We start from the raw sequence: 72,089 nt of genomic DNA, 5'->3' as shown, positions 1-72,089 counted from the left end.
TATTGGCATGAAATACAATTCAACTCACTTTGCTCAAATAAATATAATTTAATGAAGGTACTACATAGAGAGGTGGGACTCAGACTAAGGGAAGTTACAATAAATATTTAGGCCTCTAGAGACAAGGCCTATATTAGTTCATTTGTGCTGCTATAACAAAATACCACAGACTGGGTAATTTCTAAACACTAAAAATTTAGTTCTTGTGGTTACAGAGGCTGGGAAGTCTAAGATCAAGGTGCTTGTAGGATTGGTGTCTGGTGGGGGCTGCTTTTTGATTTTAAATTGACACCTTGTTGCTGTGTCCTTTGTAAAGGAGGAACACTCTGTCCTCACATGGCAAATGGGACAGAAGCCAAGAGGCTGCTCCTTAGCTCCCTTCAACCTAGAACTCTTTTATAAAGGTGCTAATTTTATTCATGAGGGGAGAGCCCTCATGACTTAATTACCTCCTAAAGGCCATACCTCTTAATATTGTTGCATTGGAGATTAAGTTTCAGCATTAATTTTGGAGGGAGCACCATTATTAAAACTGTAGCAAGTGCTGAGTAGATAAAAGAAGGAAATAGCATGATAGTAGCTCAGTTGTTGCTAAAATTATGGAAAAGGATCCATTCAGCCTAGGTCTGGGGGACATAGCCACTGGCAGAGACAAGACACCAAAGCTGGAAAGATGTTTTGAGAAAATGTCTAAGACTCCTTCATCCCACAATCTGTTCTCCTTTATATGCTTTCTATTTTCTACATCCAACCAGAAGCCATCCAGCAAGGAATCTCAGGAGATACTTTTTTTAGTTTTGAGTTTCCTGAAGCATTAAGCCTTTAACATTTGTGGGTTATGTCACATTACAATATAACCTTTTATGACTGATAATAAAATTACTACAAGGAATGGGATGCTACTGTAACCAAAACCCAAGATATGTAGCAATGCCTTAATAATTGGCAGGAGATGAGAAAATGCCATCAGAGACTGGAGAGATAACAATCTGCATAACACAGTGGCAAAATATTTGGTAAAATTTTACATCTGGTAACTTTACACAGATTATATACCTAACAAATTTGTAGCTTTAGGGAAAATTGGTGGGAAAAACAATATTGGTTGTGCCTTGTTTTCTATTAGCTATTAGTTGTGTCCTCTAAGGTGACACAAAAGAGGTGAGTTTAGAAATGAATTACCCAATGTGCAAGCAGGAATGAAAAGGAAGAGAGAAAGAGTTCACCAATTCAGTCTTATAGCACTGAAAGAAGCAACTCTCTAAATTCCTATTACTGTAAAAGTACATTGAGAAAAGCTTTGTGTGGCAAAGGATGATTGAACATCAGCCTTGCATCAAATAACAAATCAAGAGTATGACCATCACAGCCATGGTTAAAACCTTTGAGGGGAGTGTCAAAATCGACATATATCTAAAATTAAGTCCTTTGTTTAGAGAAAATTCTTCAAGGAGGGAATGTGAATGCAACTCTCCCAACTAAGCTACTGATTATTATTTCAGCTTTGTTACTGTAAAATCACCTAGCCTATCCTCAGTTGTGAACCTGAAATATTCTCTCTGCTTTGTTCTGTTATTTGCTTAGGAATCTCGTAAACACCTGGGGTAAATGTGATAACATGTGTCCTTCAGTATTTGCTCCAATCTCCATTTAGTGTACTTTTCTTCTCTGCAGAGACTAGAAAGAAAAAGGCTACATTTCCAAGATCCCCTTACAGCTAGGGTTCTAAATCCTATTTAGGTTCTGCCAATCAGATACAACACTGTGAGACTTGTATTTATAACTGAGATAAGTGGGGGAAAAAGAAACAGCACAAACCCATCAATTTTGCTGAGATGGATCTATCACATAAAATTCTTCTGGAAGCAGTCAGGTTTTTGTTTTGTTTTGATATATATATATATATATGGGTTGCAGCTAAGTGGAGTGATCATGAAACCAGTATTTGGGACAGTGGCTTACTGACTTTCTACTTTCCTGAATAGTGTTCCCTTTGCAGGCCCTTTGAACACATTCATTCAGAAATTGTTTTTGGAGATCCAGCCTACCTACACCTTTCCAGTGACTCTACAAGCATGCAATTACCTTTACTAAATGCCATTCAACTTAAAATACATATGATGATTTCTGTTCAGCAACTAAACCCTAACAGATAAATTACCTTTCAAGACCCTCACTAGGTATCAGAATTACATTCTTCTTTGTAACTTTATAGAATAAGTTTTAAAATTCTTATTTCCTTACTTTTAAATAGGTGTTTCCCACTTTCCCACTTTGCTTGATTGTGAAATATTTGAGTAAAGGAACTGCTATACTAACCTATTTTTTTAATAACTTGTTCTTATCAAAGTAATAAATTTATATATTTTTAAGTGACATGGTATATGAAGTCTCATTAAGTAGTATATACCCAGGAGTTGTTTCTGAGCCTAGTTCTAAAAGATAACTAACATGCTATGCTCTTAGCAATTTTCAGTTTTTATTCAATATTATCTAATGTGTATCTATCTATTATACATAACCTACTATTTTTAAATCAGTCTTAAATATTATTTCCCTGTGTATTCAGTTAAAAACTCCTTTTTAATGCCACACACTGTTTTAGTAAATAAAGCTCATGACCTATTGAAGCAGTGTCATTATCTGGGGTAAATACCCGAGGTTAATTGTCTCACACCAAGGAAATCGAGGACACAGACACACAAGAAGTAAGTTTAAGACCAGAGGTTTAATAGGCAAGAGAAAGAAGGAAAACAGTAAGTCCTCTCTCCTACAGAGAGAGAGGGGGGCTCCCGAGTGAGTCTTCTGGTTTTGTGGTGAAATGCACAGGATTTCATAGACAAGCTTGAGGAGGTAGTGAGTGATTTACATAGGGCCCCAGAGATTGGTCAGACCAGGTGTGTCATTTGCATAGCATGCAAAGAAGTTGGCCATCACACCCTAATCTTTTATTATGCAGATAGGATCTCTACCTGGCTGGTGCCCTGTTGCTTACTTTTTTACTGCACAAGTGGCAACAAAGAAAAGGGAAGAAGGAACCTTTATGTTGAATATACCTGGTTTCCAGGTATCCCCTTTTCAATTGGCACAGCTCCCAGCATTTACCTATGCAAGCTTTTAGTTTGCTTTTCTATGCTTGCAGCTTGATTTTTCAGGCTGCTTTTTGTTAGAAAAGAAATAATTTTATTTATGTATTTATGTATGTATGTATGTATGTATGTATTTATTTATTTATTTATTTATTTATTTATTTTTGAGATGGAGTCTGCTCTGTCACCCAGGCTGGAGTGCAATGGCGCAATCTCAGCTCACTGCAATCTCTGCCTCTGGGGTTCAAGCGATTCTCCTGCCTTCCGCTCCCGAGTAGCTGGGATTACAGGTGCATGCCACCATGCCCGGCTAATTTTTTTGTGTTTTTAGTAGAGACGGGGTTTTACCATGTTGGCCAGGCTGGTCTGGAACTCTTGACCTCAGGTGATCTGCTCACCTCGGCCTCCCAAAGTGCTAGGATTACAGGCGTGAGCCACCGCACCCAGCCAAGAAATCACTCTGGGGGCTGCTTTTTATTAAAAGGTACCTTATTGAGGCCTCTTTTACCCTCACTATCTGCCTAAATAATTTATTTCTAGCTCCTGTATCACTATTACATATAAACTGATAAAATGTAGAATATCGTCAGGTAGTAATATATCAAGGTAAGGAGAAAGCCAAATCCTTTTCAATTTTCTGTCATTCCTGTCAATATTAACGAATGTATCAGATAACCCCTCAGTTCTTTAATTTGCTTTTTCTTGGAGCCCCTCTTTTCGAGTACTCTATCCTCCTTTCCATGTGGCCAGGTAGCTCCCTAGGCTTGCACTTAGCTGTTGCCTGGGAACTTATTATTATTATTATTATCTGAATTGGATTCCTTGATTCCACTCACAAGCCTGCATTTTCCTTTTGTCACTCTTTGTTTTGGTGATGCAGTCATTGTACAATATCTTCTTAAGAAAGAATGTCTGAGGGCAAATATTTGAGTCCTTGCTTTACCCTTTTGTGACATCACATGTCAGATCACCATAAGCTGTTCTTTGATAAATATTGTAAAAGCAATTGAGTAGCTTTTTTCTCACACATCCTCCAAGTGTCATTATAAGATTTTACTAGACCACAGGGCCACTCAATTTCTCCAAAGAGGAATCTACTCATTTCCTATCATAAGAAGTTTATAGGCTTATATGCTTGACTCTAATATTTCAGAAGTAGGAAAAGGGAAGGGAAGTTGAATTCAGTATGCCAGTTTCTCCAACTCCACTCATTTCTGCCCCAACTTCATTTTTGCTTTTCATTGTACTTGATTGGCTTATTTCTTTTTTATGTTCTGTTTGAAGGTTAGCTAGATTGCAACCTTCTCTGTTCTGCTCAGTTAGTTCAGTTTTACCACTTGTTTTTCATCTTCTGAACATTTATTGAAGTCACTGTATATATTATTATTTCCTTTCTTGTTTTTTCTTCCTTGTGTGTTTATGATTATTTTATTCCTTCACTGAGATTTACTAAGAAGTTTACTGAGATTTATTTGGTGGAAGAGTATGAAACATACAGCTATGTTTAACTAGAAGCCCTAATCTTATTTACGTTTATGTTCTCAATGATCCAAGCTAACACATAATAATAATTAAATCTTGCGTTAATTTAAAAGTAAGTTTAGACATTTATAAGCAATGAATACTCAACATGTATGGCAACAGACATTAAATCATAAATATTTTAAAAGTCACAGTTTATATTATTGGTCAAAGCCCTCAGTTTCTTTGGATCCCAATCACATATATTAACAATAAAAAATTTGGAATAATTGGTTTCTAAGTTAATTTCTGACACCAAGAACAACTAATTTATTTTTTCAATTGCTTGACCTCTAAGCACATTTCAACACCATAGGCTCTTATTTTTTTCAAACAATCTCTTCCTTGATTTCTCTGACACCTCTCCATTTTCATTCTGTGTATCTGGCTATTTTCATCTACGTATTCTCCTTTGTACAATTTAGAGGGTTTTTTTCTCAGTATTCTTTACAGACGATTTAGCTTTTCTTTGCTGAGAATGTAATTCTTCCTCCTAGCTGGTTCTGGATTCCATATATTTTGCTTTGCATTCTCTTTCCTGGCAATATGATCCATATCTATTGCTTTAAATACCATCTCTAGAAAATAACCTCTGAACGTATAGCTCCAGTGAGGCCCAGATATTACCACCAACTTCTTAATTCGTATCTGCATATGGATAAATGAAAGTCAACTCAAGTTGAATAGTCCTAAACAAAGCTCATCACCCATCTTTCACTATGTTTCTCCTTCACTATTCCCATTTTAATGAATGATTTATGGTGAATACAATTATATAAGGCAGTAAGTTGTGAATTGTCCCTAATGCTTCCACTCTCTCCCCTCATACACAATTCAACATTGTGATTTTTTTAAAATTTGCTTCTAAACTATCTCTCAAATTTATTAATATTATCTACATTAATACCATTATAACTCTAAGCCAAGCATCACCATCTCTTGCCTTGGACGAATATAGAGTCCTTCTAATTGTTCTCACTAACACTTTGTTTCTGCTTTCCAGTTAATTTTCCACACTGTAAAAAGAATAACCATTTTAGAGATCACATCTGTTCAGGTTGCCCTTTAAAACTCTTCCATGGATTCCTATTTCTCTTAGGAGAAACAAAAAATATTCTTCATTTGGCATATGAGTCCTGCATGATCCTTCCCCAGCTGTTTGAGCATATTTGGCATAATCATTATAAACAGGAGTTGTCAAACCAGACTGCCTGGCATTAAATCTGAAATAGTTCAGTCATTAGCTATGTGAACTATACAAGATATTTTCTTCTCTGAGCCTCGGTTTTCAGATGGGTTATTAATATTGAGTACTTGCTTCATATAATTGTTTTAAAAATTGAATTAACTACAACATATTAACTACTTTGATTTATATGCCTTTCACACAATTTAAACATCAATTTATAATATTATTATTATTACCTTTTCATTCTCTTTTCATAATCATCTCCCTCTCCATCTCTGTATTTTAGCCATAATATTGTTTGTTTGTTTTCGTTGTTCAAGTACACATGCTCAGCCCCACCCCAGTATTTACACATACAGCAGAACTTCCTCTCGTGGAATGTGCTCCACTCTCTTACCCATACCTCCACCACAGCTGATTTAATTCCTTTTAACTCATCCTTTAGGTTTCAGCTTTCCTGAAAAGTGTCCTCTAACATTAAATCAGTTTCCACCATTCTAAGATTACATAGCACCCCGTACTTTCATTCAAGGCATATACCGGTTTATAATTAAATATTCGTAATTTAAAAAATATCTTTCTCATCAACTATACCATCTGTTCTGAAAATATAAAACATATATCTATCACATCATGTTACACTTGGTACCATTACCATTTTCTCATTTATTTATCGAAAGTGGTTAAAATGTTTCATAATTGTATCAGGAAAAGTATGTTGTCACTAGTTGGGGAAATTTACGCAAAACTTGAAAATGGGCAAAGGGATGTAACATATCCTTTCAATGTCAGTCAAGAGCATTGTTTAACATGGTAACCCAAAGATTATTACATTCTCTAGGAAAATATAGCTGCGTTAGATTTTTACCCTTTTCTATATAATTATTGTCCAGAACCTGTAAAGTGACAGCTTGCAGATTTCTTACCAGTAAAAAAGAATAAAAGAAGAAACCTGATGTTTACGATTGTAGTTGTCCTCTAAAATATTAGCCAGCATCACATTCAACTAAACATTTACAAATACTTCTTATTTTAATATGTTTAAATATCTACAGATAACAGTTACTCAAATGCTCTTTTAATTAGCTTTACTATCCCTCTGCTCTCCTCAAAAATAAAATAATGTTTATTAATTTTATACTTTCATTTTATCTTTTATGAATAATTTTTTAAAATTTATATTTGGCATAATCAATGGGTCTACTAGATTAAATCACTGTTGTACTATAATAATTGGTTCAGTGGTTGCCTGAAAACTATTGGTTCTAATGGATTATGTAATAGATTATAAATAAATAGCCTGGCTGGCACAGTTTTTTCTGGCAGTTATATTATATTTATTACATATACTGTGATATAAAAATGGATGCATTTTCATCTCAATTTAGGCTAAAGCCCCAACATAATAGAAACCAACTGTTCCCATATTTCAGATTGAGTTATGATTACACTATTCTAAGTACAGAGGAAAGAAAACTCTCTTTTTAAAAAAAAAATTAGCTTCTCAAGCAACACAAAGACAATAAAAGTATTGTTATTTAAAGATGAAGAGAAGACTTTTGGTGACAGATCTTAATATAGTGAGTCATATCCACATCCCAAAGGGAAGAGAGCAGGAGGCACTTCCCTCTTCATGTAATGTGAAACCATAGGGGCTTTTCAAAGCCCACTCGGATACTTCATATGGTTCCCCTGGAGCTTGAGAAAGTACAATATATTGTTGTCTGACTCATAGTTTTTTAAAAAAATAAGACTGGATTATTAGTTGTTATCAGGGCAAATCAAGGATAAAGGTATTTGAGTTGAATCGGCCTTTTGATAAGAACTGACATGAGTCAGTATCTTCACTCTGTTGCTTGTGAGACGAAAGGCCTCAAATGATTAGAGATATATGAATTGCGGTAGGCATTCTTTCTTAGAGTTTCACAGCTAGGTGATACGTTAGAATGAAAGCAGCTTAGACTGAATTCTACCACTCACAGAAAATTCATCTGTAAACAGGTCCCAAACAGTCATGGGACCTGTTGTGGTGGCCGTATTAAGTTAACCTTTTCATCTAGTAAGATGACAGATCTCTCGAAAACACTGTGGCACAGTGAACTGAATAAAGCCCTGGACAAAGACCCTCACTCAGGAAGATGTTAGTCTGAGAGCTCTCCAGAGTTTGTTCAAGGGCCAAATCTATGTAAGATTATTAGCTAATAAACACCTCTTGACCATTACTCATTTCAGCAAATACATATATTTCTAAATTCCCTTATACTGGTCATCAAGTCTTCCACTGTTTATTGAGAAAATGATAGTTCAAGAGCTTTTAGTTGAAATCAACCTATGACTTTAAAATTCTTTCATGGATTTCTTTTTATCTCAGTAAAAATGGGAAAAGTTACTAATTTCAAATGCTAATTCACCACCCCTGTAGTGATCATTCCTAAGTATTTCAAGTGTTAACCAAGTACTTATAAAATAAAATATTAGTGCATATTCCAAAAGTTTTACTTATGATGCTGAATTTTTTTCAATAAATTACTGACAGTATAAGACCTAAAGTTTCATAGGTTGTTCTGGCAAAAGATTGGGTAGTCTGTTTGCATAGGACAAGATACAGGCCATTGCCAAATGTGACTAGTCAGAATAGAGTTGTTCTTTGTCTCCCTTACAGAAATCATGAATGAGAGGTTCCCAGAGGTGGGGAAGTGGGCACGGAAGAACCCACACACCCTGAGAGACAGTGTCAGCTTTAAATGTCTGCCCCACAGGAGAGTCCGATGTTCCCTCACAACATCATTAATCAAGTAGGAAGGTTCATGTCACAACCCAACACCCACTGTGTATGGAAAGCTTCTCCTTTGATGGGGAAGATTATTGTGTTTCAACTTTGGATGAAGTTTATGATTTTTAAATTAATATAATGGATTGAACAAAATAATTACTGGAATGAGACTGTGTATGAAAACTGGAAGTCACTTGAGAATTTTTTATCTTAAAGTGACAATGACAGCCATGGGACCTGCCCTAGTTTTCATCCAAGGGAAGAAAAGGCAAAATGAGTCCTACAGCATGGAGTGAATGGACAATGGAGGTTAAAAATAAGATTCTTTCATATTGATCCTTATTGAGTGACATTGTTTCAGTATGATGATTTCTGTTCCAAATTTTCTCACAGATAAATAACCTGGGTGGATCAGGAATCATAGTATTCAGGCTCCACATGCTAGTATTATAAAAGAGTCTCTTCTCCTTTTCCTTTCAACATCTAAAAGCTCTTAGCTGAAATGTCCAGAATTTCCTAATGCCACAATTCAGAAAAGGGATGTGTCAAATATGTTGTAATTCCATCTTTATTACACTAATGGCTAAAGGAGTAGAGATTGCCTTAAATTACAAGCTGTCAGGCACAGAGTTTCTGGTGACAGTACACTGCCACTGAAGCATCAGCTATCTCACGCAGGGCAAAGGGCAGTGATGGTGTGATAAGTTTCCAGCGGGAAATATAAGCTGTGGTGAGACAGTGTTGCTTGAAGCTATGAGTGGTCTTAGAGGTCACATCTAGAGAACACTAGTTGTATTTATGTCCCCTGTTCCAGCTGCTACCATAAGTTCTGAAGGTAGTTTTCTTTCAGGCATAGTTTCTGAGCAAAGCTACTGCTCAGTGTTTTTTCAGTTGAAAGGATGTTGTATTATATCAGACCAAGGTCATGTGAATAACTTCTTTGATTTGCACCTCAGTTCATAAAGGGTCAATCTCACATAAGTGTCTGGGGCTCAGGTTTCTTCTTTAGCTGTCTTTACACTTCTCACTCCTGCCATGTCACCATCAGTGTTTTTACCCCCCCCCCCCAATGCCTTCATGAAGCCCTGACTTCATTCCAGAGGCATTCCAACAAATGTCGATTTAATCCCTGGCTCCATTCTGGAAGGAAGATAATAGAAAATATTTTATAAACCTCCATCTAAATAACTGTTTCTTTCGGATTATTCAGAGTGAAGCATCTTTCAAACAAACTTTTTTTTTATCATTTGCATTCTTTCATAGCATAATTGAGTTACTATGATAAGGGAGATGCTCTTCCACAAGAGTAAAAAGGGAAAGATAAAGGAAGTGAGAGAAGCTGAAGACACAACTCTACCTCCTTCTACCTCATATGTTTTACGACACTTCATCTGCAATTTTCCAAATTTCAGATTTTAAATAATGTATCAACCGATTGGCTAAATCATTCCACCCTTCAATGTGCCTGCCACCAGCTACCTGTTACATACAGGTTTTCTATGGGCTACCATTCTTCTCTAATAACTTTTAAAATGACCATTCTCAGTGCTTTTGAATTAGAAGGGTGTATTCCAGAAAAACTCTATTGGAGAAAGGTTTGTAAATTGGGCAGGAATTTGAATAATGTTATAATTTTATACATTATTAATTACCATTTCTACTTGCAGCAGCTTCAAACTTAAGACTATTTAGCATCATTATGCTCAATTATCATGTATATTTCTCTAGGAAATAACTGAATGTGCCAATAGATTTAGGGAAAAATCTTTTCAAGAATAAATGATTGACAAATATTAACTTCATGTGTGGTCCTTGATAAATTAATATTAGTTTGTATCATCTTCATCATACCTTTGTCTGTATATGTAGAACTATCTGCAGTGACCCAATTTCACCATAAGAGTTGCCACTAGACTTAAAAATAGGAATGCACGGTAATGAGGAGGAACAGTTGATTGGCTATGCTGCTTAAGTATACACACTACTTCCCCAAAGGAAAATAATTGCATGCTAAAAGTTTCATGTCAGAACTAAACAATGTCATCACTGATAAAATTCCCTCTGTAAGTACACAACCCCTACTCTACAAACTAATTAAATATCATTGTACTCTCTTATTTTATTATCTGTTATGAATCCAAAACCTTATAATCAGTGAGAGAGTTGCATTTTTGGTTAGGTGAAACAAATTATAATTAGAGCTAAATAGATGGCATACTGTTATACTCAGAATAAATGTCACGATAAATGAACTATAAATGCACATGTTTCTTTTGAGATCAATTCAAGAATGCAGTGGAAAATGTAATTAGACAAAATTCAGTATAGTATCCAAACGGTACATCCCAAATTAAAATTAATATAGAGCATTGCTTTACTTCAGAACAAAGTGTTGGACAACTTGTCCTGGAGGATACTGCATGTCAGTGAAATCAAAAACAAAGAACTGAATACAAATGGAACGAGCTTTTCTATGATTTGTGTATGCAAGTATATGTGTGGTGAGAAATTAGTGAAAAGGAGGATCCGTTACCTCCCTACTTTTCTTTCTAAAAAGAATATCTTCATGAAATTCTGAAGATTTTGCACTTAGGAAATACATTGATAAAATGCAATAATAAAATGCTCCATTATAGGAACTGTAATTTTTAGAAAATTGCCCAGCAGGAAAATAATGAACAGGCAAATACTTGCAAAAAAATATAGAGAGACAATCTTGAGGATTAGTAATCATGTGATTTTTTCCATGAAGACTCTGAGTTTCTGAAATGAAAAAGTCTGTATTTTTCATAGAATAAAACAAGTAAGTACTTATATTAAAACTTGAGGGAAAATCACTTTTTCTTATAACAGAGTAAATTGCAATCAATACTCTGCTTGCCTAGTAGTAGAGATATTTTTATCAATTTATCTGCAATTACCAAAGAAATATCATGCTGAGGTAATTACATGCTGTTCCTACTTTTTGAAAAGTAGCCTTCTGTCAAATAGTGCCTGGATATAGCTATTGGTCCTACACAAATTCAAAGGGAATCTGGAGAAACTTACTGAGAGAAATGTATTATGCTTTACAATTTCATTTCAAAGTTATATAGAGTTAAGGACCTAACTGCTAGTTATAAAACAGTTATGTGCATCTATTGCTCTGACTTTTACTGTTTTTGCAATATCTCTGTGCAGAGGGCTATATTTAAAAGATACATTTTTTTTTTACTTTTATTGTCTAAGATCTTTACACTTTTCTTTGTTAATTATAAGCCTTGTCCTTTAGGTCCATATGTTTTCATAGTTTATCAGCATGCACAGAAGAAGATATTATTATGGGTAACATTTATTGGGCATTTACCATATGCCAGGCACTATTTGAAGGTTTTACATGAATTAGATCATTTGATCTGCACAACAAATCATGAAGATAGATACTTTGTCATCACTACAGTTTTACAAATGAGAAGGAATAAGATACAGAGATGTTTAAATTCATCCTATTGGTTGCAGAACAGGTGAGAAGCAGAGCCAGGCTTTAAAGTCAGCAATTAGGTCCAATGTTTGATTGTAACACCATATTTCCTGTGTTATAAAATACCCAGCCAAATAAAAGAAGGATGTTTCTCTGAAGCAGTCATCCCTTCAGGCAAATTCACTAGAAGCTTACAAATGTTAATAATATTTAACATAAATAAGTAAAAATTATGACAAAGCAAGAAGGTTTTAAGCAGCTTAGAAGGACAAATAAAAGGGCAGGTATAAATAAGTAGTTTCTGTACATTTACAATGTACTAAGACAATGCCAAAACCTCATTAATTGAGTGCATATAAGGTATTGCTTTAAAACATAATACATCAAGAACTTAATATGTTAAGGTTTATTATTCCTTTGATATGCCGACTAAGGGGCGACTAAATAAGGATGACTTTATCACAGGCAAACCATTGTTTGTGTAACAACAAAATTATCTGTTTTCATACTATGGCATATAATCATTTTTAAGCAAAAATGTCCTATGTTTAATATTATGTTTGAAAAATTATATTTGCACAAGCTTTAATATGATAGTATTTGGAAATATTGTAGCTCCAGGTGTGAGAGCACCTCTCAGTGGTGGGAAGTTGTTGCTATTCTAAAGACAGAAAACTGGCATGTTCTAGTAATAACTGAATTTTTGGTGAGCTAACAATATTTTTGTGGATTTTCTGAGCTGTTTGTTTTCTACTGACTCCTCAGTTTTCCCTACTTTTTTTCTTCTATTAGTTATTGCTAGCAAGAAAAGATAAGCAATATTCAGAGTTTTATGCTACTCTTGACTTTCAAAAAAGAAGGCATAATTTAATTCTGGGTCTTTAGGAAAATTAAAGTTAAATGAGTAACATCACATTTATTTCTTCTATATGTTTAAGAATTAATGTATTACTATTCCCTTCCAGGACACAATGGAAATATTTTATTATGAGTTCAACCAAAGAAGCAGAACCAGTGATCATTTATATCTATCGATCCATCTTCCCTCCCCAGCTATCTGTCTTGTATACTTCACAAGCCCATCACAGGACACAAAGCAGCAGTCTTACCTAAACAAATGCATAAGGCCAACTCCCTAGGGGTTTGTGTTTGATGCTGGAGCTTGGAGTTCACAAGATAGGCAGCTGGGGAGAGAAGATGGATATAAAGTAGAGCAAGAGCAATCAGGAACCCATAAAGGCAAGCTAGAGGCTCCAAGAACAGACTGTAACCTATGTCAGTTCTTGTTGCCTCTGACTTTGTTTGTATGATTATATTGCAGACGTTAAGACCCATTGTCATGGAGTTAAGCATCCACACAAATGCAAGAGTTAAGGAAGCTGAAAGAGGATCCAGTGGAAGGTGGGACAAATGCAGACTGCCAGTGCCTCACATCAATGAGGTGAGCCAGCAGTGACAACATTTGTGAGCTGCAAAGTGGTGGCTGCTCACATCCTCCCTCCAGATCTCCCATAAGGTACTCTGTCATACTCCACCCTAACCAGAAAAGTACAGAAAATAAAATTCTGAAAAACTTAAGAAAAAGTAGTTAAGCCCAGCCGAGTTCACCCATTGTCAACTTGGCATGCATATACATCTTCATAAACCATATTAATCTACAGATACTGAAAACAGCAAAGTCATGCTTCCATGTAACATGTTACAGCTGTTTCAGATACAGCTGAAAACACATTAATCTTTTAAAAGAAAGAATATAAAGTCCCTTTTTTGTCTTTGGGTAATATTCATTCTTCTATTCATGCTCCATTATTGATATGGTGTACCTTAAATATTGAGATATAAAGTTAAGCACTATTAACACATCTTATTTTACATGATTAGGGAACGAGGGAAGAAAGAAAATAAAATAAACATTATGTATGTGATATCACACACACAAAAGAGTCATATTTATATAGAGATAAGAAATACTCATAATTAAATTAGTCCATATATCCGCAACTGGTCTCATCGTTATAGCTGGTATGTTTAAATAGCTTCTTCCATGACCATTTTTATATCTTTTGCCCCCAGCAAGAACTTCAGTTTGTTGTAGTTTCTTGCCTGATGAAGTTACCTAAATCATTATTCCTGAAGGATCTGGGTGATTATCAGTCCATCCTGAATTGAGCTGTGCTAGTTTTCCACTGATTTCAATCACAAGAAGTGAGAATACTAATAAGCACTCTGGAAGATCTCCTGCATTTCAGGTATATATATCTTTTTATTTTTTAGTAGAAACCCAATTTTACCTTGATAGCTAGAAGAATCACTCCAACTAGTACAGAAACCCCATTTGTTGCCTGTTAATTGAAGACCCTAATTTGGCTGGGTCAAGTCTCGATGTCTAGTTCAATGCAATCATTATTGCATTATCACTTGATAGAAGCATTACTTCCTTTTGAAATTAAGATCTCTAAACTCACAGGGCCTAAAATAATGGCAATGAGCGGCAAAAGTTTGCTAGTATATCACCTGAAGAAATAGTGATAGCACATTCTGATTTTTTTTTCCCACCTTTTGATTCCTTGACCCATACATTTGGACTGTAAGAGATACAGCACCACACATGTATGCTGACCATGTGGAATATCCTGGGGATATTACTTCAGCCCTGAAAAGTATTGCCATGTGGCTGACATCATAAATGAGTCTTCAAAAAGCCATTCCACCACACTATTATCCATACTATGAAGAAAATCATGGCAAGATTAATTAATTTCATGAGCAAGGGCCCTTTGCCACATTTTATTTGCTGTAAAATAAATTCCTTGGCCAACAGTGACGGTGTGAGGAATAATATGATCCTGAATAAGGTATTCTGTAGCACACAGATGGTATTGTTGGCAGATTTGGAACTCAGCAGTTTCTGTGACCAGTAAATATTGATGAGTAGAAGTCCACACTGCAGATCTGATGTAAATCTTCATCCCTGTCATCATGGCCACATTCTTCATAAGTCTATGGGTCAACGAAAGGAGTGACTAGGGAAAGAGGCTAACATCTATAGTACATGTAATCCTACACACCTGATTATTAAAACCCTCTTCTGTGGAGGTTACCCTTTGATAATCTTTCACTTGAGGTACTAACATTTCCACATCATGTATGGCGAGGTATCTCCACATGCTTCCTGTAATCACAAATTTAATCTTATTCCAAGTTCTTAACCATCTTACCAAACAACAGGCCACATCCTATGACTCAATATAAACCTATACCTCTAACTATTTCTTCTTCCAGGCAAAAAGTGAATGGTCAGGTGCACTTTTCAAGTTATGCCCACTGGGAAGATTTACCTTCACCACCGTCTTTCAGGGATATTTCAAAGACAGGCTGTAGAGCAGCAGCTGTCCTCTTTTGAGAAATACTTGAATATTTTGCAGCTTCACCAATAAATCACAGACCCAAATTTTGTCTTCGTCATTTAGTTATAGGGAATTTTCCATGAGATTATAGTTGTGTGCTGGGAGAGATAAGTTAACAAAGTGGAAGTAAGGACCATGGGCACTTGGGCCATTCCTCCATCAACTCAACTTTCTTGTGCCTTCAGGGTCTATTCAAGCCCCATCTTATCTGTACCACTTCCATTGGATAATGGACTGCTGTTGTGCATGACCAGTTTTATGGCTTGGTAGGTCAGAAAACACCCACTTCATGATGAGGAGTTTAGATCACATAATAACTTGGTGTTCCATGGTCAAGCTTTCAATCTCAACTAAAGCCCCAAGGCAAGCCAAAAAAAGCTGTTTCTCAAAAGGAAAATAGGTATCCACACTGTTTTGCTCCAAAAGCCTAATGGTATGCATAATGATTTTCCTATACTGGCCTGCTGAAGGCCCAAATCAGCACTCCTATCTGCCACCAACACTTTAAGCACCATCAGATATGGTGGGTCATAATGTCTCACAGTCACAGCAGATTGGCCTGGACCTGTTGCAGAACCTTCTCTTATTCTGAGCCCATCCATAACTATAGATTTTAGGGGGTAATTTGGTAAATAGGTTGCAGTAGCACACCAAAATAGGAATTTCTATTAATGTCTATAGTCTTCTGTGGCCGTTGAAATAATTTCCTGGAAACATAACAAATTGAATATTATATAGGTGTAATATGATTCCTAAATAATAAAAATTCAATCATATTTGGAGATACTTATAAAGATACTTGGTCAGGGAATTTAAAAATTGTCTATCTACCACTCTTTAAAGATTTTATTGTTTTCAAATTAAAAACAAAATGTATTTCAATCAACACTTCCATTTGTGGTCCACGTGTTGATGAGTATCTGTGAATCCATTTATGTGGTAATTTCTTCAGTAAAAAATTCTGAAAAACTATTGATGTATTAAGTTTGTAAATTTCAGTAAATTCAGTTCATACTGATCTCTAGGGAAGGAATATTAAGATAGAACATCAAAAAGCTGTAAATGAGAATCCACGAAATGTGTTAGTATATTGATAAATACAAATAATGGGGAAAACTGAATGCAATGTTCATTATTTAATTTATAGAAGAAAAGGCCAAAAGAAACTGACTATGCTGTTGAAGAGGATGCAGAAATTTTGTCTTCAGTGAATCAAAAAGAAAGATTAAAAAAGGAAAAAAAGAGAAGAAAAAAGAAAAAAAGTGAGAGAGACAGAGATGTAGATTCTCAGCACTGAAAATATAATACATAGAATCAAAAAACCCAGAAGACAGATATGTATTTGGATTTCCTTCAGTTTTATTTTTGTATTCATGTTTATAACCCATAAATAATAAATATTTATGGTAATATTTAAGAATAGGCTCTAACTTGAGCTTGTAGTAAACAGATGATTTCTAATAGAGCAAAATAAAATATGCTCTGCTCTATTTCTTGCTTGTCTTTATCTGTTTCTAACTTGGATAATTCATTCGGCTTCCCTCTATGCTAAATGTACACAAATTAAACTGAAGGTTTATTCAACATGCTGATTACTCAAGTTAACACCTTGTTAAGATACAGTAAACTGACTAATTTATTTGCTCTATTTAAGACTAATACCTTATTTTACAGCAGGTTTTATTCTGTGTGTTCCGAAGAGGTGCTGATACAAACCTCTGAGCTACTAATGAAACTGTTAAGAACCCCTCCTCCTTTTGTTAAAGTGCCAATTCCCATTTCTCCCTGCTGTGACTTTTACTGCTCTTTACATGGAAACTACATAGTGTCTTATCCTTCAGGAAACCATCCTCAGTAATTCACGTTGGTGAGCGGGGCTCCTGGTAGGAGTACAGATGATTAACTGCAAGCTCTCCTGCTGTTCTCAGTCAGCAACCAGCTCTATAACTGGCTCAACAGATGTTTCCCTTTTAGAGATTTAAGAACTATAATTGGGTGGAAAAATAGCGAGTTTCACTTAACTCAATTTGCTGCTTGCATTCATTTGTTAGAAAACTCATAATTTAAAATCCACATGAATATATTGGCTTGACTAAATGGACTATGAGGTATATAATTCTTCCTACGTGTCAACAAAATATATTGCACAATGGTTGGTACCCATGAAAGGCAGTTTATCTGAAATTCAAGAAATTCTATTTTTGAACTCATATCAGAATAACTTGATAACAACGGTCTTGATCTAGTCCAAAGTTCTCTCATGTCAGGTGACTTGTATATCTAGATTACTGCTATATCGCTACTTTCTAGCCTAGAATATTAAACATCCAATAATATTTTAAATAAAATATTCTACTAAACTTTTAACATTTACTTGGCTATATGATGTGATATACAAGATAATAATTTAATAAAAAGTATGAAAAATCGAATTGCATAATTGTTTTATGTATATAATACCTTTATTACACGCTAACATAAATAACTTCTTTTAATTTGCATTTTTCAGGAGGGTATAACGTATTGAAATGAAGCAAACCTAGAGAAAAGTTAGTGTTTCACATCATAAAAGGAAAAATAATAAATTTTAAGGTTACACACCTGTATAATTAGCACTCACATCAAAAAAAAAAAAAAAAAAACAGAATGTTAGCAGCTTCCCAGATGCTCCTACTATTTTCTTCTAGTACTTACTAAATCAAGGGTAACCACTATCCCATCTTCTAACAGCATTGGTTAGTTTTACCTGTTTTGAACATAAATATTTTCCATAAACAGAAATACAAATATGCACTCACTTGTGTCTGGGTTTATTCTTTGACGAATGTGTTTGAGATTCACCTATGTTGTTGCACGTGACATGTAGTTTCTCATTCTCGATATTGTAAAGTAAATGCATTTTTCATTTCTGCTATTGCCGGGCATTTGGATTATTTCCAGGCTGAGGCTATTTTTGTTAGTGCTCTTATGAACATTTGTGTGTGTGTGTGTATTTGTGTTGGTATATACACAGAAGTGAAATGAATGGATCATCATATATGTGATTAAGTTTTAGAAGCTGCTGATAGTTCCAAAATGGTCGCATCAATTTCCACTCCCAGGAAAGTATGAGTTAGTTATTCCATAGCCTCTCATATGCATGTAAAAGATACTTGTTTTTGATTTGTTTACTTCAGCTAGATTGGTAGGTATGTAGTGCTGTCACACTGTGAGTTTAAGTTCCACTTCCCCAATGATTAGTTGAGCTAAGCACATTTTCTTTTGTTTAATAGTGGATATCCTCCTTTGTGAAATGTCTGTTAGCCTTTTATCCATTTTCCTTTTCAGTGGTCTGCCTTTTTTTGTTCCCTCTTTTATTTTTAGTTGACACACAATAATCATACATATTTAAGAAATTCAGAGCAATATTTCTATATGTGTATACAATGTGTAATAATCAAATCAGAGTAATGAGCATATTCATCAACACAAACATATATTACTTTGTTTTGTGTTGGGAGCATACAAATTCCTCTCTTCCAGCTTTTTGGAAATACACAATAAATTATTGTGAACTATATTCACACTATAGAGCTATAGAGGTCTAGAACTCGTTCCTCCTATCTAGCTATAATTTTGTATCAATTAACCAATTTCTCTCTAGCCTCCCCTCTCTACTACCCTCTCATGCCCCCAATAACCACAGTTCTACTCTCTACTTCTATGAGTACAACTTTTTTAGTTTTCACATATGAATTAGCAGATAAAGTGTTTTTCTTTCTATGCCTGACTTATCTCATTTAACATCATGTCCTCTAGGCTGATTCATGTTGCCACAAAGGACAAAATTTACTTCTTTCTTATGGCTGAATAGCATTCCATTGTGTATATACAACACATTTTCTGTATCCATTCATCTGTGGATGGAAATGTAGGTTCATTCTATATCTTGGCTATTGTGAATAGTATTGCCATAAACATAAGAATGTACATATATCTTCTGTGTACTTATTTCCTTACCTTTGAATAAATATCCAGTAGGGGAATTGCTGGATTGCTATTTCTACTTTTAGTTTTTGAGAAACCTACATACTGTTTTCCATAATGGCTATACTAATTTACATTCCCACCAACGGTGTGTAAGAGTTTCTTTTTCTCTGTATCCTCACTAGCATTTGGGGGATTTCTTGTTGTTTTTGTTGGTTTTTTTGTTTTGTTTTGTCTTTTTGGTGATAGCTGTGCTAGCTAAGGTAAGGTGATATTTTATTTGCATTTCTCTGAAGATTAGTGATGTTGAAATTTTAAAATTTACTTGGTCATTTGTATGGTTTTTTTGAGAAATGTCTACTCACAGCATTTGCCCATTTTTAAATTAGATTATTTGCTTTTGGCTACTGAGTTGTTTGAGTTCCTTGTCTTTCTAGAATAGTAGTATTTTGTCCAATGTATAGTTTGCAAATATTTTCTCCCATTCAACAGATTGTCTCTTCACTCTATTGATTGTTTTCTTTACTGTGAAAAAATTTGTTTAGTTTGACATAGTCTCATATATCTGTTTTTGCTTTTGTTATCTGTGCATTTGAAGTCTTACCCATAAAATCTTTGCCTAGACCAATGTCTTGAAGTATGTTTTTCATGTTTTCTTTTAGTAGTCTGACAGTTTTGTTTCTTACATTTAAGTTTTTAATCAATTTTAAGCTTTTTTTTCATATGGTGAGAGATGGGGGTGTAGATTCATTCTTCTGCATATGGATATCCAGTTTTTCCAGCAACATTTATTGAAGTCAGTGTCTTTTTTCAATGCATGATTTTGGTGCCACTGCAAAAATTAGTTGGTTGTAAATATGGGTATTTATTTCTGAGTTCTCTACTCTGTTCCATTGGTCGATGTGTCTGTTTCAATATAATGCCAAAACTTTTTGGTCACTTTAGATTTGTATTATAATTTGAAATCATGTAGTATGATACTTCTGGTTGTTTTTTTGTTTGTTTGTTTGTTTCATTCAGTATTGCTTTAGATATTCAAAGTCTTTTAAAATTTCACACAAATTTTAGAATTCTTTTTCTATTTGTGAATAATGTTATTGGTATTTTGGTAAGGATTACATTGAAGATCACTTTGGGTTTTATGGTCATTTTAACATCATTACTTCTTCAAATTCATAAGCATGAGATGACTTTCCATTTTTTGTGTGTCCTCTTCAATTTTTTCACAAGTTTTTTAGAACAGCAGTCCCCTTTTTGGCACGAGAGAACAGTTTTTTTATTTTTTATTTTATTTTTTTTTTTTTTGAGATGGAGTCTCACTGTCTTGCCCAGGCTGGAATGCAGCCCTTGCCTCTCTGGTTCAAGCGATTCTCCTGCTTCTGCCTTCTGAGCAGCTGGGTTTACAGGCGCCCACCACCATGCTCAACTAATTTTTTTTTTTTTTTTTGTATTTTTAGTAGAGGTGGGGTTTCACAATGTTGGCTAGGCTGGTTTTGAGCTCCTGACCTCAAGTGATCCACCTGCCTCAGCCTCCCAAGAGATTAGTTTTGTTAAAGGCAATTTTTCCATGGATGGGTGGAGGATGATTTTGGGATGATTCAAGTGCATTACATTTATTGTGCACTTTATTTCTATTATTATTACATTTTGATATATAATGAAATAATTATACAACTCATCATACTGAAGAATCAATGGGAGCCTCAAGCTTGTTTTCCTGCGAGTAGATGGTCCCATCTGGGAGTGATGGAAGATGGTGACAGGTCATAAAGCATTAGATTCTCATAAGGAGCATGCAACCTAGACCCCTTGCATGCACAGTTCACAATTGGTTTCACACTCCAATGAGAATCTTTTTTTTTTAATTTTTTAAATTATACTTTAAGTTCTAGGGTACATGTGTACAACATGCAGGTTTGTTACATATGTATACATATGCCATGTTGGTGTGCTGCACCCATTAACTCATCATTTACATTAGGTATATCTCCTAATGCTATCCTTCCTCCCTCCCTCCACCCCACAACAGGCCCCAGTATGTGATATTTCCCTTCCTGTGTCCAAGTCTTCTCATTGTTCAATTCCCACCTGTGAGTGAGAACATGTGGTGTTTGGTTTTTTGTCCTTGCGATAGTTTGCTGAGAATGATGGTTTCCAGCTTCATCCATGTCCCTACAAAGGACATGAACTCATCATTTTTTGTGGCTGCATAGTATTCCATGGTGTATATGTGCAGAATCTAATGCCACTTCTGATCTGACGGGAGGCAGAACTTAGGCCTCTTTTCCAGTTTGAATGGTTCTGTTTCTTTCACTTGCCTGATTGCTCTGGCTAGGGCTTCTAGTACTGTGTTAAATAAAAGTGGGCATCATAGAATGAATTAGGAAGAAGCCCCTTCTCTTCAATTGTTTGGAATAGTTTGGAAAAAATTGATGTTCTTTAAAAGTTTGTAGAATTCAAGCAGTAAATCCTTTCTGTCCTGGGCTTTTCATTTTGGGAGACTTTTTATTACTGATTTAATCTTATTATTTGTTATTTCTCTGTTAGAGTTTTCTACTTCTTCCTAGTTCAATCTTGGTAGGTTATATGTGTTCAGAAATTTATTCATTTCTTATTGGTTTTTCAATTTGATGGTGCATCATTGTTTATAATAGTCTCTAATGACCTTTTGTATGTCTGTGATATCAGTTGTAATGTCTTCTTTTTCATTTCTAGTTTTATTTTTTGGAGGGTCATCTCTCTTTTACCTTAGTAAGTCTAGCTATGGTTTCTTAACTTTGTCTTTTCAAAAAACAACTTTTAATTTCATTTTTAAAATATTTTGTTTCTCTATTTCATTTTGTTCTGCTGTGATCTTTATTATTTTCCCTGCAACTAAGTTTGGGTTTGGTTTGTTCTTGCTTTTGTAGTGCCTTGAGGTGCATTCTTAGGCTGTTTATTTGAAATATTTCTACTTTTTTGATCTAGGCATTTATTCCTATAAATTTCCCTCTTAGTGCTGCTGTTGCTGTATCCCATAGAATTTGGTATAGTTTTAAAATTGATTTTTATTTGTTTCAAAATATTTTATAACTTTAAAAATTTCTTCATAGACACGTTGGTAGTTCAAGACCATGATGTTTTATTTCCACATAGTTTTACAGTTTTCAAAGTTTTTCTTGCTATTGGTTTTCAGGTTTATTCCATTGTAGTCTGAGAAAATATTTTACATAATTTCAAGTTTTAAAAATTTGTCAAGGCTTGTTTTGTGGCCCAACATACAGTCTATCCTGGAGAATGTTGCATGTGCTGATGAGAAAAATGTGTATTCTGAAGCTTTTGGATGAAATGTTCTCTAAAGGTCAGTTGGGTCCATTTGGTCTACAGTGCAGCCTAAGTCTAATTTTTAAAAATTTTCTGTCTAGATGATATGTCCACTGCTGAAAGTGAGGTGTTGAAGTCCCCAACTATTATTGTTTTGGGGTCTCTTTCCCTTTAGCTCTAATATTTGCTTTATATATTTGGGTGCTCCAGTATTGAGTGCACATGTATTTACAATTGCTATATCCCCTTGCTGAATGTATTCCTTCATCGTTATAAAATGACTACCTTTGTTTATTTTTAAGCCTTTTGACTTAAAGCCTATTTTATCTGATATAAAGATAGCTACTTCTGCATGCTTTTTGTTTCCACATGCGTGGAATATAACTTTCCATTCCTTCACTTTCAGTCTATGTGTGTCTCTACAGGTAAATGAGTCATTTGTAGCTAGCATACAGTGAGTCAAGTTGTCTTATCCATTCACCACTCTATATCTTTTAAGTGGGTATTTGAACTACTTCCAGGTGTAGGATGTCCTTACACATATCTCACAGGGCTGGTCCAGTGGTGATGAATTCCCTGTTTTTGCCTGCCTGGGAGATATTTTATTTTGTCTTTATTTTGTCTTTATTTTGGAAGAATAGCTTTGCTCAAAATAGTATTCTTGGCTGAAATATTTTTTCCCTCTTTCAGCACTTCAACTATATTATCCATTTCCTGGACTATAAGATTTATGTTCAGAAATCTGCTGTTTCTTTTATTTGTGATTTGACACTTTTGCTATTTTTAGAATTTTCTCCTTGTCTTTGACTTTTGACAGTTTAACTATTTGCCTCAGAGATGATCTTTTGGATTAAATTTATTTGGGACTCTCTGAGCCTTCTATATCTAAATGTCTATATCTCTCCCAAGGCTTGAGAATGTTTCAGCTATTTTATTATTAAAGATGTTGTCTATGCTTTACCCATCTGCTTCTAGGAATCCCAATATGCAAATATTTGTTCACTTGGTGGTGTCACGTTAGTCACATAGGCTTCTTCATTCTAATTTTTATTTTTCTTTTTTTCTAATTTATTTTAAAATATATATCTTCTAGTTCATAAATTATTTGTTTCTGTTTGATCTAGTTTATTGCTGAAGCTTTCAATTGTATTTTTATTTTATTGATTTAATTCCTCATTTCCAAGATTTCTGTTTGGTTCTTTTTTATGATATCTCGCTCACTTTTGAAATTCTCATTCAATCATGAATTGTTTTCTTGATTTCTTTGTATTATCTACCCTATGCTCCCCATTAGCTTGCTGAGTTTTCTTAAGATTATTATTTTTAATTCAGTTCTAGAAATTTTATAGATTTTCTTTACTGGGGATCTGTTCATGGGAAATTAACATGTTCCTTTGGAGGTATTATTTCTGTATTTTTCATTTTTTGTACCAATATTGATATCTATGCATCTGTTGTAACAGTCACTTCTGGCAATTTGGAAGAATGTAGATTTTTCCAAAATGTAGATTTTCCTGTAGATTTATCTGTGGTGTCTGCTACACAGGATAATTTGATTTTGGTTCTGGGTGAGCACAGTAGTGTAGTCTTTACATTATTTATTTGGCTATAATCAACATCAACAGTATCTGTGAGTTCCTCAGTAGCTTAATTTATAGTTGCGTGTGCAGGCACGCAAAAAACAATATTATTTTGCATTTTACTACAATAAAATCAGTATAAAGGAATATATAAAGGGATATATAAGTTGACATATTTTAATATATGTAAAAAGATATAAATTTGAACCAATATAGTATATTAATTGATCAGAATACTGTATAATTATATTTGTGGTCTAGTTGATCATTTTTACAATAGGACTCAATAAAACCTTTTTTTGGATATTTATTTTGCTAGGCAATTATTATTCAAAACTATTCATTGTGGTTTACGTATTTTTAGTATGAAGAGGAAGACTATAATTATAATTAAAATTTTGTTTTAGAACATGATAAGTAATCCTGTAGAGCTTCTTTATAGTCTTGGAGTTGGGACTTGAATCCATACAACATCCAAAGTGTAAATAATTTAACAATTTAATTTTAGGGTTTTACTATATGTAGTTGTTATGCTACTGAACAATTACTCTATAATATTTCTGGAATAATTTACACAAAACAACCTTTAAAAGGCTCATCAAACATGAGAATCAACTATAAATCCAGGAAATAACTCTTAATTTTAATTTACTTCACTACTATATATGTGGCACATAATTTTCTTCTTTAATAAACACCTTGTCACATAAATGAGGCAGTTTGTGGGGCATTCTAACAAGTTCAGAACACATGGGAAAGTTATTTTCTATCTCTTAATAAAGTTGTAAATTATATTTTCTTGGGAAGATTAAAGTCATATTGTAACAATTAAAATAATCATAAATATTAATGTATATTCAAATCATGTAGTTTTTCAAATTTAGCAGATAAGAGAAGGCATTCCTAAAATGCTTAATCATAAATGTAGTGTAAAAACATTGTTTATAGCAAAACATTAGCAAGTAGTCCACCAACAAAATACTAAGAAAAATATTTATTTCAATTTAAACAATATTCACATCTCAGAAACATAATCTGCATCATATTTCTGATTCTCCATAAATTATAGTCATAATTTTGTCATTCTATTTTACGTATAATATGTGAATTCCTCAATATAATTTCATAAGCCTCAAAAACACTCTCAATTCTCAGTTATGGACAAGTTCTCTTCTATTCAGACTTTTCTTTCTCTCAATCTTTCTTTTATTTCACACATTTCTTAGAGTGTCTTGAATTATCTAAATACATTAACCATTTTTCCATGCATCCTCAATGTCATCAAAGAATTTTGGTTATTTATTGGAAGCCAAACATTCTTAATTTTCTCTCTTATTGATAAGGAGTGTCTCTTTGGGGTGAATTATATCTCCTTTTCTCCTTTCTCACCCCGACACCACTCTATATGGCTAAAAAACAAAATAAAGTCCTAAAGAAAAACAAAAGCCACAATATAACAGCATAAAAGCTGATCAATTCATGTATAAAAAAATTTAGATAATGGAAACCTAATTTCTGAAAGTATGAATAATTTCCCTTAATGTAAAAAGGATCCTATAATAATATCCCAGAAAATAAAAAAAGGTTAATAGTCTTTGCTTGAACAATTCTTGCAGTGGGGAAACTTTACTTTATTAAGGAGTTCATTTTCTTGCTGGATGGCTTTGAAATTAGAAAGTTGCACCTGATATTTATTCATTTTTTTATACAGATTATGAGCAAAGTAGAAAAATAATGTAGCTGACCTCATCTGGACTCTGAACAGTGGCTGTTTTCCTGCATTTGTATACTTTGTTTTCCAGATGATGAGATAGAAAATAGCTTTGTAGGATTAATCATTCAAAATGTTCTCGTATAAAAATATCTACAGTGATTTTTTTCTTTGAAATTTTACAAAGATGATAAAAACGCTCTCTTGATAACTGAATTCATTTTCTGAAATGAGACTCTAAATGCACAATGAATTTTAAATCTCCATCTCTTCCTCATCAAGAAGTGATGAAACTCTTAGCTCCTGTGCCTGAAATGACCATCCTGGCCTGGTCTGGTCTGGGTCATACATAGTGCCCTACATAGTTTGTCAAATTCCATGTAGTCTATAAATACATTTGCCTCTTTTTAACCAAGTATGCTAACTTACTCCTTCTCCCCTTACTTAAAGTATAATATTTTATATTAAATATTTTGCATTTAAGGAAAAATCTTGTCTTCCTACAGTGTACCTGTTGACTGTGATTGTGTAGGTCTGTTCATCTATGTGAGTGTTGGATGCAGTGAAACTGAAAAAGAGATGGTTAATGGCACCAGCATTAAGCCCTTTTGCAAGGCAGATCCAATCCTGCTCTGAGTGTGAACTCCAAAGTTATAACATATCCTTTCAACTTTATCACAATGCCTGTGTAATGGTCTTCAAGTATCATTAGCTGTGAAAATTTTAATATTTGAATTTGACAGAGGCGTAGAACACCACCAGAAGCTCTGCTATTCGTGTCTTGGTTGGAAGGTATTCAGGATGGTGCAAATACAGTTTTAATTTTGAAGACTTATATTTATACATACATATATATATATCTCCCTGTATAACTTCCAACCAAGATATCAACTATCATCTTTAAGTATCTGAATATATATATCAAGTAGACATATTAAACTAAGCCTGCTAATTTTAATTAACTAACAGAGGTTCAGATGCTTATCTAAAATATAATAACGGAATAAGTGTTGTTTCTTTGCTTACTTTGATGTATTCTAAGCCCTTACTATCTTTTATCTACACATAATACAAATCAATACTTTATATATAGTTTGTAATATATCCAGATTATCAAAAATAAGACATCAAAAATTAAAACTACTACAAATGTGTAATATTTCTAAAGAAATCTTTTATTCGATTTTACTTTAAAAGATTACAGTATGGTACCAGTACCAAAACAGAGATATAGATCAATGGAACAGAACACAGCCCTCAGAAATAACGCTGCATATCTACAACTATCTGATCTTTGACAAACCTGAGAAAAACAAGAAATGGGGAAAGGATTCCCTATTTCATAAATGGTGCTGGGAAAACTGGCTAGCCATATGGAGAAAGCTGAAACTGGATCCCTTCCTTACACCTTATACAAAAACTAATTCAAGATGGATTAAAGACTTAAGCGTTAGACCTAAAACCATAAAAACCCTAGAAGAAAACCTAGGCATTACCATTCAGGACATAGGCATGGGCAAGGACTTCATGTCTAAAACACCAAAAGCAATGGCAACAAAAGCCAAAATTGACAAATGGGATCTAGTTAAACTAAAGAGCTTCTGCACAGCAAAAGAAACTACCATCAGAGTGAACAGGCAACCTACAAAATGGGAGAAAATTTTCGCAACCTACTCGTGTGACAAAGGGCTAATATCCAGAATCTACAATGAACTCAAACAAATTTACAAGAGAAAAACAAACAACCCCATCAAAAAGTGGGCGAAGGACATGAACAGACACTTCTCAAAAGAAGACATTTATGCAGCCAAAAGACACATGAAAAAGTGCTCATCGTCACTGGCCGTTAGAGAAATGCGAATCAAAACTGCAATGAGATACCACCTCACACCAGTTAGAATGGCAATCATTAAAAAGTCAGGAAACAACAGGTGCTGGAGAGGATGTGGAGAAATAGGAACAGTTTTACACTGTTGGTGGGACTGTAAACTAGTTCAACCATTGTGGAAGTCAGTGTGGTGATTCCTCAGGGATCTAGAACTAGAAATACCATTTGACCCAGCCATCCCATTACTGGATATATACCCAAAGGACTATAAATCATGCTGCTATAAAGACACATGCACACGTATGTTTATTGTGGCACTATTCACAATAGCAAAGACTTGGAACCAACCCAAATGTCCAACAATGATAGACTGAATTAAGAAAATGTGGCACATATACACCATGGAATACTATGCAGCCATAAAAAAGGACGAGTTCATGTCCTTTGTAGGGACGTGGGTGAAATTGGAAATCATCATTCTCAGTAAACTATTGCAAGGACAAAAAACCAAACACTGCATGTTCTCACTCATAGATGGGAATTGAACAATGAGAACACATGGACACAGGAAGGGGAACATCACACTTTGGGGACTGTTGTGGGGTTGGGGGAGGGGGGAGGGATAGCATTAGGAGATATACCTAATACTAAATGACGAGTTAATGGATGCAGCACACCAGCATGGCACATGTATACATATGTAACTAACCTGCACATTGTGCACATGTACCCTAAAACTTAAAGTAAAATAATAATAATTAAAAAAGAAAAAAAATTGCAATATGATAAAAATATATTAAGTGAATTGATATTTGACACAAAACTAAATTGAAATGTGTAGATTTTACATTCAACAAATGGTTTAGACATTTGATTTAGAAAACACATTTTTTTTTTTTTTTTGAGACAGAGTCTTGCTCTGTCGCCCAGGCTGAAGTGTAGTGACACAATCTTGCCTCACTGCAACCTCCACCTCCAAGTTCAAGTGATTCTCCCGCCTCAGCCTTCCCAGTAGCTGAGATTACAGGCATGCGCCACCACGCATGGCTAATTCTTGTATTTTTAGTAGAGACGGGTTTTCACCATGTTGGCCAGTCTGATCTTGAACTCCTGACCTCAAGTGATCCGCCCTCCTTGGCCTCTCAAAGTGCTGGGATTACAGGCTTGAGCCACCGTGCCCAGCCAGAAAACACATTCTTACAATGGTTTCAGATGCATGAGAGCAAACCAATAATTTACTTCTTTTTCCCAGGTTATGAGTGTTATTCTTATACTATTTGTTAATTGAAAGTATTTCCAGTGATTCTGCAAGAAATGTGAAAAATAGGGACAGGAGTTTCTGAAAATAGTAAACGGAGATTCTTTATACTGGCTCTGTCTTTGAATAAATGATATATTTAAGGATTAGGAAAGTAGAAAAATTAGCATTCAGGTATCATAGTAAAATCAGAGAAGAACTTGACTAAGTGAATAATAAACATATGGAACATGTCACCAAGGAGACCAATTAAAAATGTGATAAATCAAAAGTTCTGCCATCATTTCGAGTGCAACAGAAGTAAAAGGAATAAGACAAGAGAACACAAGTAGATGCTTTCTTTATTGACAAAGTTAAGCCATTAATTCTTTTCTTCACATAAAATATTCCAATTGATATCTCTATTGGTGTAAAATGCTTAACAGCAACCTCACCTTTACATATAATTTTAAAAATTAACAGTTTTCCCATCAGAATTCTATTTTTCAATACTCATTTTTGTATCTTTATTCTCTCATTATCTTTGCCATTCATTTTGCTGACTACAAAAATTCTGAATTTTCTTAAGCTTTGAAGATATGTATCTTCTTTTTTGGTATTATTATAATAGATGAATATGTAGCCAATTCTATTTACTGAGATAATCTTTCACACGTGGAAGATACAGGTATCTTTCTTCACTTCCTATATATCTTCACCATTTTCCCAGATACTATTTAAATAACCAAAAATGCAATGTTTGTAATTAAGGCATCCTTGGCCTTCCTCTTAAAATGCAAATTTATCCAAAGACATAATGTATACATAATCAGCTGTATCCTGTAATAAGATTTATTATATTACTTGCCAACAATACTTAGCAGAGAAACTAAAACCCAGGCCAAGTTAACTTTTGATTAGACAGAGGGTGCTGATTTTGCAGAGTGCAGAGTTTTGCTCATCTCTAAAGATGTAGTCTCTGGGCAGGCAGAGAACTAGAAGGAAAGGATATAGGCATCTGGAAACAGAACTGCATGCAAGAAAGATTAGAGATATCAGAAGGGTTGTGAAGAACAATTTTTTAAAAACTGACTTCAAAATGCAAACTCTACATTTGGAGTAGTCAATGTGTTTCACTATTTTAGTTCTATATATCATTAAATGTTTATAAATTTCTGTGAAAATAAACATGTAAGTTAGCTCATCAAAATTAAGACTGTATGACTTCATTACTGATATTTTTAAAACACTTAGTAACAAACCACAAAATGGAACTGATATCTGCTCATTCACTCGACTAATAATTACTGAACATTGACTTTGCTCAGTGAACTGTGCTTGCACATAATTCGCAATACAGTAGCAAGTATGAATAATACTTCTTTGGTACTCTACAATGGATTATTACAGATACTTTGACTAGTCTGATCTTATGGTGCTAAATGTTTTGATCTCAGGTTGCAGTACTAAAAGACAAATTTATTCATAAGGTAACAATTTAAAAGAAAAGAGAAGAAATACTGCATCAGAATGTTTTAAAGAAGTTGCATTTTAAAAACTATAAATGTACTTCATTTGGAGAGGATTCGTAACACATATACTTGGAAGAATTATGTGTCTATATGTTTTCTATTTTTCTTAATCTCTGAATGAAAAAAATATGAAGTGATACATTTGAGTATTATGTTTCTTTGAAAAGGGATGATGGTTCATTGAAATGTTTTCTAAATCATTTCATAGTTTCATATAAAATGTCAGCAGTGGATAAAATCTTTGAGTTCCTGCTTAGGTAAATTATTTTATATTATGTTTAGTTTTCTATTTAACTCTATATAAAATTGAAACAGCATTCTTCTAGAAAATAATTGTAATGCTTAGACGTTATCAAAATGTACAACAGATTGCATCACACTATAAATTATATTTTAAAAATTAGTATTTTCTGTTAATGTTAGGACTAAAATACGTCACAAACACAACAATGAAAGATAACCAGTTTGCTAAATATTGGAATACAAGCTTCTTTTGGCATATTTATATATAAACAGTGCCTAAAATAGTACCAATCACTTAATAAAGGTACTTAATAAATCTTTGTTAAGTTAGTTTAGGAACTTATGTAGGCAAAGTGACTGCTTACTTGAGCAGCCAGGTTGATGCAAATCAATAGATTTCTTAGAAACACTATGTTCAGAGTTGAATGTTAAGCAAATATGTAAATCTAAGTGGAAGCAAAAGAGAGAGGAGAAAAATGAGGCAGGGAAGACAAAGGAGGAGGCTGGAGGAGAAGAAGTCAGTAGCAGGAGAAAGAAGAGGGAGAGAGAAGTTAGAGCATTCACTATTTACATTTACCTGTAGCACCTTCGCCCTTCCTCTCAGTACCCTTAATCTCCTGGTTGGTGCATCTTTCTCCAATTGCTACCAAGGGGATCAGAGCTACTACAGAGTTCTGGGATACGTTTGAACCTGCACTGGCTTATGCTGGAAATCATCAATGCCATACATAAAATACTCATAATACTTACAAAATGTTCTAGTTAGATATTATTCTGCAATACCACCCTCAACTTTATGCTATATTGAAAATTACCTAATGAGAACATAGATAACCTTCTATTTGATAATTAAGAATGGTCATTTCACAAAATATTTCTTTATAACCACAAAACAAGCAAATGATAAAAAAAAAAAAGTCTCTTTTCCAACACCTAAGATGCCCAGCATTCCCAAGGAAAAATAAACTCTGTATTTTTATGTATTTTAAGAACTTAATGTTTTAATTTCTCATCAGGGCATTTGACCCTGCCTATTAGTCTCTTTTCTCAATTTTTCTTTTATACTTCATTAACCTCTTCAAATCCTTTATACTTCATTTCTGGTGAACATTCTGCTAATTATTGAATGATAATTTGTAATTCATGAATTTTCTCAAATTTTTATTCTCATAGAGAAATATGTGTTCTCCTCTTTAGCTCCACTCTCAGAAACAATAAAAAACATAATAACACTCTTTACTGATCTGTTAATATATTCAAAGAATTGTGCTAAAAAGAATCATCAATAATTATGTTATTTAATATCAGAAAGATACCAATATTGTCATCTTTTTTAAAAATAATGAAACTGAAGTTTCAAAAGGTTAGGTAACATTGCAGAGGTTAGTTAATATCCACGTAGTTAATATGTAGCAGAACCAGAATTTGCACGATCCTGATTGGAGATCTCTCTGTTACCTAAATTGGAAGGGAATAAATATTATTTCTTTCCATCAGATTTAATTCTCGACCTGTGCTATAGACACATCCTCCCTTCCTCCGTAATTATCCACTGGGGAAATAAATGGAACAGAGTTCGAAGAAGATAATGTGGTCAATTGTTTTATTTCTTAATTTCTCAGCTTCTTTTATTACCTCTACTAATGGCCCTTGCTCTATCACCCTTTATTTTTTAGTTATATTTAACCTGTTTTGTCTTCCACTATTTCATGCACACCCTTTACCTCCAAGTTACATACTTACATAGTTAACTTTATTTCCCTCTAGGCTTAAGCCTTTTTTGTGGGCAGATCCTCTACCATTTCTTTTTTAATTTTATCGCCTGTGTCTTGAGTATCTGCTACAATTGATATAGTTGATCAATTGTATCATAGTTGATATTCAATAAATAGGTGTTTAATGAATAAATCTCAATGTCTCTGTCATAATCAAAAAGAATCATCTTCTTCAGGTTTTTTCAAAACTACATAGTAACTCTTTTGCTTCTTCATTCAACTGGTAGTTAAAGGCTAGTGACACCCAGAGATTTTTCCTTAGTCATCTATCCTCACTCTATCTTCTTCCTTTGGAAAATTTGTTCCATATTCAACATTCAGTTTCTACTTATAATATGCTAGTTATTTCTGATGAATCTCTCTCTTCTGCTCAGGCCTCTATTTTCTGCATTTGTCTTATATATTCAACTTCCACTTATACGCGAGTGTCCCATATGCATCAGGTATAAAATTAAGCTTCTCTTCCCCCATAACATACTTGTCCTATATTCACTGCTTGTGAAAGAAACCAGTCAATACCTACTTTCTTAAGCTAGAAGCCTGTGAGTTATATAAGATAGATGTACTTTCTTGTTCACATGTAACTTCTCTACACCAAAATATAATTGACTTCCCCTTGCTTGCTATCACTGCTACCACTGTATTAAGTTGGTACTTTATCTTTTCTTTCATGTATTAATAATTTTAACTAATATTTCTCTATTTTTCTCAATGCATTATGCATGAATTTTCAAAAGTACAGTCCTGATTCTGCAGTACTCTTATTTAAAATCCTTTGCTGGTTCACCTTATTTTCAAAACAAAAATCCAAACTACTCTATGTGTTATGTACAAAACATCCTTTATAAGATATACAAGTTTTCAACTTTATTCATAGTGAAATAAATAATATAAAAACTATGTTAACCAAATCGAACAGTTTTTTATGCATGTGTGCAGTCGAATGCTATTATAGCAATGGCAAAATATGGGTTATTTCTTTTTCTCTCAATTGATATATTTATTCAACTCAGAAATTTTATTTAACTGTGAATTTCCTCATTTTTCTATTCTGTTAGTCAAAAACAACACATCTAAAATTGCAAATGAACTCTTCAATTTCAGAAATATTGTGAATATCATTTGGACAGCAGTCTCTGTTCTGGTTATCCTGTTAGAATTCCTTTTCTGGATACATGGTTTTTAACTATATTTTCTACGTACATGAAAAATAGCCAGTGTCCGGCAGATAGAAAGTGAAAAATTTTTAACCTGATGTTAAATTGATTTACCATTATTATTAGAAGTACATAGAGATAAAGAAATTTAAAATCTTATTATTTTTTGCTATGATGTTTTCTATTCCTTTTTCCCCTAAATGGCAATGTTGTTGAGTAATTCATTTAAGGATATCAAGATTGTTAAACCCTGTAAGTTTTAATTTTCTAACCTGGTTGTTCTAAGATTAGCTATATGTAACTTATTACTTGAATTTAGGGCACAATGTTCACTTTTCAGACTGTAGCAGCACAGTTTTTATTTCTGACTTGTAATTTTGATATTAAACTTTATACCTCTAAAAATAATAAATAAATACTACACTTTAATGAAAAACCTGTCTTCAATGAAAATCTAGTTTCTAGTCTCCTGATTAGTCAACCTGAAAAAAAAAGCAACTTTTGCAAATGTTCTTTGCTCTAAAATACTTGACATTTTCTATTCCTATTATTCTCTATTTTTTGTGTATTGTTCTTCCTACACTTTTTGGGTATTTTTTTCTGGCAATTGTTTGCAATTCTGGATTATTTTTATTCAAGATTTGATTTAGCTGGCATTTGTTGAAATTCTGCCAAATAACATGTTAGTCATAAAGGGTAAGCACATGAAATAAGCACAGACTCTATCCTTCATTATTCACACACAAAAAAATTGAGAAATTCAGCATTTATTGAGCTCCTACTGTTTGCCATACTGCCTCTGATATTTATGACAGGCATAACCTCTCAGGCTGAAACGACAACCCTTAAGAGAATGTGTTATCACCTATTATTTACAAATAGGAAGAGCTCTAAACATTAGATGTAAGTCTTAAATAGTTGGGCCAAGATTTAAATGTATGAGGATGTAATAGTATGCACACTATGTCTAGTAAGCACCATGGTGCTTCAAAAATTATTTTTATAGTATCAATATCTGCTCAATCTTATAAATGTCTTCAATGCAAATTTTAGCTTTAGTTTTAATTGAGTATCACAGAATTCTGGATATTTTCAAGTATGTCTTCCTAATATGACCCAAACATGGTCTCTGTTGCTTTTTAAATACCTTTGACATAAACTAAATTGAAGAATTTGTCTTTCTTGACATCAATTCATCACACTCTGGATTGATGTAGCTTTACATTGTCTTTGAAAGATAGTATTAATACTCTGTATCTTCTGAGAGTTTTGTGGGACTATTTTTTTTTAAACAAAGTTGTTTTGGTTATTCCAGGCCCTTTGTATTTTCACATGAATGTTAAAATCACTTAGTTAATCCCTACTAAAACTTTTGTGGAAGTTTCCATTGGGATCATATTGAACCTATAGACTAATTTAGGGAGAATTGACATTTCAATGATTAATATGTCTTCTGACTCATGAATACAGTATATGTCTTTATGTCTATGTTTCTTTAATTATTTTGGCAATTTTTTATAGTTTCCAGCATACAGATATTTCACAACTTTTTTTCAGATTTACCTCTATGTATTTATCACTTGTTGATGATATTGTAAATGGTATTTTAAAATTTCAGTTTCTCATTTTCATTACTAATATATAGGAATGTAATTGATTATTTACATTGATGTATATTCTTTCATATATGCACTACCACTGTTCTATTAGATTTTAAGTAGATTCCAGTAAACATTTTTAAAAGACCATTATGCCTTGTGTGGATAAAAACAGTTTACTTCTTCCTTTCCAGTTTGGACAGTTTTTGGTTCATTTTTCTGCTTTATTGCACTGTTTGAGCCTCCAGTAAAATGTTTAATAGAAATGGTGAGAGCAGACATCCTTGTTTTGTTCCTGATTTAGGGAGAAAGCATTCAGTCTTCCACCACTAAATATCATGAGCTATTTAGGTCTCCATAGATGGTATTTATCAGGTTGAGGAAGTTCCTTTCTATGCCTAGTTGGCTGAAAACTTTTATTAGGAATTCTAGATTTTGTCAAATGACTTTTTCCATCGCTATTGAGATGATGTTTTTCTAAATAATTTAATATGGTGAACTACATTGCATTTTTTGCATTCCTAAGTAAAACCCACTTTGGCACCACGTATTATTCATTTTGCATAGTGATGTATTCTGTTTTTGTTTTAGATTTTTGTAACTTTCATCAGGTGGTACTTTGGTCTGTAGTTTTCTTGAAGTGTTTCTGTCTAGGTTTTGGTGTCAGGTTAATTCCGTACACATGATTCACTTGGAAAGTATTCCTTTCCACTTTTCTGGAAGTTTGTTTAGTACTTGTATTATTTTCCTCTCAAATATATTGTAGAAATCACTGGTGATGTAATCTGGACTTAGAATTTTATTTGTAGCAAGATTTGTTACTACAAATGTAATTCCTTTATATATAGAACTCTACAATTTATTTCTTCTTGGGTAAGCTTTGGTAGTTGGTGTCTTTCAAAAAACTGGTACATTTCATATAAACTGTTAAATACAGTGGTATAAAGTTGTTCATAACATTCTCCTAATATTCTTTTTTTTTAGATTCACATATTTTTAATATTTTCTCCATTTTTGTGGCCACTTAATAGCTTGTGCACTGTCACTTGCTTGTGTTCTTTTTTTTATTATTATACTTTAAGTTTTAGGGTACATGTGCACAATGTGCAGGTTAGTTAAACTGTACTAATTTCACTTTTTGCTTAGAAACTATACTAATATCACTTTTCCTAATTAATCTGGTTAAAGGTTTAAAATCAATTTTATTAATTATTCTCAAAAACAAACTACTGATTTTGATTTTGACCTTTCTTCTTTTTTATTATAGGAATTCAGTGGTATAAAATTTTTCCTATGTACTGCTTTTGCAATATACAATGTATATTTTCAAATGTAATTTTTTCCTTTTCGTTTAGGTCAAAATACTTGTAATTTTCTTTTGGTTTTCTCACTGGCTCATCAGTTATTTAGAAGTGATTGTTTATTTTGAAACTACTTAGGAGTTTCTCAGAAATCTTTCTGTCTTTAATATCAAATTTTATTCCACTGTGGCCAGAAAATATACTTTGTAGACTTGAATCATTTTGGATTTACTAAAAGTTGTTAGTTGTTATAATTGATTTATTAAAAGTTGTTAGAATATGATCAATCTTTGTAAAAGTATTACATGCAGAAACTCTTCCAGAAAATTGACAAAGTATGAATGCTTCCCAAACAATCCCATGTGTTCAACATCAGAAGAACATGTATTCTGCTTTTATTGGGTAGACTACTCTATACATTAAATTAGATCAGGTAGGTTGACCTAATTTCAAATCATCTATATTTTTCAAGTCAACTACTGTATACCTGGGGTGATTTTCTGTCTATTTATTCTATCAACTCTTTTATACAAAGTGGTATTAAAGTCTCCAGCTATCATTATTAATTTGTCTATCTTTTCTTAAAATTCTATTAGACTTTATGTATTCTGAAGTTCTGTTACTTTGAAACTGTTTTTAAATACATAAACACCTAACCTTTTAATGCTTTCCAGATGAATATGTGCCTTTATTATTATGAGATGGACCACTTGACCCCTAGCCATATTCTTTGCTCTGAACTCTAATATTTAAAAAAGAATCTTTAGCTTTCTTTTGGTAGTATGAGAGACTTAGCCTGGTATACATTTTAAAAATATTTATATCTTTAGATTTAAAGTATTTTTCTTAAAGGTGGTGTTTATTGTTTTTTAATGCTACTCTCCTCCTTAATTTTTCTATTTGTACATTTTGACTTTTCAGACCATTTACATAAAATGTGAGTATGGAAATTTTTAGGTTTAAAACTATCAGTTTGCTGTACACTTTGTATTCTCCCATCTATTCTTTATTCTATTTCTTTCAATTATTTTCTATTTATTTTCTATTTCTCTGCCTTTTGGATTTATTTAATTTTACGATTCCATTTTACCTTCTTTGTTGACATGTTAGCTACGACTCTTTATTTTGATAGAATACATCTTTAACTTATTACTCTTTATCTTCAAATGATGTTATATTACTTCACTTATAGTATGAGCACAGTAATTATTGGACTTCCCTTTTATCCTCAGCTGGGACTTGTGTGTTATTGTTACAACATCTACTTACTTCAAACACTTCACTTTCAATTTTGTTGCTATTATCTATATTTAAATAGTCAACTATATTTTAAATGAATTTAAATAAAAAATATATATATATATTTTCTCCACATATTCACATTTACATTTCCAGTACTTTCATTTCTTTGTACAGCTGGTGAATTTGAAGTTTTCTTTAAGTAATAGGAGTTACAGGTCACATATGGTCTCTGTTTTAGATTCTTTTTTTTTTTCCTTTATCATCCTTTAAAAGTATAAAAACCAGGCTATCTCATGGCTACACAAAAGAGGATACTGGGCAGATTGTGATACATGGTTTGCCAATCCCTGGCATAGATGTGTGTTTATATCAAATATCACTTTTTCTTCCGCCTGAAAAATATAGTTTAACATTTAGGTGGTGAGAGTATGCTGGTGATTAATTATTTCAACTTTTCATTGCCTTAAACTGTATTTATTATTCCCTTTTTAAACTCACTTTTTTTTTTTTTTTGAAGGATGTTTTCACTGGCTATACCATTCTACGTTGACAGTTTCTTTTTCTGCAGCACTCTAGATCTTTAAATATTTGTATCTACTCTCTTCTTGTTTGCATTGTTTCAAATGAAATATCTGATATAATCTTAATTTTTTCCTCTGTACATAACATGTTTCTTTCCTTTGGATTTTTTTTAAAAAATATCTCATCACTAGTTTTGAAATATTTGGTTATACTGTATTTTGGTATAGTAGTCTTTCATTGGGATTTACTGAGCTTCTCAGATCAGCAGGTATATAATTTTCACCAAATTTGAAAGCTTTTGACCATTACTTTGTCAATTTTTTTTGCACTCCACTTTTTTAGGGACTCCAATTGTAGGTTTATTAGGTAACTTGAAGTCGTACCACAGCTCACTGATGCTGTTTATTTTCTTCTCCTCCTTAATGTCTCTCTCTGTAAAATTATAGATGATTCATGTTGCTATGCCTTCAAGTTTATTATTTTTTTCAATTTCTACGTAGTCATTAACCTATCAAGTTATTTTTCAAATTTGACATTGTAGTTTTTTTCTTTAACAGTTCCATTTGAATCTTTTTAAAATATCTTTTCTCTCTCCACTAACTTTTTAAATGCATGGAAAATAGTTTGGTTAATTTTTTTCCTCTCCTCATTATAGGTCACATTTTCCTGTTTCTTTGCATGCCTGCTAATTTTTTCATTGGATTCAAACATTTAAATTTTACTTTTAGGGATGCTGGAAATTTTTGTGTTTCTATAAATATTCTTAAGCTTTGTTTTGTGGTGCAGTTAACTACTTGGAAAGAGTTTTATCCTTTTTTGTCTTGCGTTTGAGGTTTGCTAGGTGGTTCTGGAGCAGTCTTCATTGTAGGGCTAATTATTCTTCACTGCTAAAGCATTATTTTTCTGTATACTCTACCCAGTGCCCTGTCAATTTTCTTATTTTCCATCTTGTTTAGTGGGAACAGACACTACTCCACATTTTATATGAGTGCTGGGTATTCTTCTTCTAATCTTTCGTGTTCTTCTCCTGGCCTTGGGTAGTTTCCTCCTACATATTGCTAATCAAGACTCATGGAATATTTAAGGGCAATCCTCTATAGATCCCCAGAATTCTATTTCTGGGCATCTCTTTACTCTATGGTACTCTGTCCTAAAAATTCTAGTTTCTTTGTCATTACTCAACCCTTAGCTTCATCTCTTTAACTTAAGTATTCCATAGTCGCCATCTGGTTCTCTCTATATATACCAAGATCTGGAAAATCTCTCAAGGCAATACACTGGAGTAATTCTAGGACTTGCCTTATTATTTCTCATCTTTCAGGAATCAGTGTTATCTATTCCTGATAGTAACTCTCTAAGATCACCATTTTATATATTTGGTTAGTTTTTATGTATTCCTGTAGGAGGGTAAATCTGATCCTTGTTAATCCATCTTGGTCAAAAGCATAAGTGCCCTTCAGCTGTTTTCAATCTATTCAACAATATGGTCAGAATGGAATTAAATATGGCTATAGGGACCTGGAATTCAAGTAAATAGAAAAGTAACATTTTAATTCTCTCTTGTTAACTATTTTAGCTACAGATTTACACCAATTTGGACCTTATTTCTCAAGTTAAAGCATTCTAATTGTAATTTGCTTTGATTAAGAAGGATAATAATAATGGACATGATAAGTTTCAATTAACCTGATTATTTATTTGAATTCCTTCCAAAGGCTTAAGACCATTTCCTAGTAGTCTTGAGCCTTTGGAAGGAATTCGGATAAATAATCTGGCTTTGAGTTGCCCAGATCTTGCAGACTAAGTTCTCCCTTCTGGATTTTTGGGTTAAAACACTTTGCATATATAACTGAGCACTTTGTAATAAAAAAAAATACAATTAATGATTTGCAGATCTCTTTTTCTATTTCCCTATGGCCTCAGTATAGTGAGTTTAAGGGACTTGGAGCCTGATCAGGGAAAAAGATATAATCACCATGTGGCAGGAACACACAATGAGGTTTATTTGGGTAAGAATTTGACAGGTTTGCATGCATGGGAAGACCATCATAGCATATGACCATCCAGAGGCTATGACACACAGAAGGAGAAGAAGGCAAAGGAACTCACATGGGATAGGGTACGAGTTAGGCGGATTGTGTGTCTAGGTGACATCAGGCAGCAACACAGCAGCGGGTCTCTGGGTCAGAGAGCACCAAAGGGCAGCAGCAGCTGGGGCTCCTTCTTAGCTACAGGGTTTATTTTATCAATGGCTAGTGGACGTTAAATGCAGTTTTGTATGGTATACATAGAAGATAGCCTAAGTTGCTTTTTATAATCTGCTTTTTGGAGCTATGTGTAAAACCACTGTGTACAATTTTGGGTTTGATGCTGGAGGCCTTCTGAGCTAATTGGCCCCAGCTTGCCACAAAGAAGTAAATAACAGAGGGTCAATAACACAGAGGGTATCCTTATCTCATGTATATAACAATCCATTCCTTGGTCTCGTATTGTTTTACAATCTAATACTTGCATTTAGAGCCAGTGATGAAATATCTTTAAGACTCAGACTCTTAAAAGGATGTGAATTAGGATTTCAGAGGGCATTTGCAGCTTGTCTGACCATGTACTAAGGAAAAGCAAAGCAAACAGCCGCCCAGAAAAGACTTTAATTTGCTCAATCTGTTTGGGCAGTCCAGTGCTATTATGGCCCCTTTGCTCCATGTTCCTACCTATCCACATACCACAAGATGTTTAACTGGAGTACAGACCCCTTGTTTGGTAGCAAATAAAAAATATAGGACTATGGAATTATCTAACATAACGGCCACTAATGTATGGTAAGATTCAAACAAGTGTTTTAGTCCTTGGGCCATTTGTTTAATTTGTGTGGCTAACTCCTTAGACATGGATAACTGTGTTTCTTTAATTGTGTTTGGTATGTTGTACATACACTATTCTTACTGTCCCAGAAATATGTGATCCTAAAGTGGTTAGCACTTTAAAGACTATTAGGAAAACTCATTTGCAGCATTGGAGAGTTGTGGCTAGTGTGGTTTATAGAGGCAAGAACTTTGGAAGGAGGGGGCGTGGTGGGCTTCCACTGCTGAGTAAAAATCTACTGGAATTTTGATCCAAATCAAAGTGCAGGAAATATCGTCCAGGGTCTGAGGAGGAAAAGCCATTTGGTTCCCTTACAGGCCCACAATACTTCTTCTATTCTGTGTCTCTATGAAGGCAAGTTTTTGTAGTTTGGTGCAATTGCAGACAGTGTTGATAAAGGTTAGGGTAAAATAAGCATGTATGATATGAGCACTCGAGTCTACTAAATTGGTTATGGGCTCAATTTATTATTGTCCAGATATCTGCATGATATCAGTCTCTGTATATTATTGTTGGATGTGGACAGTTATTGGAATAGGCTCATTATGATAAATGAGGTTTGCAGGGGAACCTGGACAGGGGAGAGTATTATTCTGTGTTACATAAAATCAGGCTGGCAGAAGCAACCCCAGCATGTGGTTAAATTTGCCATAGTACATGTTTCTAGGTCAACGACTATGTGCAGGTTTGGTGTGGTGGGCAATTGCATGTCCTTCCTTGTTCAGACTGGTATATATTGGTGCTTGAGTTGCCTGCCAACTGCCATTAGTAAATGCCATAAGCCATAAGCATGGGAGAAGCCTTGCAGGTGCTCCTGGTTATTTGAACAGTCAACATTATACATTAATATTGCTTGGTATTTTCACTTACTCTATTATTTTATAGGAACATGTATCATAAAAAGAAATATGAGCCTTAAAACAGGGCCTATTCAGAGAACTTGGATGACAATGGCCCTCCAAGAGGTTAAAAATACTCCCCATAGTCCAAGTAATATTAAGTTCACCCTTTTATGGCATAAGTACATCATATTTAAATTCACTGCCAATGAGGAGACCACCTGTAGAGACACTGAGACCTCTGCTGGTATATACACCCACAGTAGACACAACCACAATTGCTAGTTTGCACAGAAAGATGCAAACCAATTAGCATGGAAGCCCTGGCATTACTGCCGACAACAAAGGAATATCGCTGGGTAATTTCATCTTTTTCTTGTCTGTTGTAGAAAATTCAACATGTAGAAATTCAACATGATGTAGAAGTAATTGCCCCACCGCCCCAGACCAGGTAATGCCATTTGGTCGATACCAAGCGTAAAATCAGATCTCTTGCTTCTTGCTGAATATGACCTCCATCTTTAACCTCTACTATGTCATTCTTCCTCCTTATCTGAAAAGTTTTTACCTTTGCTAGTGGTAACTACACATCCACTGGAGAATCATGTTAGTCTTGGTAATTTACACCCTACCACTGACAAGATATGGCTGAAAACAGCATGCAATGTGTACACCAAGGGGAGGAAAATAACATGAGTCAGTCTGGGGACATTGGAACCATACTGTTGACTATTTGGGTAGATCAGTCTTAGTAACATCACCACAAACATCAACACTTAGGCTAGCATTCCTCCTCCTATTCTACCACCACTAGCAACACTCATTCCAGCTAAACCAGACTCTTGGATATCACTTGTGACTCAATGACACCTTCTAAGTCCTATCAGCCAACGTTTACTTCAAACCAACAAAATAAAACACACTTTATTAACTAGTGCTATCAAACAAACAGAACAATGAATCATTATCTATCAAGTCTCATTTATGGAATGTCCAGAAATTGTGTTCACCCAATATTACAATAAAAATGCTCACACTTGCTACAATCAATCAAAATGCTGTAATTCATAGACAATACCAACAAATACTACAGGATTAAAGCAATAACATTATAGCTCTTACTAATCCCTGGGATAATAATAAAAGTAACTCTTGCCAAAAATATACACCCCTTGCTATATACTAAATGTTTGTGACCTCTCTAAAATTTACATGTTGAAATGTTAACCCCTACTGTGATGGTATTGGGAAATGGCACCTACAGTAGATGATTATGTTAGAAGGCCAGAACCTTCACAGACAGGATTAGTGTCCTTATAAAGAGAAGTCAGAGAGCTCTCTTGCCCCTTTTGCCACATGAGGACACTGTGAGAAGTTGTCAGTTGGCAACCTGGAAGAGGACCTCACCAGAACCCGGCAATACCAGCATCCTGATCTCAGACTTCGTAACCTTCAGAACTGTGAGAGATAGATTTCTGTTGCTTATAAGCAGTGCATGGATTTTTTTTTTTATAGCAGCTAGAGCTGACTAAGACACCCTTACAACTCTTCGTCTCTTTTCCTGTGACAGTTATGTGCCGCATAAGGACTTTTGATAAATGACAGACCACATATTCGATGGTTGTCCCATAAGATTAAAATAATAAATTTTATTGTACCTTTTCTATGTTTATATATGCTTAGATAAACAAATACACATGGCTAATTACTGAAATTTGCATTAGATTTGAATGTATTAAAGTAATTGCCCTGATCCTTCACTTCTGGGCACACAGAGTTTAATTATGGACTTATTCTGCATTTCAAATACTTGGCACCAACAAGATAGAGAACTAAGAAATAGTTAAGGGAAAATGATAAAATACTATTCTACTGAGGAAAATGTTAAGAACCACAATACATCTGAGTAAAAATAATAATAATCTGAAATTCAAATTAAAAGATCAAAAGTTACATAGAAGGTTGCAGTGCCATACAAGGCATTGAGCGATGTTACATAGCAAATTGTACATGAGATAATAATAGACAGCCAAAATGACAATTGTTCCCTACGCTGCATATCAAAATGCATTATGCTGCCAAGCAGTAAGATCATGATCTCCATATATTAAAAATAAAAGCAGCATATAAGATACACTTGCTCTTAGTGGACTGAAAGGTATGGAATATGTAAGACACTGGTGAGTAAAAACTAATTTATCACTTCTCTGGATATCAGTGATATGTGGTTGGAACTCTGGGGAAGGGGTCAGGTGACAAACGTTAAGCTATTTACCTTCAAAATTCTTCTATGAACTGATGACAATTGTGCTTCAAATCTCCTTTTCTGAGAAATTTTTCTTTGCTTCTCACGTTTTTCTGCAAAGAGTCCCTGCTGTCTAATCATTTCCACTTTGCTTCTTCAAAAACACCAGTCCATATTGCCCTAAGGAACAGTTGAAGTTCCACTTTCTTTTGCCTGTAGAGATATTGATTAGTCCTAAATTATGATTATAGCTTTATTCCGATATATATCTCCGTTCTGTGAAAGGGTCACATGTGCAAAGCGGCCCCCAAACACCACAGGAGCCTAGAAACCAAAGAATGAGGCAGAAACACGCAGTTTGCCAGTAAAAAGTATTTTAATGGTGGAATTTAGAGACAGAAGTGTGGCCTTGGGAGGCAACAAGGCAGGTAGATCTCTACACTATCACCTCCCAGACTTACATTCCATAGGGAATATATTCCCTATGCTTATTCCATACACTTATATTCCATAAGGAAAAGGTATAGTGCTTCAGCAAGACAATTACAGACAACCCTCCAGAACTGGTAAGAATACTATGTACATCATGGCCTATAATTTGTGCAATAACATCAACACTGACATTTCTTACACTGAAGTTTTTAAAGTTTAAGAACTGTAAGGACAAAAAATAACGTAACAAAACCTAGGCAATACCATCCAGGACATATGCATGGCCAAGGACTTCATGTCTAAAACACCAAAAGCAATGGCAACAAAAGCCAAAATTGACAAATGGGATCTAGTTAAACTAAAGAGCTTCTGCACAGCAAAAGAAACTACCATTGGAGTGAACAGGCAACCTACAGAATGGGAGAAAATTTTTGCAATCTACTCATCTGACAAAGGGCTAATATCCAGAATCTACAAAGAATTCAAACAAATTTACAAGAAAAATCAAACAACCCCATCAAAAAGTGGGTGAAGGATATGAACAGACACTTCTCAAAAGAAGACATTTATGCAGTGAAAAAACACATGAAAAAATGTTCAGCATCACTGGCCATCAGAGAAATGCAAATCAAAACCACAATGAGATACCATCTCACACCAGTTAGAATGGCAATCATTAAAAAGTCAGGAAACAACAGGTGCTAGAGAGGATGTGGAGAAATAGGAACAGTTTTACGCTGTTGGTGGGACTGTTAACTAGTTCAACCATTGTGGAAGTCACTGTGGTGATTCCTCAGGGATCTAGAACTAGAAATACCATTTGACCCAGCCATCCCATTACTGGGTATATACCCAGAGGATTATAAATCATGCTGTTATAAAGACACATGCACACGTATGTTTATTGCAGCACTATTCACAATAGCAAAGACTTGGAACCAATCCAAATGTCCAACAATGATAGACTGGATTAAGAAAATGTGGCACGTATACACCATGGAATACTATGCAGCCATAAAAAAGGATGAGTTCATGTCCTTTGTAGGGACATGGATGAAGCTGGAAACCACCATTCTCAGCAAACTATCGCAAAGACAAAAAACCAAACACCGCATGTTCTCACTCATAGGTGGGAATTGAACAATGAGAACACATGGACACAGGAAGGGGAACATCACACACCAGGGCCTGTTGTGGGGTGGGGGGAGTGGGGAGGGATAGCATTAGGAGATATACCTAATGTTAAATGATGAGTTAATGGGTGCAGCACACCAACATGGCACATGTGTACATATGTAACAAACCTGCACAATGTGCACATGTACCCTAAAACTTAAAGTATAATAAAAAAATAATCAGGAGGCTTTCATGGGACTAGAGCTAATCAGAAATCAACAGGGCAGATCAAGGTGGAGCCACTTTTGTCTCCACAATTTCTTTAGCTTCAAGAATACATAATATTTATGGGAAAATCATACACACTATTTAGAATCTGGAAAAGATGTTTAGTCCTGCTAAATCACTACCTTTTTGATTTGGCCAAATCATTTAACCTATGACACTTAGATTTTTTGCCTATAAAAACAGAGATAATAAAGACTTGCTTGTAAAATTATTATGAGTCTTGAAAAAAGTATTTGTGAAAACTATCAGGAACACTTTTAGTGTTAATTTTTCTCCTCTTTCACTTCTTAAAAAATAGTAACTTATGCTTGTATTGAAATACCTCATAAACCCCATAAATATACATGCCTAATACATACCCATTTTTTAAAAAACTTAGTGGAAATAAATTCTATGAATGAGAAACAATAAAGAACTTCATCTGTATTTTCTTCTATGTAATCTTCATGCAGTTGAAATGAAAGTATTTTCACATTGTCTGAAATACAATTTGATTAATTAAAGCAATATTTTTATACTGCAGATCATGATCTCTAAAACTAATGAGATTAATTTTTTTTTATTTCACAGCTAATATTTACCATTATGGTAGTGATAAGATTGGATTCACAATGTTTTATTACTTGGCTCAGAACCAAAATTAGAGACAAAATCATGCGCATGGCTTCTTATGTGAATCATCTTGGCACGATATTAACATCAATAGGAGATGAAAGGCTGATGAAATTCCACAGACCATTGAATCAACAAGCTCTTTCTTATTGAACCTTCCTCAATGATTCTACTGTGAATGATATGAAAAGCATCACAAAATTATTCCTAACTTCAAGTTCCTTTTCTTTTTGAAATAACAACTATTTATCTTGTAAAAACTGACTCATTTTTGCCATTTATCAAAAACATTAAGAGTAGAAAAATAGTAACTGACTAATTTTTAAAGCAAAGATAAAATAAGTATTAAGTGAAACTTACAAAGTCTGTTTCTGTTAAAGGATTTACACTACTATGTGATGGTCATTGAAAGTCAAATATGAATTCCCTTTTTATATAAGGAATCAGCATCATGTCAGACATAGAAATTTGGTATCATTATTTTATTTTTGTGATCAAGTATTTTTCTGATTCAACACCTTACCTTCAATTTGCAAGTTGAATATTAACCTAAACGATGTTGTACAGAAACCTATAAGTGATCTCTATTCTATTTCATTGTTATAAAAGGGAAAAAATTATCTATAAACAGCCATCAAGGAAAAAAAATGAAACACTGTGTCATAAAACAAGCAGTTTGCCCTCACACATGACCTTTCAGGCACGCATCTTGGTCAGGTGTTTTCAAGATGGATCTGACACAGCTTGAGTTTATTGTAGTTGACCACGGCTTCACTCTCCCTGCACTCATTCCTCACTCCTAGGCTGTCAGCAGACCTCCCGTTATCTTCTAGATTTTGATTCTTTTGCACAAGTCAGACACCAGACTTTTACTTCCAAAATCTGAGGAATACATATCAACACTATTAAATCTCTCTCACTGTCCTGGGATTCTATAATGACACCAATCCTGCCATGGTCCTGGGTTTGGCATGTGGGGATTACCATCCTTTTCCCCTCTCCAATGGCTGCGGGTAGGAAAACACCATCATATTCTCTGTTACACAAATATTTGTTTTCAAAGAACTCCTGATTTTGATCAGGCCCTTTCATGGCCCTCCAGCTTTCTCCTATACATAGGCTGGAATTAGGGGTTGGAATGGAGAGTCTAGAACGTATTTTTGGCCACTTTTTAGAGTCTTACCAGGATGCACCAGCATCACTCTTTTGAATGTGTGGCTGTTTAACATCCATTATCATCTATACAGGGACATCAATCAAAACTCTAAGACAACAGGAAAAGTAAATTTAACATTTTTTTCTAAAATTCTATTACGTTCTCATATTTTATCTATGTAGGTATTCTTTTGTTTTATAGGACAATACAATAGGGAAGTTAAATAATTGACCTAATAGCTCACATCTAGAAGGAAGATTTTAAGAAATTCTAATGCAAATCTCTAAACCCCACTACTTTGCAAAAGGTGGAATCTTAGTAGGCACACAGTTTATTGGCATAGTTAAGCTGAGGACCCTCCTCAAGTTTAGGGCAATAAACCTGATTTCCAGTTGTAGATACTGGAGAAAATGGGGCCATTACTATACTCTTAGGCCCATTAATGATTGGTCCCGGCAGGGAATGAAGCTGAGTTCACAAGGTGAAAGACTTCTGGCCTTGTATTAATTGGATAAAGTAAAGCAGTATAAGGCAAATAGTCATTAATGCAGTACCTTATTGGAGGTGGGGAAGAAGCAGTTTGTTATTCTCACAGCACTTTAAGCAAGTGAATTGTATTTGTTTTTCTTTTTCTTTTTGAGACAGAGTCTGTCGCCCAGGCTGGAGTGCAGTGGCGCGATCTCGGCTCACTGCAAGCTCCGCCTCCCGGGTTCACGCCATTCTCCTGCCTCAGCCTTGTGAGTAGCTGGGACTACAGGCGCCCACCACTGCGCCCGGCTAATTTTTTTTTTTTTTTTTTTTTTTTTGTATTTTTACTAGAGACGGGGTTTCACCATATTAGCCAGGATGGTCTCGATTTCCTGACCTCGTGATATGCCCGCCTCGGCCTCCCAAAGCGCTGGGATTACAGGCGTGAGCCACCGCGCCCGGCCAAGTGAATTATAGTTCATGTGGTTTTTCAGAAATAGGAATACTTCACAGATTTTAACTTTCCCATTTCCTTGAGTATTATCATTGTCAAGGACAAAGATAGGCTGATATATGCATATTCCCCCTTAAAAGAAAAGAGTTTGGAAAAGCCTGTTATCATTTGAAGTCTTTATCGAGGAAGCGGGACACTTACACCAATTCCATGGGTGAGGACTTACTATGGTTTGAAAGTCTGTGTCTCCCTTCCAAATCCATATGTTCAAATTCTAACCTTTAAATGATATTATTAGGAGATGGGGCTTTTTCAAAGATAACTGAATTACGAAAAAGAGCCCCAATGACTGGGATTTGTGTCCTTATAAAAGAGACTGCGGAGAGCCAACTAGCCCCTTCCACCATGTAAGGAAACAGTAAGAAGACACTCTCTGTAAGGATCGGCACCCTCACCAGACACTGAATCTGCCAAAACATTAATCTTATACTTCCCAGCCTCCATAACTGTGAGAAATATATACATGTTGTTTATAAGCTACCCAGTTTATGGTATTTTGTTATAGCAGCCTAAATGGACTAAGGGAGAACTTAATCATGGGTTTACATTTAACGGAGAAAGAGGTGGATAATCGGGTATATCTAAGTATTCAAGTACTTGACTACAATACTTGTATTATGGAAGAAGAGGAGACAAGTTATTTTGGGAAAGTAGTATTTGACACTGACTTACACTAAGACAATTGCAAATGAAGACAACTAAGCAGATGGGCAGAAAATACAATAAAGTATGGAGAAAGGACACAACATACAAAGGCAATGGGTGTCCATAATGTAAAATCAGTGACAACCATGTTGGAACTAGGGAGGACAATGATATTTATAACACACATAATAGAGTTAAATATTTGAGAGCAAGGATAAGGTTGGGTAAGTAGGAAATATCCATCTCCAAGAGGTGTTGGAGGGCTTCAAGAAGAGGACGTATGGAATCTGTGTGGTTTAGTGAAAAAAACAAAATCTAAAATAAAACTTGAACAAAGAATACAGAGAAGTGGATTCCAGCAATAGTATCATTTTTGTCAATAACATAGATAAGTCAGTCTTTCCAAACCTCAATTTCCCCATCTATAAAATGAATATACTATATTCCAATATTATTAAGGCTCTTCTCAGCTATGTTTTCAGCTGTATAAAAAAGAATCTATATAGAAAAGGATACGTTTTGCTTGGAATAACAAGCTAGGAGCATTATTTTAGGAAGTCTGGTTGTATAATAAAGCATTTCTCAAGGCAGAGAAAATAACAAAGTTGACACTGTAAAATTTTGTTTGCATTAAAGATAGACATAAAAAATTCTATAGTAGGATGATGAGAGGAAGATTTGAAAGGAATAACAAACTTCTAGAGCTGTGCTTCCTAATATGGAAGTCATTAGCAACATGGTGATTTTATAAAAATTGAAGACCTTTATTGAGGTATAATTGACATCTAATAAATTGTATGTGTTTAAGGCATACAATTTTGATGAATTTTGACACCACAATCAAGATAATGAATGTATGCATCATCAGCCCCCACCAAAATTTTCCTTCTGTTCCTTCATAAACCCTTCCTTCTACCCCTCGTCATTGCCTTCCATTCCCAAGCAACTACTGAACTGTTTTCTGTCACTAAAGGTAAATTTGCATTATTTAGAATTTTATAGAAATGAATCACACAATTTTTCCTTTATAAAATGTAGCATTTTTTACTTTATACAACTATTTTGAAATTCATCTACGTTTCTGTTCATGTCGATAGACCGTTCCTTTATATGGCTGAGACGCACTCCATCATATGAATGTACCACAGTTTGTTTTTCCATCCACCTCTTGATGGACTTTTGCTTTTTCTTTCTTTCATTTTTTGGCTATTATAATGGACACAGCTATAAATATCTATGTATAATTCTTATTTTTTAATCTTTTATGTAAAAACTCGGTTGTATACTTGCTGGATCATATGATAAGCAAATGTTTAGCTTCTTTAGAAACTACTGGACTTTTTTAAGTGGTGGTACCATTTTTCAGTCCCACCACCAAAATATAGGACTTCCAGTTAATCCATACCTTTGTCAACATGTGACACGTAAATCTGTTTAATTTCAGCCATTCTGATAGGTTTGTAGTGGTATCTCATTATGATTTTAATTTTTTCCCTAATAAATACTGATATTGAGCATCTTTCCCCATTCTTGCTAGCCATGAGTTTATCTCCTTTAAAGCGTCTACTCAAATATTTTGCACACTTTAAAGTGGTTTGTGTGTTCCATTATTATGGGGTTTTGAGGTTGTGTGAAATATTCTACATTTAAGCCTTTGCAGATGTGTAATTTGCACATAGTTTTTCCTGGTTTGCAGCCTCTCTTTCCATCCTCTTAACACTGACTAAATAAGTCAAATTTGTAAATTTGTTACCTTATAGATCATGGTTATATTATCACATCTAAGAAATCATTGGCTAACTCAAAACCACAAAAATTTTCTCCTATGTTTTTGTCTAGAGATTTTATAACCTTAAGTTTTGCATTTAGTTCTACAATCCATTTTTATTTAATTTCTGCTCTTGGTGCTTTGTAATAGATCAAAAGTAATACTTTTGCATATGAATATGCAATTGTTTCAGCTGCATTTGTTGAAAAGACTATCTTTTCTCCACTAAATTGCCTTTGTAACTTTGCCATAAATCAGTTGATCATATACGTGTGGATTGGTTTCTCTACTCTTTGTTCTATTCCATTGACCTATTTGTCTGCCTTGATTGCTATAGCTTTATGATAAGTGTTGAATTCACATAGTGTAAGTCCTCCAATTTTACATCTCTATATAAATTTTAGAACCAGCTTACCATATGTTTCAAAAACAAAAACAAACACAACACTTACTATCAGGAGCTTTGGCATCTAAACAATATTGACTCTTATAATCTATGAACACAGTGTATCTCTCCATTTATTTAGATCTTTTTAATATTCCCAGCAATATTTTCTACTTTTAATTATACAGGTCTTGCAAATATTTTGTAATATTTATCACTAAATATTTTATATTTTTGATACTACTCTATGGAGACATTGTAAATGGGTGTTTTCTAAGCAGAATGTATATAGCAGTACTAAACGAGTAAAATGTACATGATACAATGTTTCATCAATTTATTCTTCTCAAGGGTCTCTTCCATTTGTTAAAAATATATTTTTAAAAACATTAAAAGTTTCTTGTATTAATTGTCAAAATAACTTGTCATTATTTTCAAGCCACCTGGGAGTTATGATTTACATAAGAATGGCTCTAAATACATCAATCCCTTGTTCAGTGTTACTGAAACTCTTTCACTTCATGGCGTAATAGAAAGTAATCATGTTGGTATGGCATGCTACCATACAGGAGCAGAGCTGGGAAGATTTATGGGATTGCAGAAAATAGATTCATTACGTTTCTATTACATAATTAAAATAAAGTGGAAAATATTAGAAAATATATTAAATATAGAATTCCCATGACATTTCCAAATAAGAGCTTCTATTTTCAATGTAGTTTACAAGACAATTTTTTTTTCTTTTTTTTCTTTTTCTTTTTTTTTTTTTTTTTTTGAGACAGAGTCTCACTCTGTCATCAGGCTGGAGTGCAATTGTGTGATCTTGGCTACTGCAACATCCACCTCCCAGTTCAAGTGATTCTCCTGCCTCAGCCTCCCGAGTAGCTGGGACTACAGGCACACACCACCATGCCCAGCTAATTTTTGTATTTTTAGTAGAGACAGGGTTTCACCATGTTGGTCAGGAAGGTCTCAATCTCTTGACCTTGTGATCCACCCACCTCGACCTCCCAAAGTGCTGGGATTACAGGAGTGAGCCACCATGCCCAGCCTACAACACAATATTTTATTTGTAATAGTACTCTAGATATTTGCATCACAATTGATACATTATATATAAATAATTATCTGCCTTTGTGTAAGTTTCATTTTTTATGTGTACCTACTTCTGTGTATTAACTATTAAAGAAATTTGATAACTAGAGTACTAAAGCCATAAAGAGGGGAAGATTTCTGTAGCACTGAATCTATAAGTAGTTCTCTTTAAGTGGAAAGTCAGAGGTGTATAAAATATAGCCAACTAAAAAAAGGAAACATGAGCAATGACAGAGACCTATAGTAGGCATATTTCAGAAGACCTCACCAGGGTAGATTAACTGAGAAAGAACTATATCTTTAGTCATAGTAGTTTAGTTTCCTTAAACAAAAAAGAAAAATAGCATGAGCAATATAAACACAGCATGCAAATGACAGGACGCTCAAAACAATGCACACTACTCAATGACCATTTTATGAGTGCTTCTGTTTTTCCGATTTTCATTTGGGATATAAAATATCTATCTACTGTTTTCAAGTAGATTTGTCCAATTTAGCTAACTCTCCTCTAAGTATTTGACTCAGTAATGAAACTAAGAGCTTATATTATAAAATTTAAAAACAAATTTATTAAAAATGACTAAATATATAGTGGAATAAACTATGTATATTTAAATAATGAATTTATAAATTGTATTCAGGAAATGTCAGTGTACTTCTGTGTAAAATTTGTTGATTCACTGGCATTTTCTTTATTATTTTATAATGAACTATATTTCAACCAGCGGTATACATTTCATTTCTTCCTTCTGTTGTTGTTTTTTTAATAGGCTTTATTTTTTGGAGAAGTTTTAGGTTTATAGAAAAATTGAAGGAAGCAACAGAGACTTCCTCGCATACCCTCTACCACCGTATGTGCATAGGATCAACATCCTCCGCCAGAGGATACATTTGGTAGAATAGATAAACCTACATTGATACATCATTATCATTCAAAGTCAGTGGATTACATTAGGGTTCATTCTGGGGTTGCACATTCTATGGATTTGGATAAATATATAATGAACCTGTGTGCGCTGTTAAAGTACCATACGGAGTAGCTTCACTGCCCTAAAAATCATCTTTCTCTCCCCAAACTCCTGATATTTGTAGTTCTTTCAGATTGGCTTCTTTCACTTAGTAATATGCAGTTAAGGTTCCCACATGTCTTTTCATGGCTTGATAGCTCCTTTCTTTTTAATACTGAATGATATTCCACTATCTGAAGGTACCAGTTTTTCTGTCAAGTTTTGGCAATTATGAATAAAGCTACTATAAACATCCATTTATAAAGGAATTTTCAATTCCTTTAGGTAAATACCAAGGAGGATGATCATATGGTAAAGTTATATTTAGTTGTGTGAGAAACTGCCAAACTGTCTCCCAAAGTGGCTGTGCCATTTTGCTTTCCCACCAGCAAGGAGTGAGAGTTTCTGTTGCTCTACATCCTCATTCATTCCAGCACTTCACCCTCATCTTAAAATGTGCCCATTTTCCTGAATCCAGAGGCATTCTAGATCAATCTCTTCAAAGAAAACCGCCAGTCTACTGCTAGGCATGGCTTAAAAAAATAGGAAGAGCAGCAAATTATAACATTGCTCAAAGAGCTTTTCATTTCATCATCTCTCTAATTTTCTGAACTGTGACTCTAAAAATCAGTGTTTGCTTTTTAAATCTTGATAGAATTAAAATTTCTTAAGAGCTCAGCTTTTTGCTTCAACTTCTTATGTTTTGCTTTTTTGTTTATTGTTGTTATGGTGATCACACATCAGATCACACACTACTATATACTCCTTTTAGTAATCTATATCAAAATCTCTACATAAGGAGGACTACAATCAACGTATTTATAAGCTCTAACAGCCTTCTTGCAATATGTTATAAATATAGGGACTGTGATAAACAGTGAGAATGTCTCCAGTAAAGATATCAACAATTTTAATGTGACAATATGTAAGTTGTTAGCTGCTATTAAATAAAAAGAAAACACAGTCTATAAGCAAACACACCACATTGATTTTTGTAAGTTGAAAGTGCTAAAACATATTCTCAATACTTTTCATTAATTATGTGGTTAATTGGAACTTTAAGAAATATTACATTGAAAAACTATCTAGTTTCCTGAAAATGCTGATGTTAGAAACAAATAACTCAGGAAGGGAATTGTGTGGCTATGTTTGCATTAGACATCTCATCCCAGGGGCATTATAAACATGTTCAACAAGTACCATTTCTGTCATGCTAGTGTTACCTTTCACTGTAGTTGAGACATCTGACAAGCAAAGCCTCCATGCTAGACTACACAAACTCTCTAGACACCTTAGGCTTTCAACAATCTTAATCTTTCTTGTTGAATTTCAAAAGAGTTCCAATAAATCAGAAAACCCAGTGGGGTTTTCCTTCTCCCTACACATTACACAAACAAGAGTCATATTATTGCTTAGTTAAAAAGGATTAGTGATTATGCCACCTACCTTTATTTTTGTTATTTTTGTTTAAACAATATTTTTATTCTCAAATGAAATAAATTTGAAAATTCTTATCTTAGCTCTAAGCTGAACCATATCACAACACAAATAATTCAGTTTTTCATTTGTTTTGATTTAATGTACAGGACAATAGTCTGAAAAAACATGATTTGGTTACATTAGAGATTAAAACTGATGCTTTTTCTTTGATACTGTTTAGAGTAATATGACTTTGAATAATATCTATATAACACTTCTCTGTCATCTTTCAGCTGATACACCACTACCAATACCCTCATCCAGCTTACTATCACCTTTTGCTTGAATCAAGAAAATGGCGTCATAATTAGCCTTCCCACAAATTTCCTCGAATCAATTTTCCATCCTAAGTATCTTTCTAAAATCCTAAACTAATATATCATTCTTCTCCTTGAAACCTCCAATAGCTCCACGTTGCTTTTATAACTGAATTCTTTTAATCTGCCCCTGTGATCTTTATAAAACTGCTAGAGGTCCTCTTTTTGTTGTTAGAGTTGCCTCATTTCTTTCCAGTATGAATTTACATACAGCATATATTATTCCCTATGCTTGGACAAAGCTGCCCTCTCCTTCATTCAATATCATCTTTCTACTCCTTCCTTAAAACCTCAGTTTAAATGGCCCATGATAAGGAAAATGTTTCCTAACCTTTGAGACTTTCAACTTCCCAATCATATGATTAAATAATTAATTAATTACTAGTAATTTCAAATAACTGCTAATAACTGTAACAGGTATTAATATATAACAAGTTGTATATTTGGCTGGTTGATGTCCATCATCCATGCTAAAAATTTCTTTGAGGCCAGGTCTTTGTCCGTTTCATCATTGCACCATCACTACCCTGCAGAGTAGAAGCTCAATAAATATTTCTTGAATCTAAAAATGTATACTGTGCATAAATCCAACCTACAGCCATGGCAATATCAGTACTAAACTAACTTGTAATTACCATTTTTAATGTTCCCAAAGAGCTCTGTCACAGAGTAGTTAGCTGGCCCATAATGCATAATTAGTAGTGTTCAAGACACATGCCTTCTACTTCCACCACTATTTAAAAAATAATGCTTCAATAAAATGAGCAAGAGCGACATCAATGAGAGAATAACTTTGAAACCTCTCTAATTTTGCAAAGCTACACAGTCAAAGTACTAAGCACCTTATCATTAGTTAAAATTAATTTGTTATACATGTCATAATATTATGATTGAGGACCAGCAATGTAGATTATAAATACTATGAAGTGACTTGCAGAGTAAATCTTGTTTTCAAAATATTTAATAAAAATTATTATAAACTCTTTTTTAAACACTCACATTTTGCCCTGAATTCTTTATTGCTACTAGGTAAGAAGAGTAAATAAAAATGACAATATTGCAATTAGCCTGCAAGTTTTATAAATTGCATTTTGTGTATAACTTTGGGAGGTGGCAAATAATATATGACTTTTCTAAGAACCACTGCCCTTAATCTGTTAATACATAAGAGTAAAGGTAAGAGGAAAGAAAGCTAGTAAGTAATGGAGTTCCTCATGAGACTCACAGCAGCAAAAATCAATCCAAGGCAGAACACAAACTAATCGAAGTATTCTAAGAAAAAAAAATGATACGGAGAACTGGGTGTTACCAAATTGTTGGAAATGCTGAAGTTACCTTAGAATGAATCCCATGATCATGCAAAACTGGCCTACCAGAGATACCTCCGAGGCCATTGAAGGCATCAGTTCATAGACACAAAATGATATCTTCAATCCAGGAAATAAAGAACATACATGAATATGCCACTGGCACTGCATAGCCAACAAACCAAGGCCAGAGGATGAACAAGGGAATACTGCTACATATAAAACTTAAATTTTCACAACTCTGCTTACCAGCAGAAAGAGCCAAAGAGATGGGAATATGGATTCTGCCTCTCTTCTGTCCATTTAATTGCAAGCAAGAACATCTAAATAATAAATATTTTGCATTTTAAATCTTAAGCATCCACCATAGCTATGAATTGGTGCATATGTATTTAAGTCTACTAAATGGAGAAAATAGCTCTTCTGGAAAACTGAATTCAAATATTAACAATGTAACCCTTTACAGGACACCTTACTTAAGCAACCAGGTGAGGATGGCTATACTTCTATGCTGAAAGTACTGTTATTCTTCAGTGGCTTTAGTTCTAAACGTGTGTGTGTGTGTGTGTGTGTGTGTGTGTGTGTGTGTGTTAGGTGAAGGAATAGTAGGTCTTACAAATATTATTCTATTCACTACTGATCTGACATTCTCCTTTTAAAATGTCATGACTACATTACTATCAATGTTATTAATGCCTTATTTAAAGCTGTACTAGCACCTATTATTCTTACCATTTCTAAAGGTATATTATCCACCAGGATGCACACACACAGACAAAAATACATATATTTTAATTATTTCCAATTTATGTATCCCCACATTAACTAGTGATCTTTATTAATTTCACATAAAAAATGAGGAAACAGAGACAGCAAGCAATTTTCTTGATGACACTCAGGAAAAAGTAAAAAGTGGCCACACAAATTCAAAACTAAATCGATATATCCCTGTTAGGCTAAAACATCACATTCTTAAAACTCAAAGTAGTTTAACATATAATGCTACTGATACCATACCTAATACTATTAAACATAACATGAAAGAAAATTGAGTTAAAGGATATGGAAAGAGATATTTGAGACCTTTATGTATAATACCTAACTAATAAACTTTTCTGAAACTTTTCTGATAGTGAACACAGAAAGGGCTTGTTAGGTTGTGAAGGTTGCAAGTTAGCCTCATAAAATTAAGTGTCATCTGCAGACTAACAATATATGCTACAGAATTAAATATCTTTCTTGGAAAGGTAAAGCCAGAATAAAATGTAATGCAAAAATATTATCTAAAATGAGTATGAATAAAAAAAGAGCTCTGTATTATTGAAAATATCACAATATTTACATGTGCAATTTAAGTTCAATATATTTAACTCCATGGAAAAAATGTTTATTATATACAGTTTCAGAGAGAATAGAAAAATGAAATGGGAATTAGCACTAATTATTTCACTTAAAAATATTTATTAATATATTCCAGATATTATCTTGAGCAAAAAGAGATAAAAAAGTGGGCAAAAGTAGATATTGCCCTTACCTTCACAAATGTCATATTGGTAAGAAACTAAGATTTTAATTAAATTATCACAAATAAATAGAAAATTATAATTATGGTAAATGTATAAACATAAGGTACACAATTGTATGAAGCCATATAAAAGACACCTGACCTCATTTATCCATTTAAGAAGAGTTACTTCAAGACAGATATTTACTTAAAAATTTACTCAGTGGAGGTTTGGGGAAGCAGAAAAGAAATACCTGGTAAAAGAAGTAATAAGGAACTCACAATAAAAATTTTAAGGGCCACTTTAACAATATAAAAAATTATTCGTTTATCTTTCTCTATGTGATACAAATAGTTCCTCAGTTGAAGAATGGAGAGTGATTAAAAACACACACACACTTACCCTTAGATGATATGTATATAAACAGTAATACATATATCTGCACATATATATGCATTTCAAATGGAATAATAGTCAAAACATGAATGTGGGTAAATTGTCATTATTGTTCTATGCTTCCATATTTCTGAGAAAATGCAATAAGTGGTAGATATTATTTCAAAATTCAAGAAGCTTGGAGGGAAAGAGTTATGGCTCTGCAGTCTTAATAGTAAACAATAGCTCCAAAAAGTGGCCAAAGAGGATTTTAGTCTTTTATATATATATATATATATATATATATATATATATACACACACACACAAATAAATATATATCACATATATAATTAGTATGTAATATTAACTATATATGTGGCATATATTTGTTTATTTTTTATATATTTGTTTTTTAAAACATTAATGTAATTAATTTAATAACTCAAAATAGGCTGGAGTGCAGTGGCACACTTTCAGCTCACTGCATCCTCTGCCTCCTGGGTTCACTATTCTCCTGCTTAACACCCCCAAGTAGCTGTGACTACAGGGTCACACCACGCCCGGCTACTTTTTGTCTTTTGGCTAATTTTTGTATTTTTAATGGAGACACAGTTTCGCCATATGCCTGGGCTTGTCTTGAACGCCTGGACCCAAGTGACCCTCCTGTCTTGACCTCTCAAAGTGCTCAGATTAAAGGCATGAGCTACTGCACCTGGACAGAGCTTAATATTTTTTAAATATTCATTTTATTGAAAAAATTATTGAGTAATGCTTGGAAAGATAAATCTGGCTACCTATTAAATATTGATTACTTCATGCTTTAATAAATATTTTATGATGCACATGAAATAATAAACAAAGTTTCAACTTGTTAAATTCAAATTACTAATTATTGCATTAATATTTTATATATTCCTATAAATTTTTGCCACACTCCCATGTGTGTGATTGCCACTGTTCACAGCCCAGGTTTAATTAAAGAATTCAAGACTTGTTTATAGGGCTATACAATTTTCAGTTTTATAAACTTCCACTTTTCCAGTGAATGGTTGCGACAGAAAAAATGTATGATAGAGACTTTGCAACCTGAGACACATGCACAATTTTTGAACACCACTAACTTCTTGAGCAAATCATTTATTTTATCTCAGCTACAGTTTTGCATCTGAAGAATAGACATTCTAACACTAAAATTCAGGGTTGTTTGGGGGATAAAGAAGCTTTTAAATTACCTGCCATCCTTGAAGTGCTTACTAAGTTTGCCACAATAGATGCAATATGGTGAAAAGAGAATTAGATGGGAGATAATAAGATTTTGGTTTAGTCCTAACAAAACAATCATTAGCTATTTGATTCTTACATATGACACCTTCTGAGAGCCTGTTTCTTATTTGCTAAATAGAAAGAATAAAACTTGTCCTGCAGTTTTGTGAGCATCAGATGAAATAATATATGACAAAAAGCAGCAAAACTAAGCAGAAGCAGTCAACGCTTTTCACACGTGGTCCTATGAGAGCTATTCTCATGCTGTTGTGTAAGTATGCATTGCTTAGCCAAGGAAATAACCAAAAAGCAATAGGTAAGCTAGGGCTACTTGATAAAACTCCAAGTATTTTGGGACAAAAATCACTTCCACTAATTTCTACTCCCTCATCTAACATAGCTCATGACTTTATCCTTGCTTGAAATCGCCCCCCACAGGAAGGAAAGAAGTGGCATCCAAAGAAACTCATGTAGTATTTTGCACTGGGGTCAATTTTCACTGGTTATTCACTGATGTGAGAGTGTTATATTCATTTGTTATTCTTATGATTAGGTCCTATTACTTTATCTACTAAAAATGAGAGTTTTCATTTTGTCAACAGGATGATGATAATTTCATTTCAATCTTTATTTTTATCAATTTTAAAGGCAAGTGGAATACATGTAAATGTGTTTTACTTTCGAAAACAAAAGACATGAGTACAGTTGATATACTGCATAAAACAGTAAAGTTTTGTGTTTATATTATTTAGATATATCACTTTTTAAATGATATTTGAAATCTGTATGAAAATTACAAGAGAAAATGATGAAGAAAACAAGTGAAAATAACTGCATTGTTCTAAATTGTTGTAATTTAAATAAACATAATTTGTCTTAGTTTAAAATATTTTATATACCTATTTAATGTAGCATATGATTAAATGATAACAGAACTCTTTGCTCCATCTTATTTCAAATTACTACTTTGATACATACACAATTGTGCATTCATGCACACATCACACACAGTATCAAATAACTGTCATTGTCATTATATGTAATATAATCTACTGGCAATACTGGTCTATCTAAGACTACATTTTTCTTAAAAAAGCATACAGCCCTTGTTTCCCTTTCTCTGCAGATTATAATGTTGCTTGAAATATGCCAGCAATTTCAACTTTGTGCTAAAAATAGGAAGAAAAGAAGAAAGCAGAAGAAAAAAGAAATTTGGAAGACAAGAGATTTAACCAAAAAAGAAACTATAAATTTCTGACTCCATTGTATGTGCTAAAAATCCCTGTTGTGCACACTTTATACATTGAGATTTATTAATATTCAGGATGCCTAAATGGAAGTAGATATGCATAGTAAAATTTAAGAATAGGATATTTATAAAAAAAGAATCCTCTAGTGACTTGACACCGTTTCACATTTTATCCTTGACCAAAATGAATGAACATCAGTTTTCCTGGGCATTATAATTGATTAATGCTAGATCAATTGCAGCAAGATACAGAATACATGAAGATGCCATTTCAAATGGCATCAGGATAATTATTAGCAAAGTGTCCTTTTAAATAAATGGTTTATGATATCTATTACTTCATGTTTTGCTAGTATGACTTTTAAAAATATTATTTTATTAAAGATTAGGGAGAAAGCAAAAGACTGAAAAATTGAACTCAAGGGTTTGAAATAAATTTCCTATCTGTCAGAGCTAATACATGAAGAATCAAGTAAAATATGTTTACACTGCAATATAATTCAAATAAATTATTTTAACTGTTTTGTATTACTCGTATGTATCCGTGTGAATTTGATTTCTTTCCATAAAATTTTAAGCCTAATTTTTAAAGCTACAGGTAAAATTTAATGCACAATTTTTACTGGATACTATATACATACATATATACCTCTTTTTAATAATATTTTATTGGCCTCTGTGGAATAAATTTTAAATTTAATTAAGTAAAAAGATAAATACTGTCACATTGTAAAAATAAGTCCCAAATCTTCATAATTACTTATCTATTAAAACAAGAACCATAAAATCTGAAGACTCGACAAAGATTTTCTGATAATTTTTCTGTTTTTCTCATGATTCTTGTTACTGAATATAACAAAAACAATAAAAAGCCTCAATAATTTCATAATTTATTAAATGAATTACACCCTCTTGCAAATATCAAATATCAAAGTGATCAGAGTATGAAGTCAGCATTATGAACTATGACTCAGCATTATGAAGAACATTCTCAGTTAACAGAGAGGAAGGAGCAAGTAAGTACACAGGGTGTGGAAAGTGAGGTGAGAGAGTTGAGGAGGAAAATATTGAAGAAAACTTGGTTGAAACCTGAATGTTCTAGAGAAAAGATACTAGACTACGGTGTCAGAAATACTGATATATTGGCTATGACATAGCAATCTGGGATTTAATTCACTCATTCTAATGTACTTTATGCACTTATGAGGGTAAAAATACCTTCTTTCCAAAGATAGTAAATTAAATTTGGAATTGTATGCAGTTCGCTTGACACATACAGAAGCTTAGTAATTTTTACCTACTAATTGTATTCATAAAGAAAATAATATATGAGCTCATCCTAGACAATGACTACCATTTCTTCAGATGGAGTATGGAGAATGCTAATTTCAGTTCAAAGAAAATACAAAAAACAGATTTAAATGAAAGTGTAGTATACACGAGTAATATTAAATATTCCATAATGGCTAAAAGCCATACAAATAGAGAAGTGGATGATAAGGCTGGAGAAGCAGACTTTGTCCTGATAATAAAAAATGTAAATTATCTGCTCATAAATGTGGACTGGATTGTGTAGACAATGGGGACCCAGAATGAGCGATGGAGGTCTGAAGTGGGCAGTAATAGTGATAAGTTATATGTAAATAAATCTTAATTGTGATTAATCACAATCTGAGCAATACTGCCAGATTATGTTTGACCTATCTACCTTACACATGGAATAAAGATGCAAAACAGTTCAGCCAGTGCCACGATAATTTCAGTGATATACACCCTCTTAGCAATTTTCTCTTCTTTTTTAAAACTATAAAATATTACAGACATAAAAACATCAGAGAAAATAATATAACTGAAACCCATGTAAGTACCAAGCTGTAATACATGTGAACATATTGTCATCTTTACTTCATACTTTTTAAAAAGCAAAATTTTATGTATAAATTAGAATTTCCAGAGATTGACTTTAGGTATGACAACATGAAAAGCCCCACTGACACAATTCCCAGGGAAATTGGGAGACATTATTTTTCAAAAACTAATCCAACCATTTAAACCTTCTGGAATTGATCCTAAGAGCACCAAGTAAAAGAAGAAACACCTATTCAAGAAAATCTACAAAAAGTGGTTAAGAAGGGTGATAATACAGAACTTGAACCTATACCAGTCCCTCCCTCCTCTCCAGCTCAGTGAAGCAGACTCCTCTCCAGACTGCAGTAGCCAAAAACACAGGGCTCCCCCATCCTCCCACTCCCCACCCTAGCCCCCAGTTGGAGAATTTCCTTCTCCAGAGGATAAAGACTTTAGCATTTTTTATCCTACTCCCAGCTTCTGGCTGCTGAGGCTAAATCCCAGGTGTCTGTGATCAAGAGAAAGTTGGAGTGGCTGTACTAATACATTTTAAAACAAAGACAATGGATTTTAAAGCAAAAAATATTACCAGAGTTAAAGAATATTTTATAATGATAAAGGGTCAGTATATCAAAAAGATATAACAATTACAAATACAGGGGCTCCCTGACTTATAATGAGGATATGTCCTGACAAACCCAAGATAAAACCCCATACTGTAGGTTGAAATGCATTTAATACCTCGATGAACCCATAGTTAAGTTGAAAAGTCACAGGTCAAGCCACCATAAGTTGGGGACCATCTGGATATAGGTAGCTAATGACCAAGTACAAAAGATGCATAAAGTCACAGTAATCATACAGTGTGGTATTGACATAAAGACAGATACATAGATGAATGGAAGAGATTAGAGAGCCACATATACATGGACAACAGATTTTCTACAAAGGCAATTTAGTTGGGAAAAGGTAGTCTTCAACAACTGTGAAAGAACTATTGAAATAACTTATACAAAATAAAAAAAATTTAAATTAACTTTGATCCAAACCTCATGTCATATGCAATAATTAACTCAAATGATGACATGACTACATGTGAAATGTAAAGCTTTAAAATTTCTAGACTAGGCAAAGATTGCTGGAATACAATACTGTAAACCAAAAATAAATCTCTAAGCCCCCCAACTGACTGAATGGATACCCCTCTCAGCCAAGAGGATTCCAAAAACTTTTGAAAAATTAGTTCAGGCCCTTACAGAAAGTGAGGAAGGTTAGACATGACTCATTGTACCCTCCTCCCTTTGGAGTTTAGACACAGCTGACCTGCTGGGTCTGACCCTCAGACCCTGGCTGAGCAATGGATGAACGGAGTATGCAGACACAGGTTTTTGGCCTGGCCGCGCAGCTAGGGGACCGGGCTGCTCACAGACACTTCAACTCTTCAGGCAGAGCTTAACTCTTTCACCAATTGCCAGTCAGGAAATTGTTCAATCTGCCTATGACATCCCGCCTTTCTGGGCTGAACCAATGTATAGCTAACATGTATTGATTTATGTCCTTGCCTATAACTTCTGTCTCCTGAAAATGTACAAAATTATGTTGGAACCCAACCACCTTAGGCATATGTTCTCAGGACCTCCTGAGCTGTGTCACAGGCTACGGTGTTTGGAATTAAAAGACTGACTATTCCAAACAAACAAACAAACAAACAAAAATGACTCATAATGTCAGAGACATGTGAACCAGAGCAACTCCATCTTGAATGGCACTAGGTAAAATAAGGCTGAGACCTACTGGGTTGCATTCCCAGATGGTTAAGGCATTCTAAGTCACAGGATGAGATAGGAGGTCAGCACAAGATACAGATCATAAAGACCTTACTGATAAAACAGGTAGCAATAAAGAAACTGGCTAAAACCCACCAAAACCAAGATGGCGATGAGAGTACCCTCAGGTCATCTTCACTGCTACACTCCCACCAACACCACGACAGTTTACAAATGCCATGGCAACATCAAGAAGTTACCCTATATGGTCTAGAAGGGGGAAGCATGAATAATCCACCCCTCATTTAGGATATTATCAAGAAATAACCATAGAAATGAACAACTAGCAGCCCTTGGGGCTGCGCTGTCTATGGAGTAGCCATTCTTTTATTCCTTTACTTTCTTAATAAACTTGCTTTCACTTTACTCTACAGGTTCGCCCTGAGTTTTTCTTGTGCAACATCCAAGAACCCTCTCTCGGGGTCCGCATCAGAACCCCTTTCATGTAACAATAGGCTCCAATTAAACTAAAGAACTTCTTCATAGCAAGAGAAACTATCAAATAAGCAAACAGACAACCTATTGAGTGGGAGAAAATATTCACTAACTATGCATCCAACAAAGGCTTATTATCCAGATTATATAAGGAACTTAAATCAACAAGGAAAAAACAAAGTGGGCAAAGAACATGAACAGACACTTCTCACAAGAAGACATACAAGCATCCAACAAACATGCAACAATGCTCTTCATCACTAATCATCAGAGAAATGCAAATCAAAATCACAATGAGACACCTCTCATATGAGTCAGAATGGCTATTATTTAAAAAATACAGAGAGCTGTTATTAAAAAAATAACAGATGTTGGTAAGGCTGTGAAGAAAAGGAACACTTATGAACTGCTGGTGGCAATGTAAATTAATTCAGCCACTGTGGAAAGCAGTTTGGAGATTTCTTGAAGAACTGAGAGTTGAACTAACATTCACTTCAGCAATTCCACTGTTGGGTATGTATATCCAAAGAAAAAAAATTTCAACCAAAAATACACATTTACTCATATGTTCATTGCAGCATTATTCACAATAACAAAGACATGGAATCAACTCAGGTACCCATCAAGAGTAGATCTGATAAAGAAAATGTGGTACATATATACCATTGGATATTATGTAGGCATATAAAAGAATGAAATCATGATCTTTGCAGCAACATGGATGCAGCTGGAAACCATTATCCTCAGCAAACTAATGTAGGAACAGAAAATCAAATACTGCATGTTCTCACTTGTAAGGGCGAACTACACACTGGGTACACATGGTCATAAAAATGAGAACAACAGAGATTGGAGAATGTCATAGGGGAGAGTGGGAGAGGGGGTTAAGTGTTGAAAAAAACTACCTATTGGGTACTATGCTCACTACCTGTGTGACAGATTCATTTGTACTCCAAACCTCAGGATCATGCAATGCATCCTTGTAACACACCTGCATGTGTTCTTCCTGATTCTAAAATAAAAGTTGAAAAAAAATATTTTTAAACCTGAACATTTCAAATCCTGGCAAGGAGGTTGAAGAACTGGAACTTTCATATACTGCTGGGAGGAATGTAAAGTGGTACAACAGCTTTAGAAAACCATTTTGCAGTTTCATTAAAAGTTAAAAATATGCCTACTCTGATCCAGCCATCTCATTTGTATGCAAACATTTATACAGCTTTTTCATAGCCAAAACCTTGAAACAACTGAAATTTCCATAACCAGGTGAATGAAAAAGCAAACTGTGTTATGTACATACAAAATATTCCTCAGCAATAAATAGTAATCTTCTCTTGATATGTATTACAGCATGAATAAGTCTCAACATAATTTTGTTGAGAGAAGCCAGATAATTAAGAAGAACATACAGTATGATTTAATTTACAAAAATATCTTGACAATGTGAAATAGTCCACAGTGACAGAAAGTAGATCAGTTATTGCTTAGGGGTTGGGATAGGGAAGAATGGAGTACAAAGAGGCACCAAGAAAGTTTGCCTGTGACGTACACATTCATTATCTTGATCATGGCGATGGTTTCCCAGGTATACACATACGTCGAATTTTATCAAGTTGTTTGTTTTAATTATGTATGACCTGTTATATGCCAAGTATACCTCAATTTAACCTTTAAAAAATACTTTAAAAATCAATATCCAAAGTTGCCTTAAACACACACACACACACACACACACACACACACACACACATTCACATGTCTGTTGCCCCTGAAATAACATTAGAGGGGGAAATTGATAATTGAAAAATAAATTTATTCCATGCCCTAGCGTTTAAACCGAATTGTTGCTCGTGCTGTGACCTTTGAAATCTTCAATTACTTATTAGTAACTGAATTTTACTTCTGAGTTTCTTTACAGAGTTTGCCTAAGAACTCTTATCAATTTCCAAGCAAAAGGTCAGAATGTTCTGCCATGTAATATGGTTTTTCATTATTTCCTTATAAACTATGACATTTTCAAAATGTCAGCATTGGAGAAAGCTTGAGCGCTCTTCCATTCTTTCTTCTTGATACATACTAGGAAACATGTAACATGAAAATTATATGAAATAAGTGTCTGTTGTGATGTGTAATAAGTGGTGATAAATAGCAGTAGTAAAGAAGATTTTAAAAAGACACTCTTACAGAATTTAAAGTCAGATTGAAGTACCTTTCTAAGATACCTAAGTATATAAACTGTAAGAATATTAATCAATCACATTTACAACATTAAAATATCTTCTAATTAATTTTTGTGGTGTCTGCATCCAAATAATAAACCAGTGAAATTAATATGTAGTTTTAAAATGAAGAAAATAGGAGTCAATAAGATATACAGTATAACTTCGGAATAATTAAATAAGAATAGATAATACTCCCAACATAGTAAAAATGGTTTTAAATGCTTCTTTTAACAAAATTGAAATTTCATTATCTTAGTAGCTAACTAAAAGTTTTTAACATACTCTATTGATTTTAAAGTACTCTATTCTGATTTTCACTCAGTATAAGGTTTAGAAGTCAAATTATTTTAATTAATTGCATATATACTCCAAAGACGACTAGTAGGATATACTACATACTTTTTCATTGGAACTGGCGCTTACAGTTTGTAAGACCTCTGGTTTTCAGTTGGCTGTAACTCAGGGTTTCCTATATTAAATCCTATTCAGTTTAATTTATTTGTTATTAACACTGGATTTTTGGAAGCATATGATGAAAACAAAATCACATTTTATTATTGTCAACAGCATTTTCATGCTGGCAGAGTAGGAGAACCTGTGTGAATTTGAAAAATCTCCGTTTCCCACTTGTCATTTATTTCCCATGGTATTATATCCGTAGAAGTACTCATCAGAGGGACACAGTAATTTTTAGAAAAAAGAAAAAAAAGGCCTGGCTTGGTTTTCAGAAAGTTGAAAAAGGCCCCATTTTATTGTTTGTCTTTTCTTCTAAGAATAACTTTTCTAATTAAGGCAATTGCTGTGATTGCCTACTGAATCAGCAGCATCTAAAGATGAATTGATATTGCTGTTGATTTTTTTAATTTTAAAAATTAGATAGGGTGATTAGTATTTATATATTAATTATAATCATTGTAATTATCTATAAAAATGAGCACCCAGGACTCCACATTGTATTCATACAATACCTGAGCTACATGATGTAAAAAAAGACAAGACATGAAGAGAAAAACAGACTTCACCTTCTATCAATTATTTATTACGAGAGTTGATTCAACTGCAATTTCTAATTTTTACCATAATGGAGGAACTGGAAAAAGACATGCCTCCTTCTACAAACTGCTATGAAACTGGAAAAATTTGAGACAACAAAAATTAAAATGCAGGCCATGATTTTTGAAAAAGGAAAACATATCATTTTATACCTGTTTCTGGACTGGATTCCAGCCTGGGGGCACTTTTCACTGCACAGTGGAGAGAGAATGAATCCAAAAGAGATAAGTCTCACTACACTGGTGGTGCAAGTTTCAAGCATGGAGAAGAGGTGAGGATTTCAGGGTCTAAAAGGGAAAAAGTTGTGCATAGGAGCAATAGCAGACAGTTGCATGGAGTCTTTAAATAAAGGCTGGGCTGTAATACGCACAACTAGACTCCATGAGCGCTAACTGAGAATGGCTGCTGTGGGTTTGGAAGGCAAACATAGGTATGAGAACTTTCTCAGTACAGACATATATAATTGGGAGGCACTGGTAAACCTTGAAAGACTACACTTAAAGAGTAAGGGCAATTCTTAGGACAAAACTAAAACAGATCTGTCCTAATAAAAAATAAAATTAAGCCTGATAGAATCAAGAGGATGCCTCATAATTAAACTGCCTGCCATAACAAATCACCATACCTTTTACAGAAAAACAATATAATTCAGATATTGCAAATGTCACCCATGATGTCCAATATACAATAAAAACTTACAATCTATGTAAAGAAACAGAAAAATGTAGCCCATGATCAAGAAAAAAAAAATCAAAAGAGACACCAAGGTAAAAAGATGTTGGAATTAGCAGGGACAAGGGATTTTTTTTTTTAAGTTGCTAAAGATATATCAAAGGACTGCAAGGCAGAAAATGGATAAAGTGAATGAAAATGTGGGAAATCTTGAGAAATGGGAAGTTATGAAGAAATGGATGGAAATTCTGTAACTTAAAAGTACCTGATCTGAAATGAAAAGTAGCCTGGATTGAAATAATAGCATTAAACACCTACAAAAGAAACAATTGATGAACTTGAAGAAAAATTGATAAACATTATTCAGTCCAAAGAATAAATAAAAATATTAAAACTGTATCAAAGACCTCAGATAGCTGAGGGTGGTATGAAGTAATAGTAAAACATATGACAAAAAAAGGGAAGGATAATAACTTTATTAAATTTCTTTAAGTTGGCTGGGCATGGTGGCTCACGCCTGTAATCCCAGCACTTTGGGAGGCTGGGGCAGACAGATAACTTGAGGTCAGGAGCTCGAAACTAGCCTTGCCAACAGGGCAAAACCCCATCTTTACTGAAAATACAAAAAATAGCCAGGCATGGTGGCATGTGTCTGTAATCCCAGCTATTTGGGAGGCTCAGATAGGAGAATCGTTTGAACTTGGGACATGGGAGTTGCAGTGAGCTGAGATCGTGCCACTGCACTCCAGCCTGAGTGAAAGAGTGAGACTCCATCTCAAAAAAAAAAAAAAAAGTTCCTTTTAGTTACATTTTACACGAAATGGGGACACAATAACAACTTAAATAGATTCTAACAATTTGAGGATATCTATTGCAATCTCTTGAAAAGCAAATAAAAAATAATACAAGGGACATAGCTACATGACAAATAAAAGAAATAAAGTGAAACAATACATTAATGTTAAAGTACTTTACTGATTCAAAAGGAAGCAAGAATAAAATAAAAAATAACACAAAAAAAGAGATGAAATACAAAACAAGTACCAAAATAATAGGCATAAGTCCAAACACATGAATAATTGCACTAAACCCAAATGGACTAACTATTCAAATTAAAAGGAAATTATTGCCGTACTGGATTAAAAAAAACAACACCCAACTATTTCTGCATTTAAAAATACACTTTAAAATAAAAGCACAAGCCAGCCATGATGGCTCATGCCTGTAATCCCAGCACTTTAGGGGGCCAAGGCGGGTGTATCACTTGAGGTCAGGAGTTTGAGACCAGCCTGGCCAACATTGTGAAACCCTCTCTCCACTAAAAATATAAAAGTTATCCAGGCGTCATAGTGCACGCCTGTAATCCCAGCTACTCAGGAAGCTGAGGCAGGAGAATTACTTGAACCCAGAGGCAGAGGTTGCAGTGAGCTGAGATTGCACCACTGCACTCCAGCTGGGTGACAGAGTGAGACTCTGTCTCAAAAAAATAAATAAATAAAAAATAAAAGCCCAGATTCATTGAAATAAAAGAATGTAAAACAATATACCATCCTAATAGTAAGCATGAGAAAGCTTATATGTCTATATTAAGATCAGGCAACATAAACTTGAAAACAAAAGTTAATAGCAGGGACAGAGAGAAACATTTCATAATTGTGAAAAAAATCATTTATCAGGAAGTTGTAATAAACATTCACATATATGTATCTAATCACAGAACTGCAAAATACACAAGGAAAACCTGGCCAAACTAAAGGAAGAAATAATTCACAATCATAGTTAGATATTTTAATACCTCTTAATAGTTGAAATCAAAGCAACAAAATATCCGTAAGTATACAAATCTGAGCAATCTAATTTGAGCTAATTGCTATTTACAAAATTTTATGTCCAACAAGATTGAGAATTGAATCATTCTACATCTGTCTTTTTAAATTACATTTGTAAATAAATGCCTTAAAAATAACTTGAATTCCAGTTGATTTACTGGTAAATTATATCAAATTATAGCCAACATTAAGGATTTATATCGAACATTTGAAGAAGAAATAATAGTGATATTAAAGATGTATTTACCTAATCTGTTCTACTTGGCACATCACAATTTTCTCCCATTCAATTTCATACATAATCCTTTCTGACTTCTTCTTGATGTAAAAGGAAATCACAAATCATACATGCAATTATAAAGACATGTATCTTGTAGCATAAACTGGCTAGTTATTTCCCAACATTTATTTCATCTTGACGCACTGTGAGATCTTCTTGCCCAGGCCTCTTACCCATCAGATGTGATTGTTCTCAGCAAGGGAATGAAAATGAAATTGATGTGTATCACCACCGGGCAAAAGTAATTGAGAACATGTGTATTTTCACCACAGTCTGAATTTCACTTCTCTGCTAGACAGATTTAGAGAACTGAGCCCTTAAGACGTGTGGAACCATAGGTACAAGGAGCCTGGATCCATGATACCTGCAAGAAGCAGCCCTAACCAGAAAACTCCTACTCCAATGAGGCATTATTTTACTAATGACCAGTGATGTGAGTAAGAAATAAACCTTAATTATGGCAAGTTACTGAGATTTTAGGTTTGTTTTTATAGCAGTTAGTCCACACTAACTAAAAACATCTTCAATTTGTAAATCATCAAGCCAAACACTATAGCTAAA

General features: G+C 33.9%; 1 long non-coding RNA gene across 1 annotated transcript; it reads right to left on the bottom strand.

Annotated features, from left to right (window-relative positions):
- Positions 1 to 29,409: 29,409 nt before the first annotated feature.
- Positions 29,410 to 71,708, bottom strand: LOC112133132 (uncharacterized). The gene is made up of 4 exons (XR_002914806.2): positions 71,496 to 71,708; positions 46,576 to 46,694; positions 44,411 to 44,593; positions 29,410 to 30,094 (listed from the first exon to the last, which is right to left on the bottom strand). It is a non-coding gene; the product is annotated as an uncharacterized LOC112133132 (long non-coding RNA).
- Between the last annotated feature and the right edge of the window lie 381 nt (positions 71,709 to 72,089).

This window comes from Pongo abelii, chromosome 1, assembly GCF_028885655.2.
Source record: "Pongo abelii isolate AG06213 chromosome 1, NHGRI_mPonAbe1-v2.0_pri, whole genome shotgun sequence".
Classification (NCBI taxonomy): domain Eukaryota; kingdom Metazoa; phylum Chordata; class Mammalia; order Primates; family Hominidae; genus Pongo; species Pongo abelii.
Note: the sequence above shows the minus strand (reverse complement) of the source record. Positions and strands in the feature narration are given on the sequence as shown.